We start from the raw sequence: 72,089 nt of genomic DNA on the forward strand, positions 1-72,089 counted from the left end.
TGGGGTTTGATGTTCAATCTGACGTTTCCATGTGGACGATGTCTTAGTTTTTGTGTGAGTGAGGGGATTGGGGGTGTGAGAGTTTGATGTTCAATCTGACGTTACCGTGTGGACGATCTGTTAGTTTTTGTGCAAGGGAGGGAATTCGGGGGGGGGCGGGTTTGGAGTTTGATGGTCAATCTGACGTTTCCGTGTGGACGATCTGTTAGTTTTTGTGTGAGAGAGGGGATTGGGGGCGGTTTGGGATTTGTCGGTCAATCTGACGTTTCTGTGTGGACGATCAGTTAGCTTTTGTGCGAGAGAGGGAATTTCGGGGGGCGGTTTGGGTTTGATGGTCAATCTGACGTTTCCCTGGGTGGACGATCTGTTAGCTTTTGTGTGAGGGAGGGGATTTGGGGGGTTTGGGATTTGATGTTCAATCTCACATTTCTGTGTGGACAACTTGATAGTTTTTGTTTGAGGGAGGGATTTGGGGTTTGATGGTCAATCTGAGCTTCGATGTGGATGATCTGTTAGTTTCTGTGTGAGGGAGGCGTTTTGGGGGGGTTTGGGATTTGGTGTTGAATCTGACGTTTCTATGTGGACGATCTGTTAGCTTCTGTGTGAGGGAGGAGATTCGGGAGTGGGGGGGGTTGGAGTTTGAAGTAAAATCTGACGTTTCCGTGTGGACGATCTGTTAATTTTTGTGTTAGGGAGGGAATTGGGGTTTGATGGTCAATCTGAGTTTCCCTGTGGATGATCTGTTAGTTTTGCGAGGGAGGAGATTGGCAGGGTTTGGGTTTGATGTTCAATCTGACGTTTCCGTGTAGACGATCTGTTAGTTTTTGTGTGAGAGGGGGAATTCGGGGGGGGTGGGTTTGGGATTTGATGGTCAATCTGACGTTTCTGTGTGGACGATCAGTTAGTTTTTGTGAGAGGGAGGGGATTCGGGGGGGTTGAGGTTTGATATTTAATCTCACGTTTCCGTGTGGACGATTTGTTAGTTTTTGTGTGAGGGAGGGATTTGGGGTCTAATGGTCGATCTGAGTTTCCCTGTGGATGATCTGTTAGATTTTGTGTGAGGGAGGAGATTCGGGGAGGTTGGGGTTTGATGGTCAATCTGACATTTCCGTGTGGACAATTTGTTAGTTTTTGTGTGAGGGAGGGTTTTGGGGTGTAATGGTCGATCTGAGTTTCCCTGTGGATGATCTGTTAGATTTTGTGTGAGGGAGGGGATTCGGGGAGGTTGGGGTTTGATATTTAATCTCATGTTTCTGCGTGGACGATTTGTTAGCTTTTGTGTGAGGGAGGGATTTGGGGTCAAATGGTCGATCTGAGGTTCCCTGCGGATGATCTGTTAGATTTTGTGTGAGGGAGGGGATTCGGGGAGGTTGGGGTTTGATGTTCAATCTGACGTTTCCATGTGGACGATGTCTTAGTTTTTGTGTGAGTGAGGGGATTGGGGGTGTGAGAGTTTGATGTTCAATCTGACGTTTCCGTGTGGACGATCTGTTAGTTTTTGTGCGAGGGAGGGAATTCGGGGGGGGGCGGGTTTGGAGTTTGATGGTCAATCTGACGTTTCCGTGTGGACGATCTGTTAGTTTTTGTGTGAGAGAGGGGATTGGGGGCAGTTTGGGATTTGTCGGTCAATCTGACGTTTCTGTGTGGACGATCAGTTAGTTTTTGTGCGAGAGAGGGAATTTAGGGGGGCGGTTTGGGTTTGATGGTCAATCTGACGTTTCCCTGGGTGGACGATCTGTTAGCTTTTGTGTGAGGGAGGGGATTTGGGGGGTTTGGGATTTGATGTTCAATCTCACATTTCTGTGTGGACAACTTGATAGTTTTTGTTTGAGGGAGGGATTTGGAGTTTGATGGTCAATCTGAGCTTCCCTGTGGATGATCTGTTAGCTTTTGTGAGAGGGAGGGGATTCGGGAGTGGGGGGGGTTGGAGTTTGAAGTAAAATCTGACGTTTCCGTGTGGACGATCTGTTAATTTTTGTGTGAGGGAGGGAATTGGGGTTTGATGGTCAATCTGAGTTTCCCTGTGGATGATCTGTTAGTTTTAGTGTGAGGGAGGGAATTCGGGGGGGTTGGGGTTTGATGTTCAATCTGACATTTCCGTTTGGACAATCTGTTAGTTTTTGTGTGAGGGACGGAACTGGGGTTTGATGGTCAATCTGAGTTGCCATGTGGACGATCTGTTAGCTTTTGTGTGATGGTGGGGATTGATGTTCAATCTGATGTTTCCATGTGGACGATCTGTTAGTTTTTTCATGTGGGAGGGGATTGGCAAGGTTTGGGATTTGATGTTCAATCTCACGTTTCCATGTGGACGATCTGTTAGTTTTTGTGTGAGTGAGGTGATTGGGGAGCGGGTTTGGAGTTTGATGTTCAATCTGACGTTTCCATGTGGATGATCCGTTAGTTTTTGTGTGAGTGAGGGGATTGGGGGGGTTTGGCATTTGATGTTCAATCTGATGTTTCTGTGTGGACGATCAGTTAGTTTTTGTGTGAGGGAGGGGATTCGGGGAGGTGAGGGTTTGATATTTTATCTCACGTTTCTGCGTGGACGATTTGTTAGGTTTTGTGTGAGGGAGGGATTTGGGGTTAAATGGTCGATCTGAGGTTCCCTGTGGATGATCTGTTAGATTTTGTGTGAGGGAGGTGATTCGGGGAGGTTGGGGTTTGATGTTCAATCTGACGTTTCCATGTGGACGATGTCTTAGTTTTTGTGTGAGTGAGGGGATTGGGGGTGTGAGAGTTTGATGTTCAATCTGACGTTACCGTGTGGACGATCTGTTAGTTTTTGTGCAAGGGAGGGAATTCGGGGGGGGGCGGGTTTGGAGTTTGATGGTCAATCTGACGTTTCCGTGTGGACGATCTGTTAGTTTTTGTGTGAGAGAGGGGATTGGGGGCGGTTTGGGATTTGTCGGTCAATCTGACGTTTCTGTGTGGACGATCAGTTAGCTTTTGTGCGAGAGAGGGAATTTCGGGGGGCGGTTTGGGTTTGATGGTCAATCTGACGTTTCCCTGGGTGGACGATCTGTTAGCTTTTGTGTGAGGGAGGGGATTTGGGGGGTTTGGGATTTGATGTTCAATCTCACATTTCTGTGTGGACAACTTGATAGTTTTTGTTTGAGGGAGGGATTTGGGGTTTGATGGTCAATCTGAGCTTCGATGTGGATGATCTGTTAGTTTTTGTGAGAGGGAGGGGATTCGGGGGGGGTTGGGGTTTGATGTTTAATCTGACGTTTCGATGTAGACGATCTGTTAGTTTCTGTGTGAGGGAGGCGTTTTGGGGGGGTTTGGGATTTGGTGTTGAATCTGACGTTTCTATGTGGACGATCTGTTAGCTTCTGTGTGAGGGAGGAGATTCGGGAGTGGGGGGGGTTGGAGTTTGAAGTAAAATCTGACGTTTCCGTGTGGACGATCTGTTAATTTTTGTGTTAGGGAGGGAATTGGGGTTTGATGGTCAATCTGAGTTTCCCTGTGGATGATCTGTTAGTTTTAGTGTGAGGGAGGGGATTCGGGGGGGGTTGGGGTTTGATGTTCAATCTGACATTTCCGTTTGGACAATCTGTTAGTTTTTGTGTGAGGGAGGGAACTGGGGTTTGATGGTCAATCTGAGTTGCCATGTGGACGATCTGTTAGCTTTTGTGTGATGGTGGGGATTGATGTTCAATCTGATGTTTCCGTGTGGACGATCTGTTAGTTTTTTCATGTGGGAGGGGATTGGCGAGGTTCGGGATTTGAAGTTCAATCTCACGTTCCCATGTGGACGATCTGTTAGTTTTTGTGTGAGTGAGGTGATTGGGGAGCGGGTTTGGAGTTTGATGTTCAATCCGACGTTTCCGTATGGATGATCTGTTAGTTATTGTGTGAGGGAGTGGATTCAGGGGGTTTCGGGTTTGATGGTCAGCCGGACGTTTCCATGTGGACGATCTCTTATTTTTTGTGTGAGTGAGGGGATTGGGGGTGTTTAGAGTTTGATGTTCAATCTGACGCTTCCATGTGGACGATCTGTTAGTTTTTGTGTGAGGGAAGCGTTTTGGGGGGGTGTGGGATTTGATGTTCAATCTGACGTTTCCGTGCGGACGATTTGTTAGTGTTTGTCTGAGGGAGGGAATTCGGGGGTGTGGTTTGGGTTTGATGGTCAATCTGACGTTTCCGTCTGGACAATCTGTTAGTTTTTGTGTGAGAGAGGGGATTAGGGGAGGTTTGGGGTTTGATGTTTAATCTGACGTTTCGATGTAGACGATCTGTTAGCTTCTGTGTGAGGGAGTGGATTCAGGGGGGTTTCGGGTTTGATGGTCAATCTGACGTCTCCGTGTGGACGATTTGTTAGTTTTTGTCTGAGGGAGGGAATTGGGGTTTGATGGCCAATCTGACGTTTCCGTGTAGATGATCTGTTAGTTTTGCGTGAGGGAGGAGATTGGCAGGGTTTGGGATTTGATGTTCAATCTGACATTTTTGTGTGGGCGATCTGTTAGTTTTTGTGTGAGTGAGGGGGTGGGTGGTTTTGGGTATGATGATCAATCTGACATTTCCGTGTGGACGATCAGTTAATTTTTGTGTGAAAGAGGGGATTGGTGGGGGTTTGGGGTTTGATGTAAAATCTGACGTTTCCGTGTGGACGATCTGTTAATTCTTGTGTGAGGGAGGGCATTTGGGATTTGATGTTCAATCTCACGTTTCCGTGTGGACGATTTGATAGTTTTTGTTTGAGGGAGCGATCTGGGGTTTGACGGTCAATCTGAGTTTCCCTATGGCTGATCAGTTAGTTTTTGTGAGTGGGAGGTGATTTGGTGGGGTTGGGGTTTGATGTTCAATCTGACGTTTCCATTTGGACAATCTGTTAGTTTTTGTGTGAGAGAGGGGATTGGGGGAGGTTTGGGGTTTGATGTTTAATCTGACGTTTTGATGTAGACGATCTGTTAGCTTCTGTGTGAGGGAGTGGATTTAGGGGGGTTTCGGGTTTGATGGTCAATCTGACGTTTCCGTGTGGATGATCAGTTAGTTTTTGTGAGAGGGAGGGGATTGCAGGGATTTAGGGTTTGATGTTCAATCTGACGTTTCCGTGTAGACAATCTGTTAATTTTTGTGTGAGGGAGGGGTTTGTTGGGAGGGGTTTTGTTGTTTGATGTTCAATCTGATGTTTCTGTGTGGACGATCTGTTAGTTTTTGAGAGAGGGAGGGGATTGGGGGGCGGTTTCGGTTTGATGTCAAACTGATATTTCCGTGTGGACGATCAGTTAGTTTTTGTGAGAGGGAGGGGATTCGGCAGGGTTGGGGTTTGATGTTTAATCTGATGTTTCTCTGTGGATGATCTGTTAGATTTTGTGTGAGGGAAGGGACTTGGGGGGTGTTTGGGGTTCGATGTTCAATATGACGTTTCCGTGTGGACGATCTGTTAGTTTTTGTGTAAGGGAGCTGTGAGGGGATCCAGGAGTTCCCCTCTTAACTGGTTGAAGAGAGACAGAGAGATACATTCATCATTGTTGGTTTGTTTGGAGAGAGAGATAGAGAGAGAGATAGAGATAGAGATAGAGAGAGATAGAGAGAGAGATAGAGATAGAGAGAGAGACAGAGAGAGAGAGAGAGAGAGAGAGAGAGAGAGAGACACAGACGAAAATTAACGGTTGGACTGTCACTTTAAGGTATTGGAAGTAACTTTGGATTTCTACTGAGTTTGGAGTTGGAGACAGCACCGAGCAGCTCGAAAGTTGCTATGGTGACTGACAGGACATTATTGATGTTACTTTCAAGGACTTGTTGCCTGCTTGTGCATTTCTTCACAGACAGTGGAAGGAGGGACTCTCTGAATGACAAATGATGCTCAGCCTGGTGAAATAAATGGGAGGTCAGATGATACAGACCTCAGACACATGATCTGGACACTGAATGAGCATTGTTGTGCCCGCAGAGAAAGTGGGTTTTGGAGGATCGATCAGGCGGATCCATCCAAAGTGCTATTCCAGTTTGAAGGAGAAGGGGTTGACTGGTGGGGAGTTGTCTATGTGTCCGCCCTTGCCGGGGTGATAGCTCCACCAAAGGAAAACCGGTGCCCCTGGTTAAAGTCACAGTTGGTGACTTGTAAAGGATTTCGTAGGACGACAAGAAGATCGATGGCATCAGCTCACCTGAAGACTCAACTCACACTCTCTCTCTCCATCAATACTCAACTAAATACCACGAACTGAACTGAACTGAACTTTACTCAACATCGTAAGACTGTATCTTTTTACCCCTAGACTTAAAGGAGCTTGGTTTTCAGACATATATTCCACACTTACTTTTATGTATAATCATTGCTAACCTGATTGGTTTATTTACATTGATATTACTGTATTGCGTAGTTACTAATAAATATTAGTAGTTTGTAGCAATATGAGACTCCAAAGTGTTTTCTATTTCTGCTGGTTTCTTAATCCCTGTCACGGGGTACGTGACAGAGCGATTGGGGAGGGTTTGGGATTTGATGTTCCATCTCCCGTTTCCGTGTGGATGATTTTTTAGTTTTTGTGTGAGGGAGGGATTTGGGGTTTGATGGTCAATCTGATGTTTCTGTGTGGACGATCTGTTAGTTTTTGTGTGATGGTGGGGATTGATGTTCAATCTGATGTTTCCGTGTGGACGATCTGTTAGTTTTTTCATGTGGGAGGGGATTGGCGAGGTTCGGGATTTGATGTTCAATCTCACGTTCCCATGTGGACGATCTGTTAGTTTTTGTGTGAGTGAGGTGATTGGGGAGCGGGTTTGGAGTTTGATGTTCAATCCGACGTTTCCGTATGGATGATCTGTTAGTTATTGTGTGAGGGAGTGGATTCAGGGGGTTTCGGGTTTGATGGTCAGCCGGACGTTTCCATGTGGACGATCTCTTATTTTTTGTGTGAGTGAGGGGATTGGGGGTGTTTAGAGTTTGATGTTCAATCTGACGCTTCCATGTGGACGATCTGTTAGTTTTTGTGTGAGGGAAGCGTTTTGGGGGGGTGTGGGATTTGATGTTCAATCTGACGTTTCCGTGCGGACGATTTGTTAGTGTTTGTCTGAGGGAGGGAATTCGGGGGTGTGGTTTGGGTTTGATGGTCAATCTGACGTTTCCGTCTGGACAATCTGTTAGTTTTTGTGTGAGAGAGGGGATTAGGGGAGGTTTGGGGTTTGATGTTTAATCTGACGTTTCGATGTAGACGATCTGTTAGCTTCTGTGTGAGGGAGTGGATTCAGGGGGGTTTCGGGTTTGATGGTCAATCTGACGTCTCCGTGTGGACGATTTGTTAGTTTTTGTCTGAGGGAGGGAATTGGGGTTTGATGGCCAATCTGACGTTTCCGTGTAGATGATCTGTTAGTTTTGCGTGAGGGAGGAGATTGGCAGGGTTTGGGATTTGATGTTCAATCTGACATTTTTGTGTGGGCGATCTGTTAGTTTTTGTGTGAGTGAGGGGGTGGGTGGTTTTGGGTATGATGATCAATCTGACATTTCCGTGTGGACGATCAGTTAATTTTTGTGTGAAAGAGGGGATTGGTGGGGGTTTGGGGTTTGATGTAAAATCTGACGTTTCCGTGTGGACGATCTGTTAATTCTTGTGTGAGGGAGGGCATTTGGGATTTGATGTTCAATCTCACGTTTCCGTGTGGACGATTTGATAGTTTTTGTTTGAGGGAGCGATCTGGGGTTTGACGGTCAATCTGAGTTTCCCTATGGCTGATCAGTTAGTTTTTGTGAGTGGGAGGTGATTTGGTGGGGTTGGGGTTTGATGTTCAATCTGACGTTTCCATTTGGACAATCTGTTAGTTTTTGTGTGAGAGAGGGGATTGGGGGAGGTTTGGGGTTTGATGTTTAATCTGACGTTTTGATGTAGACGATCTGTTAGCTTCTGTGTGAGGGAGTGGATTTAGGGGGGTTTCGGGTTTGATGGTCAATCTGACGTTTCCGTGTGGATGATCAGTTAGTTTTTGTGAGAGGGAGGGGATTGCAGGGATTTAGGGTTTGATGTTCAATCTGACGTTTCCGTGTAGACAATCTGTTAATTTTTGTGTGAGGGAGGGGTTTGTTGGGAGGGGTTTTGTTGTTTGATGTTCAATCTGATGTTTCTGTGTGGACGATCTGTTAGTTTTTGAGAGAGGGAGGGGATTGGGGGGCGGTTTCGGTTTGATGTCAAACTGATATTTCCGTGTGGACGATCAGTTAGTTTTTGTGAGAGGGAGGGGATTCGGCAGGGTTGGGGTTTGATGTTTAATCTGATGTTTCTCTGTGGATGATCTGTTAGATTTTGTGTGAGGGAAGGGACTTGGGGGGTGTTTGGGGTTCGATGTTCAATATGACGTTTCCGTGTGGACGATCTGTTAGTTTTTGTGTAAGGGAGCTGTGAGGGGATCCAGGAGTTCCCCTCTTAACTGGTTGAAGAGAGACAGAGAGATACATTCATCATTGTTGGTTTGTTTGGAAAGAGAGATAGAGAGAGATAGAGAGAGAGATAGAGATAGAGATAGAGAGAGATAGAGAGAGAGATAGAGATAGAGAGAGAGACAGAGAGAGAGAGAGAGAGAGAGAGAGAGAGAGACACAGACGAAAATTAACGGTTGGACTGTCACTTTAAGGTATTGGAAGTAACTTTGGATTTCTACTGAGTTTGGAGTTGGAGACAGCACCGAGCAGCTCGAAAGTTGCTATGGTGACTGACAGGACATTATTGATGTTACTTTCAAGGACTTGTTGCCTGCTTGTGCATTTCTTCACAGACAGTGGAAGGAGGGACTCTCTGAATGACAAATGATGGTCAGCCTGGTGAAATAAATGGGAGGTCAGATGATACAGACCTCAGACACATGATCTGGACACTGAATGAGCATTGTTGTGCCCGCAGAGAAAGTGGGTTTTGGAGGATCGATCAGGCGGATCCATCCAAAGTGCTATTCCAGTTTGAAGGAGAAGGGGTTGACTGGTGGGGAGTTGTCTATGTGTCCGCCCTTGCCGGGGTGATAGCTCCACCAAAGGAAAACCGGTGCCCCTGGTTAAAGTCACAGTTGGTGACTTGTAAAGGATTTCGTAGGACGACAAGAAGATCGATGGCATCAGCTCACCTGAAGACTCAACTCACACTCTCTCTCTCCATCAATACTCAACTAAATACCACGAACTGAACTGAACTGAACTTTACTCAACATCGTAAGACTGTATCTTTTTACCCCTAGACTTAAAGGAGCTTGGTTTTCAGACATATATTCCACACTTACTTTTATGTATAATCATTGCTAACCTGATTGGTTTATTTACATTGATATTACTGTATTGCGTAGTTACTAATAAATATTAGTAGTTTGTAGCAATATGAGACTCCAAAGTGTTTTCTATTTCTGCTGGTTTCTTAATCCCTGTCACGGGGTACGTGACAGAGCGATTGGGGAGGGTTTGGGATTTGATGTTCCATCTCCCGTTTCCGTGTGGATGATTTTTTAGTTTTTGTGTGAGGGAGGGATTTGGGGTTTGATGGTCAATCTGATGTTTCTGTGTGGACGATCTGTTAGTTTTTGTGTGATGGTGGGGATTGATGTTCAATCTGATGTTTCCGTGTGGACGATCTGTTAGTTTTTGTGTGAGTGAGGTGATTGGGGAGCGGGTTTGGAGTTTGATGTTCAATCCGACGTTTCCGTATGGATGATCTGTTAGTTATTGTGTGAGGGAGTGGATTCAGGGGGTTTCGGGTTTGATGGTCAGCCGGACGTTTCCATGTGGACGATCTCTTATTTTTTGTGTGAGTGAGGGGATTGGGGGTGTTTAGAGTTTGATGTTCAATCTGACGCTTCCATGTGGACGATCTGTTAGTTTTTGTGTGAGGGAAGCGTTTTGGGGGGGTGTGGGATTTGATGTTCAATCTGACGTTTCCGTGCGGACGATTTGTTAGTGTTTGTCTGAGGGAGGGAATTCGGGGGTGTGGTTTGGGTTTGATGGTCAATCTGACGTTTCCGTCTGGACAATCTGTTAGTTTTTGTGTGAGAGAGGGGATTAGGGGAGGTTTGGGGTTTGATGTTTAATCTGACGTTTCGATGTAGACGATCTGTTAGCTTCTGTGTGAGGGAGTGGATTCAGGGGGGTTTCGGGTTTGATGGTCAATCTGACGTCTCCGTGTGGACGATTTGTTAGTTTTTGTCTGAGGGAGGGAATTGGGGTTTGATGGCCAATCTGACGTTTCCGTGTAGATGATCTGTTAGTTTTGCGTGAGGGAGGAGATTGGCAGGGTTTGGGATTTGATGTTCAATCTGACATTTTTGTGTGGGCGATCTGTTAGTTTTTGTGTGAGTGAGGGGGTGGGTGGTTTTGGGTATGATGATCAATCTGACATTTCCGTGTGGACGATCAGTTAATTTTTGTGTGAAAGAGGGGATTGGTGGGGGTTTGGGGTTTGATGTAAAATCTGACGTTTCCGTGTGGACGATCTGTTAATTCTTGTGTGAGGGAGGGCATTTGGGATTTGATGTTCAATCTCACGTTTCCGTGTGGACGATTTGATAGTTTTTGTTTGAGGGAGCGATCTGGGGTTTGACGGTCAATCTGAGTTTCCCTATGGCTGATCAGTTAGTTTTTGTGAGTGGGAGGTGATTTGGTGGGGTTGGGGTTTGATGTTCAATCTGACGTTTCCATTTGGACAATCTGTTAGTTTTTGTGTGAGAGAGGGGATTGGGGGAGGTTTGGGGTTTGATGTTTAATCTGACGTTTTGATGTAGACGATCTGTTAGCTTCTGTGTGAGGGAGTGGATTTAGGGGGGTTTCGGGTTTGATGGTCAATCTGACGTTTCCGTGTGGATGATCAGTTAGTTTTTGTGAGAGGGAGGGGATTGCAGGGATTTAGGGTTTGATGTTCAATCTGACGTTTCCGTGTAGACAATCTGTTAATTTTTGTGTGAGGGAGGGGTTTGTTGGGAGGGGTTTTGTTGTTTGATGTTCAATCTGATGTTTCTGTGTGGACGATCTGTTAGTTTTTGAGAGAGGGAGGGGATTGGGGGGCGGTTTCGGTTTGATGTCAAACTGATATTTCCGTGTGGACGATCAGTTAGTTTTTGTGAGAGGGAGGGGATTCGGCAGGGTTGGGGTTTGATGTTTAATCTGATGTTTCTCTGTGGATGATCTGTTAGATTTTGTGTGAGGGAAGGGACTTGGGGGGTGTTTGGGGTTCGATGTTCAATATGACGTTTCCGTGTGGACGATCTGTTAGTTTTTGTGTAAGGGAGCTGTGAGGGGATCCAGGAGTTCCCCTCTTAACTGGTTGAAGAGAGACAGAGAGATACATTCATCATTGTTGGTTTGTTTGGAAAGAGAGATAGAGAGAGATAGAGAGAGAGATAGAGATAGAGATAGAGAGAGATAGAGAGAGAGATAGAGATAGAGAGAGAGACAGAGAGAGAGAGAGAGAGAGAGAGAGAGAGAGACACAGACGAAAATTAACGGTTGGACTGTCACTTTAAGGTATTGGAAGTAACTTTGGATTTCTACTGAGTTTGGAGTTGGAGACAGCACCGAGCAGCTCGAAAGTTGCTATGGTGACTGACAGGACATTATTGATGTTACTTTCAAGGACTTGTTGCCTGCTTGTGCATTTCTTCACAGACAGTGGAAGGAGGGACTCTCTGAATGACAAATGATGCTCAGCCTGGTGAAATAAATGGGAGGTCAGATGATACAGACCTCAGACACATGATCTGGACACTGAATGAGCATTGTTGTGCCCGCAGAGAAAGTGGGTTTTGGAGGATCGATCAGGCGGATCCATCCAAAGTGCTATTCCAGTTTGAAGGAGAAGGGGTTGACTGGTGGGGAGTTGTCTATGTGTCCGCCCTTGCCGGGGTGATAGCTCCACCAAAGGAAAACCGGTCCCCCTGGTTAAAGTCACAGTTGGTGACTTGTAAAGGATTTCGTAGGACGACAAGAAGATCGATGGCATCAGCTCACCTGAAGACTCAACTCACACTCTCTCTCTCCATCAATACTCAACTAAATACCACGAACTGAACTGAACTGAACTTTACTCAACATCGTAAGACTGTATCTTTTTACCCCTAGACTTAAAGGAGCTTGGTTTTCAGACATATATTCCACACTTACTTTTATGTATAATCATTGCTAACCTGATTGGTTTATTTACATTGATATTACTGTATTGCGTAGTTACTAATAAATATTAGTAGTTTGTAGCAATATGAGACTCCAAAGTGTTTTCTATTTCTGCTGGTTTCTTAATCCCTGTCACGGGGTACGTGACAGAGCGATTGGGGAGGGTTTGGGATTTGATGTTCCATCTCCCGTTTCCGTGTGGATGATTTGTTAGTTTTTGTGTGAGGGAGGGATTTGGGGTTTGATGGTCAATCTGATGTTTCTGTGTGGACGATCTGTTAGTTTTTGTGAGAGGGAAGGGATTCGGGGGGGAGTGGTTTGGGTTTGATGGTCAATCTGACGTTTCCGTGTGGACGATTTGTTAGTTTTTCTGTGAGGGAGTGGATTCGGGGGGGAGTTTGGGGTTTGATGTTTCAGCTGATGTTTCCATGTAGACGATCAATTCGTTTTTGTGTGAGGAAGGCGATGGTGTGGGGTATTTAGGGTTTGATGGTCAATCTGATGTTTAGTCTGGAAGATCAGTTAGTTTTTGTGAGGGAGGGCATTGGGAGGGTTTCTGGTTTGATGTTCAATCTGACGTTTCTGTGTGGACGATCTGTTAGTTTTTGTGTGAGGGAAGGAATTGGGGTTTGATGGTCAATCTCCCATTTCCGTGTTGACGATTTGTTAGTTTTTGTCTGAGGGAGGGGATTGGGGGGGTTTAGGATTTGATGTTCAATCTGACGTTTCTGTGTGGACGATCGTTGGTTTTTGTGTGAGGGAGGGGATTCCGGGGAGTTTGGGGTTTGATATTTAATCTGACGTTTCCGTGTGGACGATCTCTTAGTGTTTGTGTGAAGGAGGGGTTTGGGATTTGATGTCCAATCTGACGTTTCCGTGTGGACGATCTTAGTTTCTGTAAGAGGGAGGGGATTTGGGGGGGTGGTTTTGGGTTTAATGGTCAATCTGACGTTTCTGTGTGGACGATCAGTAGTTTTAGTGAGAGGGAGGGGACTGGGGCGGTTTGGGACTTGATGTTCAATCTGACGTTTCTGTGTGGACGATCAGTTAGTTTTTGTGTGAAGGAGGAGATTCGGGGGGTGTTTGGGGTTCAATGTTCAATATGACGTTTCTGCTCATGGAGTGAGGTTGCTTCTGGCTTCGCTCCATTTTTGTTATCTTTTTTTTCACCTATGATCTCCCTTATCTAATCAATTTTTACCCTCACCAGAAGATTTATTTTATCTACTGATTTTTTCTTAAGTTGCAATTCTGGAATTTAAAGAAATGAATACAAGATCCAAAGCCAAAGACAGGAAAGATCCCTACGGGAATGGAGGAAAAAGAAAAGGTGACTCTAAACAAACGGAGCTACCCTATGATGAAGTTTCTAGAGGAAAAGTTTGAGGAACAATGTCAAAATCCATCTGAAAGTTTATCTGATAAATTTGAACAACAACGTCAAAGTCTCAATGAAGATTTAACATCAATCACGGAAACTCTGAAATCCCTGGATTGGGAAGTTTAAAAACATCGAAGTAAAATCTCTGAACTGGATATTAAATCTCAGAAGACGGATTCAAAAGTCGAGAACTTAGAGCAGAATTTAGCTTCGACCATTAAACAACTGCAACATTTTAAATCCAAAGTCATCGATCGAGAAGACAGACCTTACGTATAATTGGTCTACCCAAGGATGTTGAGGATGGAGACCCTTCAATATTCTTTGCTCAACTTTTAAAGGATACGTTTAGCTCAGTTTTTCCCAACGAGCCTCCATCACTCGACCACGGCCAAAGTCGACATCGGCTGTATCCAAACCGAGACCAATTATTCTTCGTTTCCATTACGTTAATGTTAAAGGACAGCTTCTCCAGACTGCTCGTCGGCAAGGGATGATCAATTATCGCCAGCATTCCTTCAGGATAGTTCAAGATTACAGTCCCGAAGTGATGAAAGAGCGACTGACTTTTAAACCTCTGATGTCAGAATGTTGTCAAAAAAATCTGAAACCGGCATTATTGTACCCTGCACGCCGAAGAATTTCTCTTCCTGATGGATCTCGTCGTGTCTTCCATTCCATAACGGCCGCTCGAAGCTTTTTGGATGATAACTACCCATCTGATACGGACACTGCCCTTTAATTAATGTTCTGTGCTCTCAGTATCAGCGTTTTTTTCTGTTTAAAAAAAAATAAACCTTCTACTACCGTACAATGAAGGTTTTTTATAAGGTCAAGATTTTTGCTTTTGCTTAGTACTATAGTTATTACTTTACAACTTATATGAAATAGTTATTTCTCGCGAATAACATTACTTTCTTTTAAATTTTTCCTTAACTTTTTGATTTCCGATATTATTACTAACGATTTGATCTGACGATCATTTTCAGTTATATGTTCTTTACTTTTGTTACTGTATAATTAAAATGGCGGTTTGTTTTTCTTTTTGCATAATCTCCTTTGTTTTTTTGGGACGCCATGTTCTTATGTTTCTTCTTCCCATAATCCCCTTTCTTTTTTTCGGAAGCAATATTTTATTTACTCTCATTTATAATTAACTAATCATACGTATTGATACTAACTTTTTCTTATTTATTTATTTTAGAAATTATACTATGTAGATTATTCTAGTATAGTGTTTAGTTTTTTTATATCAGTTTTCGGGAGGTCATCTATATAACATATATCTTTGGAGTTGCCTCCTGCAGAAATGGGGTTAGATTTAGTGTTAGTTAGTTCTTTCTTCAGCCTTCTCTGGCTTAGTTCAGGGTTCTTGTGGATGGAGGGCGGGGCAGTCTTTTTCCTTTTTAATTTTTTCTACCGGGCTGATTTAGTACTACAAAGATGTCTGCAGTGTCGAGATTTCCGGTTCCTCTCTGATCCTGTATTCCTCTTCCGATTTCATGAGCTTACATTATGGTTAACCCTTTACACACCAAAGGGTTAATCTTAAATTATGGCTCACATTATTAATTTTGTCTCCTGGAATACAAATGGTTTAAACCATCCAATAAAACGGAAAAAGATTTTCAAAGTATTCCAAAGACTGAATGCTCATATTATTTTTGCACAAGAAACTCATGTAAGGAAAGAGGATAATCAACGCTTCTTTAAGTTCTGGAAAGATTAAAATACCACTCGAACTCCCAAGCCAAAGTTAAAGGCGTTTCTATTTTTATAGATCCCTCAATTACATTTATTCATCAAGACATTATCTCAGATCCTAATGGTAGATTTTTGTTAATCACTGGGTTACTTTTTAACAAAAAGGTTGCTGTGGATAATGTTTATGCTCCGAATGTGGATTACCCTGAATTTTTTAAGCACACATTCACTTCCTTTCCTAACTTAAACGAGTATATGTTGATAATGGGCGGTGACTTTAATTTATGTTTGAATCCCATGTTGGACAGATCCGTAGGTAGTCCGGCTTTACCGAATAAGTCGGCTACTCTTATTAACTCTTTTATGATTGATTCTGGGATTTCAGAAATTTGGAGATTTCTACACCCAAAGGACAAAGAATTCTCATTCTTTTCACATGTTCATCGTTCTTAGTCTCGAATTGACTATTTTTTTATTGACTCTCGATTAATCCCATCTGTACTTGATTGTAATTATGACATTATCGCCATTTCAGATCATGCTCCAATGAAACTTTCTATCAAGTTAATGGATACTTCTACTAATAGACAATGGCGACTTAACCCCATTTTGCTTCAAGATTCGGACTTTGTCAACTTTATAAAGGAACAGATTGATTTCTTTTTTTCAATTTATACTACGGAAGAAGTTTCCAATGGAACAGTTTGGGACGCTTTTAAAGCTTATATCCATGGTCAGATTATTTCCTATTCGGCTGCTTTGAAAAAACGTGCTAAGAATGAAATACTCTTGTTGGTTGATAAAATTAAAGAAATTGATAAAAAAATATGCTATTGCTCCTAGTAAGGAGCTGTACAGACACAGAGTTGAACTTCAATTGGAACATAGTTTACTATTAACATCCTCGATTGCAAATCAATTAATGAGAACTAAAAGTGATTTTTATATTCATAGTGATAAATCCGGTAAACTATTGGCTAATCAATTGAAATTTGCTTCGGCTAAACGTCAAATTACTAAGATTCGCAAACACGATGATACTTTGACAGTTGATCATGATGGGATAAACAAAACCTTTCAAGAATTTTATACCTCTTTATATCACTCTGATTTTCCTCATGATTTTAATATCATGCATGATTTTTTAAGTAAACTGAATTTTCCGAAATTATCACCCGAAGGTTGCTTATCATTAGAAACTCCTATTACAGAGGAAGAAATAATGGCTGCAATCTCATCAGTGAATTCTGGTAAAGCACCTGGTCCGGACGGGTTTACAGTGGAATTTTGAAAATCCTTTTCCTCTATTCTCTCTCCGTGGTTGTCTAGAATATTCAAAGAAGCAATCAGTTTAGGTAAATTACCACAATCGTTTTATGAAGCCTGTATTTCCTTAATTCTTAAAAAAAACAAAGATCCTACTGATTGTGCATCATATAGACCGATTATCACTTTTGAATGTAGATTCAAAAATTTTAGCAGCTAGGTTAGAGAAGGTATTACCTCAATTTATATCTATGGACCAAACTGGATTGATTAAAAATCGTTATTCATCCTACCCCTTCACTTAATACTCCGGAATGTATTATCTCATTAGATACTGAGAAAGCCTTTGACAGAGTTGAATGGCCTTATTTATTTAGTGTGCTCGAGAAATTTAATTTTAGTTTGATATTTATATCTTGGATTAAATTGTTATATTATTCCCCAGTAGCTTCAGTTTGTACTAATAATCAAAGATCTCCCCTTTTCCGTCTATTTCGTGGTACTAGGCAAGGATGCCCTCTTAGTCCTTTACTATTTAATATCGCCCTTGAACCTTTAGCAATTGCTATCCGTGATTCGCCAAACATTTTTGCTATGTTGTGTTTAAATTTGGAAAAAATTATAAGTGTGGTTTATGACCCTGCCATTAAATTTGAAAAAACTTGGATGCCATTTATTCAGCATTTTCATATGAAGTAATTTGACCATTTCCAAACATATTTTACTTCTCTGTAGTGTTGGTGGAGAGGAACGGAGTCATCGACACTAAGGTTTTCTTTTCTTCCATTTTCACGTTGTTAAAATTGCCCAGGTCTTTTTTTTAGTTTAGTTGATTAATTCTGTTTAGATTAGTTTTTTTTTGAGGGGGTTTTATTTTGTTTTCTTTTTTCATGATTTTTTCTAGATATTTTCTTTTTGTCCTGTATTATTCATTGGTATCCTACATGATTGGGAGTTTTGTCAATTAAATACTATTTGGTTTTATAATTACTCATGTTAAGTATAACAGTATATTCCCAACAACTTTGTATTATTGCTATGTTATGTTTATATTCTATGAAACTAATAAAAAGATTAAAAAAGAAAGCAAGCTTTTGTGTGAGAGAGGGGATTCGGGGGGGTTGGGATTTGATGTTCAATTTGATGTTTCCCTGTGGATAATCTGTTAGTTTTTGTGTGAGAGAGGGGACCGGGTGGGTTGGGGGTTTGATGTTCAATCTGATGTTTCCCTGTGGATGATCTGTTAGTTTTTGTGTGAGAGAGGGGACCGGGTGGGTTGGGGGTTTGATGTTCAATCTGATGTTTCCCTGTGGATGATCTGTTAGTTTTTGTGAGAGAGAGGGGACCGGGTGGGTTGGGGGTTTGATGTTCAATCTGATGTTTCCCTGTGGATGATCTGATAGTTTTTGTGTGAGAGAGGGGACCGGGTGGGTTGGGGGTTTGATGTTCAATCTAATGTTTCCCTGTGGATGATCTGTTAGTTTTTGTGTGAGAGAGGGGACCGGGTGGGTTGGGGGTTTGATGTTCAATCTCATGTTTCCGTGAGGATGATCTGTTAGTTTTTGTGTGAGAGAGGGGACCGGGTGGGTTTGGGATTTGATGTTCAATCTGATGTTTCCCTGTGGATGATCTGTTAGTTTTTGTGTGAGAGAGGGGACCGGGTGGGTTTGGGATTTGATGTTCAATCTGATGTTTCCCTGTGGATGATCTGTTAGTTTTTGTGTGAGAGAGGGGACCGGGTGGGTTGGGGGTTTGATGTTCAATTTCATGTTTCAGTGTGGATGATCTGTTAGTTTTTGTGTGAGAGAGGGGACTGGGTGGGTTGGGGGTTTGATGTTCAATCTGATGTTTCCCTGTGGACGATCTGTTAGTTTTTGTGTGAGAGAGGGGACCGGGTGGGTTGGGGGTTTGATGTTCAATCTGATGTTTCCCTGTGGATGATCTGTTAGTTTTTGTGTGAAAGAGGGGACCGGGTGGGTTGGGGGTTTGATGTTCAATCTGATGTTTCCGTGTGGATGATCTGTTAGTTTTTGTGTGAGAGTGGGGACCGGGTGGGATGGGGGTTTGATGTTCAATCTGATGTTTCTGTGTGGATGATCTGTTGGTTTTTGTGTGAGAGAGGGGACCGGGTGGGTTGGGGGTTTGATGTTCAATCTGATGTTTCCGTGTGGATGATCTGTTAGTTTTTGTGTGAGAGTGGGGACCGGGTGGGATGGGGGTTTGATGTTCAATCTGATGTTTCTGTGTGGATGATCTGTTGGTTTTTGTGTGAGAGAGGGGACCGGGTGGGTTGGGGGTTTGATGTTCAATCTGATGTTTCCGTGTGGATGATCTGTTGGTTTTTGTGTGAGAGAGGGGACCCGGTGGGTTGGGGGTTTGATGTTCACTCCGATGTTTCCGTGTGGATGATCTGTTAGTTTTTCTGTGAGAGAGGGGACCGGGTGGGTTGGGGGTTTGATGTTGAATCAGATGTTTCCCTGTGGATGATCTGTTAGTTTTTGTGTGAGAGAGGGGACCGGGTGGGTTGGGGGTTTGATGTTCAATCTGATGTTTCCCTGTGGATGATCTGTTGGTTTTTGTGTGAGAGAGGGGACCGGGTGGGTTGGGGGTTTGATGTTCAATCTGATGTTTCCGTGTGGATGATCTGTTGGTTTTTGTGTGAGAGAGGGGACCCGGTGGGTTGGGGGTTTGATGTTCAATCTGATGTTTCTGTGTGGATGATCTGTTAGTTTTTGTGTGAGAGAGGGGACTGGGTGGGTTGGGGGTTTGATGTTCAATCTGATGTTTCCCTGTGGATGATCTGTTAGTTTTTGTGTGAGAGAGGGGACCGGGTGGGTTGGGGGTTTGATGTTCAATCTGATGTTTCCCTGTGGATGATCTGTTAGTTTTTGTGTGAGAGAGGGGACCGGGTGGGTTGGGGGTTTGATGTTCAATCTGATGTTTCTGTGCGGATGATCTGTTAGTTTTTGTGTGAGAGAGGGGACCGGGTGGTTTGGGGGTTTGATGTTCAATCTGATGTTTCCCTGTGGATGATCTGTTAGTTTTTGTGTGAGAGAGGGGACCGGGTGGGTTGGGGGTTTGATGTTCAATCTGATGTTTCTGTGCGGATCCTGTGATCACAATTCCTATCTCCTTTACCACAGCATTGGAGAGGGATAGTCACAGACAAGTTAGGAAAACGTTTAATTGGAGTAAGGGGGAATCAGGCAGCAACTTGGAAGCATAACTTGTGAACAGAGATTCTCAGGGAAATGTGGCAAATGTTCAGGGGATATTTGAGTGGAGTTCTGCTGAGGGACGTTTCAATGAGACCGGGAAAGGACGGTCGGTAACAGGAACCGTGGCGGACAAAGGCTGTTGTCAATCTGGTCAAGAAGAAAAGACAAGCTTACGAAAGGTTTAAAAAGCTACGTCGTGATGGCGAACTTCGGAGCACCCCGAGGTGTCATGGCGCCTTGCCGTTGGCGGCATTACCGCGGCCCTCGTTGGAGGCTGCGAGTCCCAGCTGAGGCGGAATTATTGGGAGCCCTTTCGGTTCCCGAGCCAGGAGCTCGGCCGGTGGCGGAGTCCAACCGGCCGGCCAACCTTGCCTGGTGTCGGTGACTGGCCTCGGCCCCATTCGGAGCGAAACCGCAGCCGATCTGCTGCTTCGCCTCTCCGCCTCCGGCTTCACCCTCGCGGCCTCTGCGCGGGATTCCGCCGGCCTCGCTCTGACGGGAACGGCGTCTTCCAACGCCCCGGGGGTGGAACCCTGAGGTGTGACCGGGGTCGCGAGGTGAACGCGAGAACAAACTGTCCGTTCCCGCGGGACGGACTCAACCGTCAGACTGCTGGGCATCGGTTCAGTTCCCCGTTGTGGGGTCGGGTCCGTCCGTCGGTGTGACCGGGGGCGGCTCCTCGTCAAGGATCGCCTCAGGACTCTCTCTTTCTCTTCCTTTCTTTCTTTTCTTTTCATTCTCTCTCTCTCCTCCCCCTCCCTCTCCCCCTCCCTCCCTCTCCCCCTCCCCCTCCCTCCCCCTCCCCCTCCCTCCCTCTCCCCCTCCCCCTCCCCCTCCCCCTCCCCCTCCCCCTCCCCCTCCCCCTCCCCCCCCTCCCCCTCCCCCTCCCCCCCCCTCCCCCTCCCCCTCCCCCTCCCCCTCCCTCCCCCCCCCTCTCCCTCCCCCTCCCTCCCCTCCCTCCCCCTCCCTCCCCCTCCCTCCCCCTCCCCTCCCCCTCCCCTCCCCCTCCCCCTCCCCCCCCCCTCCCCTCCCCCTCCCCTCCCCCTCCCCCTCTCCCTCCCCTCTCTCTCCCCCTCTCTCTCCCCTCTCCCTCTCCCCCTCCCCCTCCCTCTCCCTCTCCAGAGGGGGAGAGACCGATTGGAGAACTCGGGTCTGACGGGGAGATCTCTCTCTCTCTCTCGCTGATCCCTCTTCAGAATGAAACGCTCCCTGAACCGCCTGTCCCGAGGCTCCTCAAAGGAGGGTCTTCCGAAAGGGGGTTCGGGGGCTGTGACTGCCGGCCGCGGGGAAGACGGCTGCGAGAGGCCGGGAGACGCTTCCCAAACCGGCACCGTCGTTCTTCGCCATTCCCGTAAAGCCCGGGCCGAGATGATGAGGCAGAAGAGGTAACGACCAAATCAATGGCGGGCAATCCGGTGTTGGGCGGGTGGGGTCTGTCCGTCGCCGGTAGTGTTGTGGGCGGCTTGGGAGGAGTTTGTGGGTCGGTCCGCTCCTCATCCAAGTCGAGTTCTTAAATTTAGCCTCAGAATAGACGGTCGACCCTTGGGAGCAGAGATGAAGGAAAAGATTTCCACCATGGACTAGATGGGCCGAAGGGCTCGCTGATGTCCTGCAGTGCTGCCTGAGGAGGGCCCTCCTCGGCCAGAGGGCGCCGAGTCTGGGGAATGCGCCGTCGCCACAAGATGGTGGAGGAGGCCGAGACCTCGGGTGTGTCCGAAGCGGGGTTGGTGCCGTCTTGTTGGGTCAGAGCTTCAGAGGTTATGGGGAGAAAGCTGGAGAACGGGGTTGAGAGGGAAAATAAAGGATCAGAGCTTAAATATTACCTTTACCTGTACTAGGAACTTGCTGTGGTGTGTTTGTCAGGACTCAACATATCATAACATTCAACAATTATAAAGGATTGAATTGACTTTATTTCTTACATCCTTCACATACTTGAGGAGTAAAATCCTTTACGTTATGTCTCTGTCTGAATGTGCCATGTGCAAACTATACTAATTTATAATAAATAGTATGCACAACAATATAAAATGGAAATATTGGGGATCACTGGGGATCCAAGCCATCCCAACCACAATCTATTCCAGCTGCTACCATCCAGGAAGAGGTACTGCAGTATCAAAGCCAGGAACAACAGGTTCCCGGACAGCTTCTTCCACCAGGCTATCAGACTGATGAACTCACGCTGATTTGAGTATACTCTATATTACATTGACTGTTCTATTTATTATAAATGATTATAAATTATTATTGCACGTTGCACATTTAGATGGAGACATAATGTATTGATTTTACTCCTCATGTATGTGAAGGATGTAAGAAATAAAGTCAGTTTAATTCAATTCATTTGTGTTAACATGAATTACACACCTGTCTCTGTAAATGACCTCTACAGTGGGAAGTTCACACGTACAGATGAACTGGATGTCAATAGACAATAGGTGCAGGAGTAGGCCATTCGGCCCTTTGAGCCAGCACCGCCATTCACTGTGATCATGGCTGATCATCCACTATCAATATCCAGTTCCTGCCTTATCCCCATAACCTTTCATTCCACTATCTTTAAGAGCTCTATCCATCTCTTTTTTGAAAGCGTCCAGAGACTTGGCCTCCACAGCCTTTTGGGGCAGAACATTCCATATATCCACCACTCTCTGGGTGAAAAAGTTTTTCCTCAACTCCGTTCTAAATGGCCTACCCCTAATTCTTAAACTGTGTCCTCTGGTTCTAGACTCGCCCATCAGCGGGAACATGCTTTCTGCCTGCAGCGTGTCCAATCCCTTAATAATCTTATATGTTTCAATAAGATCCCCGCTCAGCCTTCCAAATTCCAGAGTATACAAGCCCAGTCGCTCCAATCTTTCAACATATGACAGTCCCGCCATCCCGGGAATTAACCTTGTGAACCTACGCTGCACTCCCTCAATAGCAAGAATGTCCTTCCTCAAATTTGGAGACCAAAACTGCACACAGTACTCCAGGTGTGGTCTCACCAGGGCCCTGTACAGCTGCAGAAGGACCTCTTTGCTCTTATACTCAATTCCCCTTGTTATGAAGGCCAGCATGCCATTAGCTTTCTTCACTGCCTGCTGTACTTGCATGCTTGTTTTCAGTGACTGATGTACAAGAACACCTAGATCTCGTGCTTCCCCTTTTCCTAACTTGACTCCATGTGGATAATAATCTGCCTTCCCGTTCTTATCACCAAAGTGGATAACCTCACATTTATCCACATTAAACTGCATCTACCATGCATCTGCCCACTCACCCAGCCTGTCCAAGTCACCCTGCATTCTCAAAACATCCTCCTCCCATTTCACACTGCCACCCACCTTTGTATCATCAGCAAATTTGCTAATGTTACTTTTAATTCCCTCATCTAAATCATTAATATATATTGTAAACAGCTGCGGTCCCAGCACTGAACCCTGCGGTACCCCACTGGTCACCGCCTGCCATTCCGAAAGGGACCCGTTAATCGCTACTCTTTGTTTTCTGTCAGCCAGCCAATTTTCAATCCATGTCAGTACTCTGCCCCCAATATCATGTGCCCTAATTTTGCCCACTAATCTCCTATGTGGGACCTTATCAAAGGCTTACAGAAAGTCTAGATACACAACATCCACTGGCTCTCCCTTGTCCATTTTCATACTTACATCCTCAAAAAATTCCGGAAGATTAGTCAAGCGCGATTTCCCTTCGTAAATCCATGCTGACTCAGACCAATCCTGTTACTACTCTCCAGATGTGTTGTAATTTCATCTTTTATAATTGACTCCAGCATCTTTCCCACCACCGACGTCAGGCTGACCGGTCTATAATTCCCTGTTTTCTCTCTTCCTCCCTTCTTGAAGAGAGGGACAACATTAGCCACCCTCCAATCCACAGGAACTGATCCTGAATCTATAGAACATTGGAAAATGATTACCAATGCGTCCACGATTTCTAAGGCCACCTCCTTAAGTACCCCGGGATGCAGAGCATCAGGTCCCGGGGACTTATCAGCCTTCAGACCCAACAGCCTATCCAACACCATTTCCTGCCTGATATAAATTTCCTTCAATTCATCCATTACCCTAGGTCCTTTGGCCACTATTCCATCTGGGAGATTGTTTGTGTCTTCCCTAGTGAAGACAGATCCAAAGTACCTGTTCAACTCGTCTGCCATTTCCTTGTTCCCCATAATAAATTCACCGGCTTCCGTCTTCAAGGGCCCAATTTTGGTCTTAACTATTTTTTTCCTTTTCACATACCTAAAGAAGCTTTTACTATCCTCCTTCATATTCTTGGCTAGTTTACCTTTGTACCTTATTTTTTCTCCACGTATTCCCTTTTTAGTTATCTTCTGTTGCTCTTTAAAAGTTTCCCAATCCTCCGGCTTCCCACTCGTCTTTGCTATGTTATACTTCTTCTCTTTTATTTTTATACTGTCCATTACTTCCCTTGTCAGCCACGGCCTCCCCTTACTTCCCTTAGGATCTTTCTTCCTCTTTGGAATGAACTGATCCTGCTCCTTCCACATTATTCCCAGAAACACTTGGCATTGCTGTTCCACTGTCATCCCTGCTAGGGTATTGTTCCATTGAACTTTGGCCAGCTCCTCCCTCATAGCACCATAGTTCTCTTTGTTCAACTGCAATACTGACCCTTCCAAGTTTCCCTTCTCCCTCTCAAATTGTAGATTAAAACTTATCATATTATGGTCACTACCTCCTAATGGCTCCTTTACCTCGAGGTCCCTGATCAAATCCGGTTCATTGCACAACACTAAATCTAGAATTGTGTTCTCCCTGGTAGGCTCCAGTACAAGCTGTTCTAAGAATCCATCTCGGAGGGACTCCACAAACTCCCTTTCTTGGGGTCCAGTACCAACCTGATTCCTCCAGTCTACCTGCATGTTGAAGTCCCCCATAACAACTGTAGCATTACCTTTGCGACATGCCAATTTTAACTCTTGATTCAACTTGCACCCTACATCCAGACTAGATAACTCCCATTAGGGTCTTTCTACCCTTAGAATTTCTCAGTTCTATCCATACTGACTCTATGTCTCCTGATTCTATGTCCCCCCTCGCAAGGGACTGAATATCATTCCTCACCAAAAGAACCACCCCACCCCCTCTGCCCATCAGTCTGTCCTTTCGATAGGATGTATACTCTTAAATATTCATTTCCCAGGCCCTGTCCACTTGCAGCCATGTCTCTGTTATTCCCACAACATCATAATTACCAATTTCCAACTGAGCCTCAAGCTCATCCACTTTATTTCTTATACTCCGTGCATTCATATACAATACTTTTAATTCATTACTCCCCTCACCTCCCATATCAATTCCTATTTCACTTGGCCATACTGTACTATCCCTTCTTGATCTTTCTGCTCTGTTGATTCTGCTGTCTTTCTTAACTTTTCTTATTCTCACTTTCCCTTTATCTCCATCCTTATGTTTCCAGATTGTCCCCTCCCCGCACTACTTAGTTTAAACACACCCGTGTTGCAGAGGCAAAGCTGCCTGCCAGAATGCTGGTGCCCCGCTTATTAAGGTGCAACCCGTCACCCCGAAACATACCCCAGTGGTCCAAGAATGTAAATCCTTGCTTCCTGCACCAGTTCCTCAGCCACACATTCAGATCCATTATCTCCCTGTCCTTGACCACTCCAGCACAGGGATCTGGAAGCAAACCGGAGATAACCACCCTGGAAGTCCTGCTTTTCAGCCTTCTTCCGAGTTCTCTGAAGTCGCGCTGTAGAACGTCTTTCCTCTTCTTCCCCACATCATTTGTGCCGACATACACCACCACTTCCGGATGTTCACCTTCATTCTTGAGGATTCCCTGCAATCGGTCCGTGACATCCTGGATCCCAGCACCAGGGAGGCAACACACCATCCTTAAATCTCGCCTGTTGCCATAGAAACCCCTTTCTGTACCTCTCACTATGGAGTCCCCTACGACCACGGCTCTGTCTGACGTCTGTCTCCTCGACTTTGCCTCAGCGCCAATTGTTGACTCGCAGATCCGTCCGCCTCTCAGACTGGCACTGTCTTCTGTCCCGACAGCTTCCAAGAGGGAGAACCTGTTTACGAGACACACATCCCCCGGGGTCTCCTGTACTTCAAGCATCCTTTCCTTGTTCATCGTCGTCCTCCTTCTCCCTTCCTGTATCCTGGGTGTAACGACCTCACTGTAGGTCCTGTCCAGAAAACTCTCGTTCTCCCGGATTAACCTAACATCATCCAGTTGCCTCTCCAGTGCTGCAACACGGTCCTTCAGAAGCTGAATCTGGACACATTTTCCGCAGGTGTAGGATCCAGAGGCGCCGTCAGTGTCCCTGACCTCCCACATCATGCACACAGCCCACTGAATCAGCCTAGCGGTCATCTCTTCTCCACTTCTCACCCTCTCCAACTGTGGCGTTCTCTCCACTCTCAGCCTCCTCGCCGAAGACTCCTGAGCCAAAGACTCGCACTTTTCTCGCAAGGCACCTCCCTCGACAAAGCTGCTCCCCTAGAGCGAGACTTGCTTATATTAGCTGATAATTTTAAATCAGCCGCTCCTTCTCAGTCAATCCCCGCACTCGCTCCTTCACCTGCCGTGCCTCCTCTGACCTGGAAGGTGCCAGGGTCCGGGATATTTCTGATCGCGTCCAAGATATCCTGAAGTGGGAGGGTGAAGATACCAATGACATAGGTAGGAAAAGGGAATCCCAAGTATATCATATTCATTAATAACAATCTGCACTTTTAATTCATCCACCTTTTACGAATGCTCCTTGCATTGACACATAAAGCCTTCAGGCTCGCTTTTACAACACTCTTAGCCCTTATACAATTATGTTGAAAAGTGGCCCTTTTTGATTTTTGCCCTGGATTTGCTGGCCTGCCACTTTTACTTTTCACCTTACTACTTTTTGCTTCTACCCTCATTTTACACCTCTCTGTCTCTCTGCACTTGTTCCCATCCTCCCGTTGTGAACTAACCTCCTCTCTCCTAGTCTCTTTAATTTGATTCCCACCCCCCAACCATTCTAGTTTGAAGTCACCTCAGTCGCCCTCGCAAATCTCCCCGCCAGGATATTGGTCCCCCCAGGATTCAAGTGTAACCCGTCCTTTTTGTACAGGTCACACCTGCGCCAAAAGAGGTCCCAATGATCCAAAAACTTGAATCCCTGCCCCCTGCTCCAATCCCTCAGCCACGCATTTATCCTCCACCTCATTGCATTCCTACTCTCACTGTCGCATGGCACAGGCAGTAATCCCGAGATTACTATCTTTGTGGACCTTTTTCTCAACTCCCTTCCTAACTCCCTATATTCTCCTTTCAGGACCTCTCCCCTTTTCCCACCTATATCATTGGTACCTATATGTACCACGATCTCTGGCTCCTCTCCCTCCCACTTCAGAATATCTTGGACGCGATCAGAAATATCCTGGACCCTGGCACCAGGGAGGCAAATTACCATCCGGGTCTCCAGACTGCATCCACAGAATCGCCTTTCTGACCCCCTTACTATCGAGTCCCCTATTACTACTGCCCTCCTCTTCCTTTCCCTACCCTTCTGATACATAGAAACAGAGAAAATAGGTGCAGGAGTAGGCCATTCAGCCCTTCGAGCCTGCACCACCATTCAGTATTGATCATGGCTGATCACCCAACTCAGAACCCTGTACCAGCCTTCTCTCCATACCCCCTGATCCCTTTAGCCACAAGGGCCATATCTAACTCCCTCTTAAATATAGCCAATGAACTGGCCTCAACTGTTTTCTGTGGCTGAGAATTCCACAGGTTCACCACTCGCTGTGTGAAGAAGTTTTTTCCTAATCTCCGTCCTAAAAGGCTTCCCCTTTATCCTCAAACTGTGACACCTCGTCCTGGACTTCCCCAACATCGGGAACAATCTTCCTGCATCTAGCCTGTCCAATTCCTTTAGGATTTTATATGTTTCAATCAGATCCCCCCTCAATCTTCTAAATTCCAATGAGTATAAGCCTAGTTCATCCAGTCTTTCATCATATGAAAGTCCTGCCATCCCAGGAATCAATCTGGTGAACTTTCTTTGTACTCCCTCTATGGCAAGGATGTCTTTCCTCAGATTAGGGGACCAAAACTGCACACAATACTCCAGGTGTGGTCTCACCAAGGCCTTGTACAACTGCAGTAGTACCTCCCTGCTCCTGTACTCGAATCCTCTCGCTCTCAATGCCAGCATACCATTCGCCTTTTTCACCGCCTGGTGTACCTGCCTGCCCACTTTCAATGACTGGCGTATAATGACACCCAGGTCTCGTTGCACCTCCCCTTTTCCTAATCGGCCACCATTCAGATAATAATCTGTTTTCCTGTTTTTGCCACCAAAGTGGATAACTTCACATTTATCCACATTAAATTGCATCTGCCATGAACTTGCCCACTCACCCAACCTATCCAAGTAACCCTGCATCCTCTTAGCATCCTCCTCACAGCCAACACCGCCACCCAGCTTCGTGTCATCCGCAAACTTGGAGATGCTGCATTTAATTCCCTCATCCAATTCATTAATTTTTTTGTAAACAACTGGGGTCCCAGCACTGAGCCTTGCAGTACCCCACTAGTCACTGCCTGCCATTCTGAAAAGGTCCCGTTTATTCCCACTCTTTGCTTCCTGTCTGCCAACCAATTCTCTATCCCCATCAATACCTTACCCCCAATACCATGTGCTTTAAGTTTGCACACTAATGTCCTGTGTGGGACCTTGTCAAAAGCCTTCTGAAAATCCAAATATACCACATCCACTGGTTCTCCCCTATCCACTCTACTAGTTACATCCTCAAAAAATTCTATGAGATTCGTCAGACATGATTTTCCTTTCACAAATCCATGCTGACTTTGTCCGATGATTTCACCGCTTTCCAAATGTGCTGTTATCACATCTTTGATAACTGACTAGCATTTTCCCCACCACCGATGTTAGGCTAACCGGTCTATAATTCCCCGGTTTCTCTCTCCCTCTTTTTTTAAAAAGTGGGGTTACATTAGCCACCCTCCAATCCTCAGGAACTAGTCCAGAATCTAAAGAGTTTTGAAAAATTATCACTAATGCATCTACTATTTCTTGGCTACTTCCTTAAGCACTCTGGGATGCAGACCATCTGGCCCTGGGGATTTATCTGCCTTCAATCCCTTCAATTTACCTAACACCACTTCCCTACTAACATGTATGTCGCTCAGTTCCTCCATCTCACTGGACCCTCTGTCCCCTACTATTTCTGGAAGATTATTTATGTCCTCCTTAGTGAAGACAGAACCAAAGTAATTATTCAATTGGTGTGCCATGCCCTTGCTCCCCAAAATCAATTCACCTGTTTCTGTCTGTAGGGGACCTACAGTTGTCTTAACCAATCTTTTTCTTTTCACATATCTATAAAAGCTTTTACAGTCAGTTTTTATGTTCCCTGCCAGTTTTCTCTCATAATCTTTTTTCCCCTTCCTAATTAAGCCCTTTGTCCTCCTCTGCTGAGCTCTGAACTTCTCCCAGTCCTCAGGTGAGCCACTTTTTCTGGCTAATTTGTATGCTTCTTCTTTGGAATTGACACTATCCCTAATTTCCCTTGTCAGCCACGGGTGCACTACCTTCCTTGATTTATCCTTTTGCCAAACTGGGATGAACTATTGTTGTAGTTCATTCATGCGATCTTTAAATGCTTGCCATTGCATATCCACCGTCAACCCTTTAAGTGTCATTTGCCAGTCTATCTTAGCTAATTCACATCTCATACCTTATGATGTTGTGCAGGACTCCCCAGTGGAACGACCATCCACTTCCACTGCTGTATTTGAACAGTTTCAGGCTCCACTCCTATGCCTAAACGTCAACGTGAAGATGACGAAGAGACCAGTGCTGATAATACAGCTCATGGTCAGGATGAGTCTTCAGAACATCAGTCAAAGAAATTGAAACTCACCCAGCGATCAGAAGAGCATGTACAGGAGATGGAAGAAAACACAGATGCAGACGACGAAATGCAGATCCAATCTGAGAACCCGGATTCACAGGACTCTATCACCCAAGTGGTTATTGAAGAATACCCACCTGTCAACTAATGGAAGATAATGAAGAGGCATCTCACCCTTTGGATTTAGACCCTCAACCATTAGAACATCAGCTAAGTACTCAGTATTCACAAAGTTCTCAAACACCAACTGAATACATTATTATTGAGAGTGATGAAGATCCAGACAATGAAGAGGACAATGATGATGATACTGGTATTGAGGATGGTGATGGTGTAGATAGTAATGAGGGTAGTCCTGAGGGAGAAGATAATTATGATGATGGCAATGTTGAGGCTGCTTATGGGACAGATCCTAGTACAGATGAACAAACTAAAAAAGAAAGTTCTCAAGTTTCAGAGGATAATTCTGGAGGTGAAGGTTGTGTCACCACCACGGAATCCTGCACACCAGAAACTCCAAGGCAGCAACAGGCAGTTGTTGAAAGACCAGCTTCACGAGCTCGATGCTCACCAAGGAGACCAGCACATCCTCTTCCACCAAGACTTACAATACAACCTCCAGCCCCAGAACTGGGACCACCTGCGCAGAGATTTCCACCAGCGAGGCGACCTTCATCAAGTCGAGGGGGAATTCAGCTTACTCCAGGCATTGGAGGTGTGCAGCAACATTTTTTATATATAATTTTTATTGAGTTTTCAAACATGATTACATGAAATAATAATATCTACGGTCCCCCCCTCCCTTAACCCTTCCCCCCCGATATATACCCCTACCTAAAAGAAAGAAAAGAAAAAGAAAAAAAAAGAAAGAAAGAAAGACTGCCTGGATATTGAAAGGTCTCCACATGCTCCATGGGATTCAAAATAAATTTAATATATTTATTTGTTACTTTCCCCAAAGGCCCAACATCTTTATCATTGGAGCACCTAGATATCCCAACCTATCTTTCGTAAGAAAAAAAGACGCCAAATATTCAAAAATGTATCATATTTATCTCTTAAATTATAAGTAATTTTTTCAAGTGGAATACAGCTAAAAATATCATTATTCCAACGATCCATACTTAAATACGAATCCGATTTCCAAGTAACTGCTATAGCCTTCTTGGCTACTGCCAGTGCAATTTTTATAAATTCTTTCTGGTATTTATTCTATTTAAGTTTCAATTTTATCCCTTCAATGTCACCTAATAAAAATAATATCGGGTCATGTGGAAGTTGAGTTCCAGTAATTTGTTCCAATAAATCTCTTAAATTTATCCAAAAAGGTTGAATATTGGAACAGGACCAAGTAGAATGTAAAAAAAGTACCAATTTCTTGATTACACCGAGAACATTGATCAGGTAAGTTTGAAGTTAATCTATTTATTCTTTGCCGTATAATATATAATTGGTGTAAAAAATTATATTCTACTAATCTGAGTCGAACATTTATTGTATTTGTCATACTGTCAAGACAGTCTTGACCAATTTGTTTCATCAATATTAATACTCAAATCCATTTCCCACTTTTGTCTTGACTTGTGAATTCCTTGTTTAAGTGTCTGTTTTTGAATCAGATTATACATAAAAGAAATAATTTTTAAAATTTTTCCTTTTTGAATTAAAATTTCAATTTCATTAGGTTTCGGCAAAAACATTATTTGACCCAGTTGGTCTCTTAAATAAGCCCTTAATTAAGAGACGTCGGGCAGTGCAGCGCGGCAGATCTAAAAGGGCAGAAATCCTGCTTCGGGTTTGATTCGAAGAAGGAGTCTGAGAGTCTGAGTGGGAGTGCCGAGAAAGACATTTTTGAAATTTTCATTATTTTTTTTTTTCTCCAACGGCGTTGTGAGAGGCGGGACTGCGCAGGCGTGTGACGTCGGGCAGTGCAGCGCGGCAGATTTAAAAGGAACAGAGCCTCATAGAGCGGGCAGCGTAGTTTGCAGACGGCGGAGTGAGCAGGGAGCAGAGTGAAGACTTAAGGGCTTCGGCACAACGGGCTTAGGCGGAAACGGGCGAGGCGAGGAAGGTTTGGCATTCATTTTCTGTTGTTATTTGAGGAGAGGGGCAGTATGAGTGTGAGGGCAGTTTGCTGTTCTCGGTGTCGGATGTGGGAGACTCTGGAGTCTCCAAGCCTCCCGGACGTCTACATCTGCACCAAGTGCATCGAGATGCAGCTCCTAAGGGACCGCGTTACGGAACTGGAGCTGCAGCTGGATGACCTTCGTCTGGTCAGGGAGAGTGAGGAGTTGATAGAGAGGAGTTGCAGGCAGGTGGTCACGCCGGGGCCACGGGAGGCAGACAAGTGGGTCACGGTTAGGAGGGGGAAGGGGAAGAGTCAGGTAATAGGGAGTACCCCGGTGGCTGTGCCCCTTAACAACAGGTACTCCTGTTTGAGTACTGTTGGGGGGGACATCTTACCCGGGGGAAGCGACAGTGGCCGTGCCTCCGGCACAGAGTCCGGCCCTGTAGCTCAGAAGGGTAGGGAAAGGAAGAGGAGGACAGTAGTAATAGGGGACTCGATAGTAAGGGGGTCAGTTAGGCGATTCTGTGGATGCAGTCCAGAGACCCGGATGGTAGTTTGCCTCCCTGGTGCCAGGGTCCGGGATACTTCTGATCGTGTCCAAGATATCCTGAAGTGGGAGGGTGAGGAGCCAGAGGTCGTGGTACATATAGGTACCAATGACATAGGTAGGAAAAGGGATGAGGTCCTGAAAGGAGAATATAGGGAGCTAGGAAGGGAGTTGAGAAAAAGGACTGCAAAGGTAGTAATCTCGGGATTACTGCCTGTGCCACGCGACAGTGAGAGTAGGAATGCGATGAGGTGGCGGATAAATGCGTGGCTGAGGGATTGGAGCAGGGGGCAGGGATTCAAGTTTTTGGATCATTGGGATCTCTTTTGGCACAGGCGTGACCTGTACTAAAAGGACGGGTTACACTTGACTCCTAGGGGGACCAATATCCTGGCAGGGAGATTAGCGAGGGCTACTGAGGTGACTTTAAACTAGAATGGTTGGGGGGTGGGAATCAAATTAAAGAGGCAAGGCGTGAGGAGGTTAGTTCACAACAGGGGGATGGGAACAAGTGCAGAGAGACAGAGGGGTGTAAAGTGAGGGTAGAAGCAAAAAGTACTAAGGAGAAAAGTAAAAGTGGCAGGCCGACAAATCCAGGGCAAGCATTAAAAAGGGCCACTTTTCAACATAATTGTATAAGGTCTAAGAGAGTTGTAAAAGAGCGCCTGAAGGCTTTGTGTGTCAATGCAAGGAGCATTCGTAATAAGGTGGATGAATTGAAAGTGCAGATTGCTATTAATGATTATGATATAGTTGGGATCACAGAGACATGGCTCCAGGGTGACCAAGGATGGGAGCTCAACGTTCAAGGATATTCAATATTCAGGAGGGATAGACATGAAGGAAGGAGAGGTGGGGTGGCGTTGCTGGTTAAAGAAGAGATTAACGCAATAGAAAGGAAGGACATAAGCCGGGAAGATGTGGAATCGATATGGGTAGAGCTGCGTAACCCTAAGGGGCAGAAGACGCTGGTGGGAGTTGTGTACAGGCCACCTAACAGTAGTAGTGAGGTCGGAGATGGTATGAAACAGGAAATTAGAAATGTGTGCAATAAAGGAACAGCAGTTATAATGGGTGACTTCAATCTACATGTAGATTGGGTGAACCAAATTGGTAAAGGTGCTGAGGAAGAGGATTTCTTGGAATGTATGCGGGATGGTTTTTTGAACCAACATGTCGAGGAACCAACTAGAGAGCAGGTTATTCTGGACTGGGTTTTGAGCAATGAGGAAGGGTTAATTCGCAATTTTGTCCTGAGAGGCCCCTTGGGTAAGAGTGACCATAATATGGTGGAATTCTTCATTAAGATGGAGAGTGACATAGTTAATTCAGAAACAAAGGTTCTGAACTTAAAGAGGGGTAACTTTGAAGGTATGAGACGTGAATTAGCTAAGATAGACTGGCAAATGACACTTAAAGGATTGACGCTGGATATGCAATGGCAAGCATTTAAAGGTTGCATGGATGAACTACAACAATTGTTCATCCCAGTTTGGCAAAAGAATAAATCAAGGAAGGTAGTGCACCCGTGGCTGACAAGAGAAATTAGGGATAGTATCAATTCCAAAGAAGAAGCATACAAATTAACCAGAGAAAGTGGCTCACCTGAGGACTGGGGGAAGTTCAGAGTTCAGCAGAGGAGGACAAAGGGCTTAATTAGGAAGGAGAAAAAAGATTATGAGAGAAAACTGGCAGGGAACATAAAACTGACTGTAAAAGCTTTTATAGATACGTAAAAAGGAAAAGACTGGTAAAGACAAATGTAGGTCCCCTAAAGACAGAAACAGGTGAATTGATTATGGGGAGCAAGGACATGGCAGACCAATTGAATAATTACTTTGGTTCTGTCTTCACTAAGGAGGACATAAATAATCTTCCAGAAATAGTAGGGGACAGAGGGTCCAGTGAGATGGAGGAACTGAGCGACATACATGTTAGTAGGGAAGTGGTGTTAGGTAAATTGAAGGGATTGAAGGCAGATAAATCCCCAGGGCCAGATGGTCTGCATCCCAGAGTGCTTAAGGAAGTAGCCCAAGAAATAGTGGATGCATTAGTGATAATTTTTCAAAACTGGTTAGATTCTGGACTAGTTCCTGAGGATTGGAGGGTGGCTAATGTAACCCCACTTTTTAAAAAAGGAGGGAGAGAGAAACCGGGGAATTATAGACCGGTTAGCCTAACGTCGGTGGTGGGGAAACTGCTGGAGTCAGTTATCAAAGATGTGATAACAGCATATTTGGAAAGCGGTGAAATGATCCGACAACGTCAGCATGGATTTGTGAAAGGAAAATCATGTCTGACGAATCTCATAGAATTTTTTGTGGATGTAACTAGTAGAGTGGATAGGGGAGAACCAGTGGATGTGGTATATTTGGATTGTCAAAAGGCTTTTGACAAGGTCCCACACAGGAGATTAGTGTGCAAACTTAAAGCACATGGTATTGGGGGTAAGGTATTGATGTGGATGGAGAATTGGTTAGCAGACAGGAAGCAAAGAGTGGGAATAAACGGGACCTTTTCAGAATGGCAGGCGGTGACTAGTAGGGTACCGCAAGGCTCAGTGCTGGGACCCCAGTTGTTTACAATATATATTAATGACTTGGATGAGGGAATTAAATGCAGCATCTCCAAGTTTGCGGATGACACGAAGCTGGGTGGCAGTGTTAGCTGTGAGGAGGATGCTAAGAGGATGCAGAGTGACTTGGATAGGTTGGGTGAGTGGGCAAATTCATGGCAGATGCAATTTAATGTGGATAAATGTGAAGTTATCCACTTTGGTGGCAAAAATGGGAAAACAGATTATTATCTGAATGGTGGCCGATTAGGAAAAGGGGAGGTGCAACGAGACCTGGGTGTCATTATACACCAGTCATTGAAAGTGGGCATGCAGGTACAGCAGGCGGTGAAAAAGGCAAATGGTTTGCTGGCATTTATAGCGAGAGGATTCGAGTACAGGAGCAGGGAGGTACTACTGCAGTTGTACAAGGCCTTGGTGAGACCACACCAGGAGTATTGTGTGCAGTTTTGGTCCCCTAATCTGAGGAAAGACATCCTTGCCATAGAGAGAGTACAAAGAAGGTTCACCAGATTGATTCCTGGGATGGCAGGACTTTCATATGAAGAAAGACTGGATGAACTGGGTTTGTACTCGCTGGAATTTAAAAGATTGAGGGGGGATCTGATTGAAACATATAAAATCCTAAAGGGATCGGACAGGCTAGATGCAGGAAGATTGTTCCCGATGTTGGGGAAGTCCAGAACGAGGGGTCACAGTTTGAGGATAAAGGGGAAGCCTTTTAGGACCGAGATTAGGAAAAACTTCTTCACACAGAGAGTGGTGAATCTGTGGAATTCTCTGCCACAGGAAACAGTTGAGGCCAGTTCATTGGCTATATTTAAGAGGGAGTTAGATATGGCCCTTGTGGCTACGGGGATCGGGGCTATGGAGGGAAGGCTGGGGCGGGGTTCTGAGTTGGATGATCAGCCATGATCATAATAAATGGCGGTGCAGGCTTGAAGGGCCGAATGGCCTACTCCTGCACCTATTTTCTATGTTTCTATAATCTCCTTGAGTAAGAGGTAAGATTTCACTTTTATCCCAATTACACCCTGATACTTTCCCATATTCTTCCAGTCCAGAAGGTAGTTTACGTAACAAATGCAGTGGGTTTGTTAAATAAATCAAAACATCATCAGCAAATAAATTAATCTTATATTCCTCCTGATTAACTCTAAAACCCTTAATATCTGAATCAATTCTAATTAGTTCTGCTAATGGTTCTCTTGCCAATACAAGTAAAGCAGGTGATAATGGACAACATTGTCTAGTTGACCTTTTTAACTGGAATGGTGTTGAAATTTGACTATTTGTCACTACTTTAGCGTTAAGATTAGTGTTTAAGGTTTTAATCCAGTTTATAAAAGGTACTCCTAACCCATATTTTTCTAATACTTTAAATAAAAAATCCCATTCCAATCTATCAAGTGCTTTTTCTGCATCCAAGGCTACTACCATACTTATTTCTGCCCTTTTTTGTGCCAAATGAATTATACTAAGTAGCCGAGTTACATTATCTGCCAATTGTCTATTTTAATAACTCCTGTTTGATCCATATGTATTAATTTTGATAAATATTTAGATAATCAATTAGATAAAATTTTTGCTATTATTTTATAATCCGTGTTCAACAAAGAAATAGGCCTATATGATGCTGGTTTGAAAGGATCTCTACCTTTTTTTGCAATACTATTACAATCACTGTTGAGAAAGATTCTGGGAGTTTATGTATTTTTTCCACTTGACGTATTAACTCCATAAAAGGAGAAATTAATAAATCTTTAAACTTTTTATAAAATTCAGGCGGAAAACCATCCTCTCCTGGAGATTTATTACTTTGAAGTGATCCTAAAGCTTCTTCAACCTCTTTTAAGGTAAAAGGCATATCTAATCCTTTCTGTTCTTCCAAATTGAATTTTGGACGAGTTATTTGTGATAAAGATCTTTCTATCTCATTAACATCGTTTTGTGATTCCGATTGATATAATTCAGAGTAGAAACTTTTGAAGGTTTCATTAATTTCTAAAGGTTTATAGTTTTGTAATTTTATTTGCACTTGTTCTAATTGCATTTATCGTTTTGGAAGCCTGTTCTGTTTTCAACTGCCAAGCAAGAATTCTGTGTGATCTCTCACCTAACTCATAATACCTTTGCTTAGTTCTCATGATTTCTTTTTCTGTTCGATGTGCCTGAAGCGTGTATTATATTGTAACTTCTTATTGACAAGTTGTCTTGGTTTTTCTTCTATCATATGTCTTTGAGATTCTTTTTCTAATTTTGTAATCTCTTTTTCCAATTGATCTAATTTTACCATATATTCCTTCTTAATTTTAGACGTATAACTTATTATCTGACCCCTCAAATATGCTTTCGTCGCATCCCATAATACAAATTTATCATCAACTGAATGACAGTTTGTATCCAAAAAAAAAATTGGATCTGTTTTTTCATAAAATCACAAAAATCTTGACATTTTAATAATATTGAATTAAATCTCCATCTATAAGTTGCTTCTTCCTTTTCCGTCATTATTATTGTCATTAATAAAGCCATAGTCATACTTTATTGATCCCAGGGGGAACTTGGTTTTTGTTACAGTTGCACCATAAATAATAAATAGTAATAGAACCATAAATAGTTAAATAGTACTCTGTAAATTATGCCAGTAAATTATGAAATAAGTCCAGGACCAGCCTATCGGCACAGGGTGTCTAACCCTCCAAGGGAGGAGTTGAAAAGTTTGATGGCCACAGGCAGGAATGACTTCCTATGACGCTCTGTGCTGCATCTTGAAGGAATGAGTCTCTGGCTGAATGTACTCTTGTGCCCACCCAGTACATTATGTGGTGGATGGGAGACATTGACCAAGATGGCATGCAACTTAGACAGCATCCTCTTTTCAGACACCACCGTCAGAGAGTCCATTTCCATCCCCACAACATCACTGGCCTTATGAATAAGTTTGTTGATTCTGTTGGTGTCTGCTACTCTCAGCCTGCTGCCCCAGCACACAACAGCAAACATGATAGCACTGGCCACCACAGACTTGTACAACATCCTCAGCATCGTCCGACAGACGTTAAAGGACCTCAGTCTCCTCAGGAAATAGAGACGGCTCTGACCCTTCTTGTAGACAGCCACAGTGTTCTTTGACCAGTCCAGTTTATTTGTCAATATGTATCCCCAGCTATTTCTAATCCTCCACCATGTCCACACTGACCCCCTGGATGGAAACAGGGGTCACCGGTACCTTAGCTCTCCTCAGGTCTACCACCAGCTCCGTAGTCTTTTTCACATTAAGCTGCAGATAATTCTGCTGACACCATGTGACAAAGTTTCCTACAGTAGCCCAGTACTCAGCCTCACCTCCCTTGCTGATGCATCCAGCTATGGCAGAGTAATCAGAAAACTTCTGAAGATGAGAAGACTCTGTGCAGTAGTTGAAGTCCGAGGTGTAAATGGTGAAGAGAAAGGGAGACAAGACAGTCCCCTGTGGAGCCCCAGTGCTGCTGATCACTCTGTCGGACACACTGTGTTGCAAGCACACGTACTGTGGTCTGCCAGTCAGGTAATCAAGAATCCATGACACCAGGGAAGCATCCACCTGCATCGCTGTCAGCTTCTCCCCCAGCAGAGCAGGGCGGATGGTGTTGAACGCACTGGAGAAGTCAAAAAACATGACCCTCACAGCGCTCGCTGGCTTGTCCAGGTGGGCGTAGACACGGTTCAGCAGGTAGAAGATGGCATCCTCAACTCTTAGTCGGGGCTGGTAGGCAAACTGGAGGGGATCTAAGGAGAGCGATCTGACAATATTCTCACTTTATATTCCATATTTTTCACTCTGTCTTGAATATTCATTCATAATAGAAAAAGATCTATCCTTCAGTAAGTTTTATGTCTGTTAGAATAGAACAAATAGTCTCTTTCTTTGGGGTTAATTTTTCTCCATATATCAAGCAAATTTAAATCTTTTACCGATGATAAAGTTAGTTTTACTACTTTCGATTTTGTAACAGCCTTGGTTGATCTATCTAAGACTGGGTCTAGGTAAAAGTTAGTCTCCACCTATTAATATTTTATCATGTGCGTCAGCTAAATTCAAAAAAGCTTCTTGTATAAATTTTGCATCATTTTCATTTGGTGCATAAATATTGATGAGGGTCCATAATTTGGAAAAAAGTTGGCAGTGTATAATCATATATCTCCCCGCAGAATCAGTTATTACATTTTGTATTCTAATTGGTAACGTTTTATTGATCAATATTGCTACTCCCCTCACTTTTGAACTAAATGAAGCTGCAACAACACTTCCCACCCAGTCTCTCTTTAATTTCTGATGTTCTGTTTCTGTTGAGTGTGCTTCCTGCAAGAAGGCTATATCTACCTTCATTTTCTTAATGTGTGTTAAAATTCTGTTTCTTTTCACCGGTCCGTTAAGCCCATTAACCTTAAAACTCAAAAAATTCAATAAGTTAGTCATTATTCCTAACCAAATTACTCCAATCTAAAACATTACTTAACACCTCAACTCTCATAGTTTCTTGGGGAATCTCTTTAAACTTCACCATGTTGCTGTGTTCCCCCCCCCCCCCATCATCCAGGCAAAAAGAAATAAAGGATAGATATGATATAAAAAGAAAAATAACAAAATGCCCCCCTACTAATGTTGTGAGTGAAAAAAACCCCCTCCATTTTGCGGGTCATGGCTGTCGCCACGATTGCACACATGAATCCCGTAGCGATTGGTCAGTATTTCTTCCAGCTCCCTGTAACAAAAAAAATTATAAATATATTAAAAGAAATTTAATGTCACTATTCCCAACTAATATTCCTCAAACTTTTACATTTCTTCCCCTCTATCACATATTTAATAATACATTTATATATTTTTCCACCTTTAAAAATCCACCAAGTGTATTCCCTGTCCCAGCCTTCATCTTTAATCCATCTCACTCCCCTAGATTTCTTCTTGTGTCTGGTGAATATTCAAAGATTCTGGCACAAACTCCTCCGCTTTCCGGTAATCATCAAAAAATCTTCTTTCTCCGCCAGGCAAAAAAATCTTCAAGGTTGCAGGATAGCACAGTATAAATTGATAACCATGATCGCATAGGACTTTTATCACTGGGTTGAACTTCTTCCTTCTCTTCATAACTTATGTCAGGGTAGAAAAAAATTTTGTTCCCTTCAATGGCCCTTTTCTATTCTTGGCAGCTTGGGCAGCCACCTGTAGATTCCTTTCTTTGCCTTGAAATCTCAAACAATTTATTAAAATTGATCGCGGATTTTGGTCATGTTGTGGTTTTGCCTACTTCTTTACGCATGCGCAATTCCCGCTTCGTCTTCCCAGGGACGGCTGCTGCCGCCATTGCCCCCTGTTCTTCAACGCCAGAGATAAAATGTGTCTCCTCCGAAGGAGATCCAACCTGAGCCCGAGGTTCCATCGCTGTAATAGGCCCTTTTTCCTTCCCATCTCGCGGGGACTTCAAAACCGCAGTTTTCCTCTGTTGCTGTTTACGAGGCATATCGTAAAATAGTCTTGACTAGTTTATAAGTAGTTCTTAAAAACTATTTATTAACTCTTCTTTGTTTAAACAGTACTTTGCTGCTTTTTTACAGGAGAGCTGGATTTACAGGTCTCAATCCCACGTCATCACGTGACGTCCCCCTGACATTTTGTTGATGAAGATGACAGAATGGTGCCCAGTACTTGTTGTGCCCCACCGATCAGATGGGTTTGCAGAAGCCATTCCTTCTCCCCAGGTTGCAGGAGTACCTCAATTTAGGTTTGGACCACCCGAAGATAGGAATCAAACTGGTTGAAGTCAGTCTGATCTGGGGCAATTGGCCTCACAAGGAGGTTTAGCAATGTATGAAACACCAATTTACCTTGCTGCTGTTCACGAAGATGAATCTGGAGGCTGCAGTGTACCGAGCACACCGCTGCAAGTTCATGCACCAGTGACTGTTTTCAGTGAGGGACCACAAACAGATATAACTGAGCATGCCTCCCAGTCTGTTCCTATGGTTGCAACATGCACCAGCAATCTGTCCAGCACAGTTGAATCTGGAGGTGGTGATGATGACCCAGGACCCCAAGCCTCGAGGATCCCGCAGCCAAGCTCAAGACCCAAGTCCCCAGCCTCAAGCCATGTCATGTCCTTGCCCGGTTCCGGGGTCCGAGCCCGAGGCAAGACCCAGGTTCTGGGTCCTTGTCCAGTCTCGGGCTCGGAGTCCAAGCCTAGTCCATGGTTCCTAGTCCTAGTCCCGCTTTCCCTAGCCCAACTCTGCATTCTTGTCCCTGCTCCTTGCCTGAATCGTGTCACGTCCCTACTCTAGTCAAGTCCTGTTCCTTATACTCCAGTGTCTGTGTCTTGCATCTGGGTCTGTTCCCAGCACCCCCATTGTGACAGAAGGAGCAGATCAAGAAGGGCTTAGTTCAGCCGTTGTGTTAGAAATTGAAAGACCTCAGGAGGAAGAATCTGCCCAGCCTTCAGACGAAGCCGATATTCCATCCACTAGCCAGGATCCTCCTAGTTCAGCTGATGCTGCCATCACACAACCTAAACCTTTGTGAAGAGTACAGCTTTATTCACAGATGGGGAGAATTGCAGCTCAAGGGCAACAAATCATTAGCCGAAGAGGTATAAACATTTCAAAGGGAGGAAGAAGAGGCATAAACAGAGGAAATCGTAGCTGAAGAACAGGTACCTAGGTGAAGCGTATTGATCTCTAGTCATTGGTTTGGCTGCTTGCTAAATAAAACAAATTTTTGAACTTGCAAAAAAAAAAAAAAATCAGAGGTGCCAAGGGACTTGGGAGTTGTTGTGCAATACTCCCAGAATGTTACTTCACAGGTTGAGCGTGAGGTAAAGAAGGCAAACGCAATGTTGGCATTTATTTCAAGGGGAACAAAATATAAAAACAAGGAGGTAATGCTGAAGCTTTATAAGACACTAGTCAGGCTGCAGCTGGGGTGTTGTCAACAGTTTTGGGCCCCTTATCTCAGTAAGGACATATTGTCACTGGAGAGAGTCCAGAGGAGGTTCATGAGGATGAGTCTGGGAATGAAGGAGTTAACATATGAGGAGTGTTTGGCAGCTTTGGGCCTGTGCTCACTGGAATTTAGAAGAATGCGTGGGGATCTCATTGAAACCTACTGAATGTTGAAAGGACTAGATAGGGTGGATGTGGAGAAGATGTTTCCTCTAATAGAAGTATACAGAGGTACAGGGCATGGCATTAAAATTGACAGGCAACCTTTTAGATCAGAAGTAAAGAGGAATTTTTTCTAGCCAAAGTGTGAATCTGTGGAATGCGCTGCCACAGACTGTGGTGGAGGCCAAGTCTGTGGGTATATTTAAAGCGGAAGTTGATAGATTCCTGATTGGTCAGGGAATCAGGGGATATAGTGAGAGGGCAGGTGTATGGGGTTGAATGGCATCCGAGATCAGCCATGATGAAATGGTGGAGTGGACTCGATGGGCTGAATGACCTAATTCTGCTCCTTTGTCTTATGGTCTTACGAAAGGGAATGTGACATATGGAGGCCAAACACAGCAGTTATGTATTGAAAAGCGGAGGGCCAGCACTTTCTGGGCATAAATGGTTGAGAAAATCCAACTAGACTGGCACTCAATTAAGGCTCTTACTGTGGCACCAAAAGGCAATGGCAGTATGTAGATAATAGTTAAATTAATTAAGTAGTGCAAAAAGAGGGGGAGAAAAGTAGTGAGCTCGTGTTCATGGTTTCATTGTCCATTCAGAAACCTGATGGCTGAGGGGAAGGAGCTGTTCCTGAATCGTTGAGTTTGTGTCTTCAGGTTCCTGTACCTCCTCCCTGACGGTTGAAATGAGAAGAGGACGTGCTCTGGGCGACGGGGGTCCTTAATGATGGATGCCGTCTTTTTGAGGCATCGCTCCTTGAAGATGTCCTGGATGCTGGGGAGGTGAGTGCTCATGATGGAGCTGACTGAGTTCACAACTTTCTGTAGCTCCTTTCGGTCCTGTGCAGTGCCCACCTCACCTCCATATCAGATGGCCATGCAGCCCATTAGAATGCTCTCCATGGTACATCTGTAGAGATTTTCCAGTGTCTTTGCAGACATACTAAATCACCTCAGCCTCCTCATGATATATAGCCGAAGTTGTGCCTTCTTTGTAACTGCATCAATATATTGGGCCCAGGATAGATCCTTAGAGATGTTGACACCCAGGAACTTGAAATCGCTCACCCTCTCCACTTCTGATCCCTCTGTGAGGATTGACGTGTGATCCCTCGTCATACCCTTTGAGGTCTGTAATCAGTTCTTTGGTCTCACTGACGTTGAGTGCAAGGTCAGGTACACTTCCATTCCTATGTCAAAGAGCACCCCACCCCCCTCACTGTTAGACTCATGGGTGATTCTTGCCCCCGGTACTGCTACCTCTGGAACAGCCGAGTGTGTTGTCCCTACTGGGCATAAGGTTGGAACATTGAAGGGGTGGGAGAGGGCATTGTTAATATTGGTACAATGGCTTAGTATTAAAAATCACTGGTGGGAGTTGTCGATTGGCCACCGAATAATAACATTACAGTGGCACAGGCAATAAACAGAAATATCTCAGGCATGTAAGAATGGAACAGCAGTTATCATGGGGGACTAACTTGCACATAGATTGGGTGAATCAAGTTGCTCGAGACAGTCTTGAGGAGGACTGTGGTCCTGTGCAATGAGAAGGGTAAAATTAGTGATCTTGTAGTGAGGGATCCTCTTGGAAAGAGTGATTACAGTATGACTGAGTTTCCCATACAAATGGAGGGTGCAAAAGTTTGATCTAAAACCAGTGTATTATGTCTAAACAATGGAGACTATAATGGGATGACCAAGTGTAGTGTAGTCTGGGAACACAGGCTATATGGTGGGACTATTGAAGAGCAGTGGAAGACTTTCAAAGAGATTTTTCACGGTGCTCAATAAAAGTATATTCCAGTTAAAAGCAAGGACAGTAAGGTTGGGTAGAGCCAGTCTGAGATAACTATGGAAATTAAAGAAGGCGGCAAACTAAAAGCTTGTGAACAGAAAGCCTCCAAGAGTAGTGGGAAACTGGAAGACTGGGAAAACTTTAAAAAGCAACAAAGAACCATCAAGCAAGTAATAAAGAAAGGGAATAAAGAAAGAAAATAAACTATCACAAAATATAAAAATGGATAGTAAAAGTTTTTATAATTATATAAAGTGGAAGAGTGTGGCTAAAATGAACGTAGGTTCCTGGGAGGATGAGAAGTGGGAATTGATATTGGGTAACGAGGAACTAGCAGAAGCTTTGAATGACTATTTTGTGTTGGTCTTCACGGTGAAGGACATGTGTAACATGCCAAAGAGAGATGTTATGGAAGTGATGGGAGGTGAAGACCTCGATACAATAGCTATCATTAAAGAGGTAGTGCTGAGCAAACTTGAGGGGCTGAAGATACATAAGTCCTCTGGTCCTGATGGAATGCATCCCAGGGTACTGAAAGAGATGGCAGAAGTTATAGTGGAGGCTTTGGTGATAATTTACTAAAATTCTCTGGACCCTTCCAGGTTCTGGTGGATCAGAAGATGGCGAATGTCACGCCACTGTTCAAAGAATAATGTAGGCAAATGCAGGTAACTACAGGTCAGTTAGTTTAACATCTGTAGTTGGGAAAATGCTTGAAAGCTATCATTAAAGAAGAAATAGCAAGACATCTGGCAAGAAATGGACCCATCAGGCAGATTCAATTCTTTTTTTTCCCTGTACTGGTTTACGAGTTAATAAACAGCCAGTAGGTGGAGGTTGTGTCTCTCTCAGTCCATCAGGGTCAAGCATATTTAGCTTCCAACCCACAACACACACACCAAGTGCTGGAGGAACTCAGCAGGTCAGGCAGCAACTCTGGTGAGGAATAAAGAGTCGATGTTTCAAACCCAGACCCCCTCATCAGGACTGGAAAGGAACTGGGAAGAAGCCAGAATAAGACTGGGAGGTGGTGGGAGCGTGGAGGGAAGGAGTACAAGCTGGCAGGTGATAGGTGAGACCAGGCAAGGGGGAAGATGGATAAAGTTAGAAGCTGGAAGGGTTTAGGTCAGGGGTTCCCAATATTATAAAGCCACAAGATATGGGAGCAGAATTAGGCCATTAGTCTGCTCTGCATTTCATCATGGCTGATCCATTTTCCCTCTCAGCGCCAATCTCCTGCCTTCTCCCTTTATCCCTTCATGCCCTGACCAACCTCTGCCTTAAATATACAAAAATACTCGGCCTTCACAGCTGACTGTGGCAATAAACACCACAGATTCACCACTCTCTGGCTAAAGAACTTTCTTCTCATCTTCCTATTCATCTCTAAAAGGACACCTCGCTATTATGAGGCTGTCCTCTGGTCTTAGACTCCCTACCATGAGAAACATCCTCGCCACATTCACTCTGAGACCCCTTGCTTAATTGTACTGGTCCATGGCAAGTAAAAGGTTGGGAACCCCTGGGAGGGGTGGAAGAGTTAAAGGGCTGAAGAAGGAGGAATCTGATGGGAGAGGAGAGTGGACCATGGGAGAAAGGGAATTAGGAAGGGAAGAGGCTTAAGATGGGGATGTCTTCATTGAGTCCTCAACATCCAATCTGCTCTGGTACCACAGTATTTATGTGGGCTGTCCTGCTGAGACTCTGGACAATGGTGGCCCCTCCAGGACATTAACAGTTGGGTCTTTTCCACCTATCACTTTCCAGCTTCTTACTTCATCCCGCTCCCCCACCCACCTGGCTCCACACATAATCTTCCAGCATGTCCTCCTTCCCTTCTCCCCACCTTATTTATTCTGGCTTCTTCCCCCTTCCCTTTCCAGTCCTGATGTAGGGCCTTGTCCCGGAAATGTCAACTGTTTATTCATTTCCATAGATGCTGACTGACTTGCTGATTTCCTCCAGTATTTTGTGTGTAGAATCTCATTTGTCTTTGTCGTTATCTACATTAGTCACAGCTAACTTTCTGTGACCACCCCTCCCCCCCAGCTCTCCCTGTACAGTAACGTTCTGTCTCTGTCTGTCTGTCTCTGTCTCTCTCTCTCATATTTTACTTTCTTACACCTTTCACCATCATCATTATGTGTCATGTCGTATGATGTGGGCAATCATGGTCTTTGGCACTGTGGGCAATGGCAAACCTCTTCTGGGGCAGTGTCTTCACAAGACGGGTGACCCTAGCCATTATGAATTCTCTTCAGAGACTGTCTGCCTGGCGTCCGTGGTCGTATAACCAGGACTTGTGATATGCACCGGCTGTTCATAGAACCAACCACCACCTGCTTCCGTGGTTTGATGTGACCCTGATCGGGAGGGCTAAGCAGGTGCTATTCCTTGCCCAAGGGTGACCTGCAGACTAGTGGAGGGAAGGAGCACCTTACACCTCCCTTGGTAGAGATGTATCTCCACCCCACCCCCCAACTACACCTTTAACCACACATTATAGTCCAGCTCCCGTGTGGCGTTTACCCTTCAGGGAAATATCTAAAATAACGCACACAAAATGCTGGAGGAACTCAGCAGGCCAGGCTACAGTGAATTCTAAATCACAACTGTCTATGTTAAAAAGAAATTACTTCACTGCCCCTCTGACCCAGGCCTAGGCTGAGTCCAGACTGAACAAGAGGCCTGAGCGGAAACCCAGGAACTGGAATCTCAGTAACCAAAGTGAAGAGATTTATGGCAACTTAAGAATTATCCTCAATCTCTTTCCTCCAGTTATGGACCCTCCTGCCGCTGAAAGCAGTTTCTTTTGACCCACCCTCCATTATTTGATTGCCTGTAATAAATCTGCCTTTATCACCTGTCTGAAAGGGGAGTAGCACTGGGGCTTCTCACATCTCACCGCATTAAATGGTCCCCTCTCCCTGGGCTGCTCACTGACCTGTTACGGTATCAGGGATGGCATTATTAGAGTCATGTTATTCTATAATATCATGAAAATAAACCTTTGACTACATCGTGTTCTTGTCACTGGTGCCATTGCCATGGATTCTTCTGCACGCCTCTCTGAGTCTCTGAGGCGAAACTGAATGGTATTCTGAGCGTCACAAGGTCAGGAAGTTCATCTGACACTGGCTGCCAAGATTGTTTTTTACTGAGTGTTTTAAAATGCCAGCTGTTTTCAAAGTTTTTTTTCTTCTGTCTCCTTCAGACCAGCCAAGTGATAGGAATTGTCTCCAGCCCAAGCCAGCGAGCAGGCAGCTGGGAGGGGAAGAATGTGGGCCACAGCTGTGAATTGTCTCCAGTCAGAGCAGATGATGAGCCAGAGCTGGTTGCCGTGGAGCCTCTATCAACAGGAAGCTCAAGGCCTTGAGCAACAGCAGGTCCAAGGCCTAGAATTTGAAGGCAGATTACAAAGATAATGGCAATATTCTTAGCAGCGTGGAGAAACAGAGGGTTCTTGGGATCCAGGTCCATAGATCTCTTGAAGTTACCACGTAAGTTGTTAAGGTGGTTAAGAAGGCATATGTTGTGCTCACCTTCATTAGGTAGGGGATTGAGTTCAAGAGGCGCGAGGTAATGTTGCAGCTCTAACAAAACCCTAGTTAGACTACACTTGGGGAGTATTGTGTTCAGTTCCAGTCACCTCATTACAGGAAGGATGTGGAAGCTTTAGGTGAGGTGCAGAGGAGATTTACCAGGATGCTGCCTGAACTAGAGGACATGTCTGGTGAAGGTAGGTTTTGCCAGCTGAGGCTTTTCTCTTTGGAGCGAAGGAGGATGAGGGGTGACTTGATGGAAGTGTATAAGACTATAAGAAGCACAGATCAACTGGATAGCCAGAGTTTACTTCCCAGGCAGAAATGGCAAATGCCAGGAGGCATAATTTCAGGCCATTGGAGGGAAGTATAGAGGGGATGGTAGAGGCAGAGAGTAGTGGGTGCATGGAACGCCCTGTCATGGGTGGTGCTAAAGGCAGATACATTAGGGGCATTCAAGAAATGTTGAGACGAACACATGATGATGGAAAAATAGAGGGTTAAGTAGGAGAGAAGGGTTAGATTGATCTTAAAGTAGGTTAAAAGTTGGTAGTCATGGACCTGGAACACATCCTACACAACCTCACATGGACCCCAGAACACATCCTACACAACCTCTCATGGACCCAAAACACATCCTACACAACCTCTCATGGACCTAGAACACATCCTACACAACCTCTCATGGACCTAGAACACATCCTACACAACCTCTCATGGACCTAGAACACATCCTACACAACCTCTCGTGCACCTAGAACACATCCTACACAACCTCTCATGGACCTAGAACACATCCTACACAACCTCACATGGACCCCAGAACACATCCGACACAACCTGTCATGGACCTAGAACACATCCTGTGCAACCTCTCATGGATCCAGAACACATCCTACACAACCTCTCATGGACCCAGAACACATCCTACACAACCTCTCATGGACCTAGAACACATCCGACACAACCTCTCATGGACCTAGAACACATCCTACACAATCTCTCATGGACCCAGAACACATCCTACACAACCTCTCATGGACCTAGAACACAACCTACACAACCGCTCATGGACCTAGAACACATCCTACACAACCTCTCATGGACCTAGAACACATCCTACACAATCTCTCATGGATCCAGAACACATCCTACACAACCTCTCATGGACCCCAGAACACATCCTACACAACCTCTCATGGACCTAGAACACATCCTACACAATCTCTCATGGATTCAGAACACATCCTACACAACCTCTCATGGACCCCAGAACACATCCTACACAACCTCTCATGGACCCAGAACACATCCTACGCAACCTCTCATGGACCTAGAACACATCCTACACAATCTCTCATGGATCCAGAACACATCCTACACAACCTCTCATGGACCCCAGAACACAACCTACACAACCTCTCATAGTCCCAGAACACATCCGACACAACCTCTCATGGACCTAGAACACATCCTACACAATCTCTCATGGATCCAGAACACATCCTACACAACCTCTCATGGACCCCAGAACACATCCTACACAACCTCTCATGGACCTAGAACACATCCTACACAATCTCTCATGGATCCAGAACACATCCTACACAACCTCTCATGGACCCCAGAACACATCCTACACAACCTCTCATGGACCTAGAACACATCCTACACAATCTCTCATGGATCCAGAACACATCCTACACAACCGCTCATGGACCCAGAACACATCCTACACAACCTCTCATGGACCTAGAACACAACCTACACAACCGCTCATGGACCTAGAACACATCCGACACAACCTCTCATGGACCTAGAACACATCCTACACAATCTCTCATGGATCCAGAACACATCCTACACAACCTCTCATGGACCCCAGAACACAACCTACACAACCTCTCATAGTCCCAGAACACATCCGACACAACCTCTCATGGACCTAGAACACATCCTACACAATCTCTCATGGATCCAGAACACATCCTACACAACCTCTCATGGACCCCAGAACACATCCTACACAACCTCTCATGGACCTAGAACACATCCTACACAATCTCTCATGGATCCAGAACACATCCTACACAACCTCTCATGGACCCCAGAACACATCCTACACAACCTCTCATGGACCTAGAACACATCCTACACAACCGCTCATGGACCCAGAACACATCCTACACAACCTCTCATGGACCTAGAACACAACCTACACAACCGCTCATGGACCTAGAACACATCCGACACAACCTCTCATGGACCTAGAACACATCCTACACAATCTCTCATGGATCCAGAACACATCCTACACAACCTCTCATGGACCCCAGAACACAACCTACACAACCTCTCATAGTCCCAGAACACATCCGACACAACCTCTCATGGACCTAGAACACATCCTACACAATCTCTCATGGATCCAGAACACATCCTACACAACCTCTCATGGACCCCAGAACACATCCTACACAACCTCTCATGGACCTAGAACACATCCTACACAATCTCTCATGGATCCAGAACACATCCTACACAACCTCTCATGGACCCCAGAACACATCCTACACAACCTCTCATGGACCCAGAACACATCCTACACAATCTCTCATGGATCCAGAACACATCCTACACAACCTCTCATAGTCCCAGAACACATCCGACACAACCTCTCATGGACCTAGAACACATCCTACACAACCTCTGATGGACCGAGAACACATCTTGCACAGCCTCTCATGGACACCAGAACACATCCTACACAACCTCTCGTAGTCCTAGAACACATCCACACCACCAGGTTCAGGGACAGTTATTACCCGTCGACCATCAGGAAGGAGGTACAGGAGCCTCAGGACCCACACCACCAGGTTCAGGGACAGTTATTACCCCTCAACCAGAGGTGCAGTGCTGCCGGATCTCACTGGAGTGCCACTCCGGCACCTCTGTAAAAAATGTCAAAATATGCAAGCGGGGAACTTAACAGTGGCCGCTATATTTGATTGGAAAGAGGCTCCTTTTCTCTTTGTGTTGATAGGAAAAAGAGTAATTTAGTGAGCAATGAACGAGATGAAATACATTTCCAACCCTCCCAAATGGTTGCTCTCCTCCGGTTAACATTTCTCACTTCCAAAATATGATATTTTCTATTCGTATAGATGTGATTATAATTTCTGTAAAGATTCAAGCTTCTTTCACTTTTCATATATTTAAAGACTAAACAGGATCTGTATTGGTCTAACCATGTAATACCCGGTGTGTGAGGATATTGTGAGTATCCACACACGCAGGTACACTTCCTGTCCAACCATTTCTGCAAGAGAAACGGTATGAGGCAGAGTTGCCAACCTACCGCTTTTGATACTAATATTCACCAATATTCGTGGCTTTACCAATAGTTCATCAGATGTTCTTTTTTCATACTTGATTCCAATATAGGTGGCTGAAGGTGTAAAAAACTTATTTGCTTTATTTCTGTTATTTTTATACCTGCTTAGGAACACTGCTCAACACTACAGGCCCTGCTGTCTGCTTTGACTCAGTTGTATAAGTAAGGCGACATCTGTGGTGGTCACGAATACAAAAGTAAATTTTTCTCACTAACAGTGAGGCTTCTGAGCAAACAATGTTACTTTACTTGCTTGATAATTATATTTTATGATAATTAGTGTGTATAACCATGCAATACTTTGTCATATTATTAAATTAAGTATTATATGTTTTATTGTACCAGTTATACGTTGAAATGTAGTGATAGGCTATAATCTTGTTAATGTCGTAACTATCACTGTATTTCTGTGGAGCTCGGGAATTCATGTATTTCTTTTATCTTGGTTTAGTGCCTGACATTATAAGAAGCCCTATTCACATATATGTCACAGCCAATTTGAATACCTGCTCAAGGCGAGTGAAGAGGACAGACAAGTGCAGGAGCGGTCGGCGGATACCGGAATTCGACAGTTCGGAGGTTGTTGGAGGTTCGGAGGTCGTTCGTGGACGGATCGGGGAGGTGTGAGCTCCAACGACTCAATTTGGTGCACAAATCTGACAAATTTACTGAGTGGCACCTTTGTTTTTTTTTGTGTCCACTAACCACACCACCAAAAAGAGTTATAAAGTGTAACTTAACTGTACATTGTGTATTGACTGATATTTTACAGTGTGGGCTTGTATCGGGGTGCATTACATAGCACCTATGCAAACGTGAGTACACAGTTTGGTAGGGCCTCCGGCAGTTCCCCTAGACGGACGTGAGTTGATCGAGCCGAGCGTTACATATCTATCTAGCTAGGGTGCCTGAGACTTCTGCACACGGCTCTGTAGTTGTCAACATGGAGCGGAGATCGAGTTTGTAAATCTGGCAGGAGCAAAGAATGTTGGGAATGTCGAGGGTGGTGCACCGCGGGAGGGGTGTGGGTCAGGTGGCAGAGGAGGAGTGCCAGTGCACTTGGATGGTGTGGTTGCAGACACACCCAGCCCTGAGACACCAGGCAAGGCCATTTGATTCCAAACAATTGGTTTATTGATCATTACAGATGTCTCTCTGGTGCTTCCCACTCACTGCCTCTCCCTTCCCCTATTCCCAACCATGATCCCCCCCTCTCCCAGTCCACAATAGAGACCCACATCAGAATCAGATTGATCATCACTCACATACATAATGAAATCTGTATTTTTTTTTGCAGCAGTATAGTGTAATGCATAAAATTACTACAGTGCTGTCCAAAAGTCTTTGGCACGCTATTTGTATATATGTTTGTGTGTGTGTGTCTGCCCCTAAGAATTTGGCACAATACTGTACATACTTCGATAGAAAATTTTTCAAAGTTCCAAGTTCAAAGTAAATTTTCACTTTTCATCTTGCAGGTGGTAACAGTCCACGTTGGCAATGATCTGCAGAAAACCGCTTCAGCCGTTCCTAGGCGATGCAACGCCTCTACAGTGCACTGATGCCCCTGTCCACTTGCGCTCCAGACTCTTCCGTCTTGGACATGATACAACGCTGCTTAAATTTGAGAAGGAATCATTTTATATCTTACTGATCTACTGAGTGAAAATTTTAGTCCTTAACCTCCTGCTTTTTGTAAATGTATCTCTTTCCAAAACGTATTAAATATACTTAAAGCTTGTAAACCACTGTCATGTTGCATCAGTCCTTTTGCCTCCCCCGTAGATAACGTGTTGATGATATTTTACCTGTATGGTTGAGGGAGGGAGAGACAGCGGTGGGAATATTGACACTTAGAAACAAAGAAAATCTACAGCACAATACAGGCCCTTTGGCCCACAAAGCTGTGCTGGACATGTCCCTACGTTAGAAATTACACAGGGTTACCCATAGCCCTCTATTTTTCTAAGCTCCATGTACCTATCCAGGAATCTCTTAAAAGACCGTTTTGTTTCCGCCTCCACCACCTCTGCCGGCAGCCCATTCCATGCACTCACCACTCTGCGTAGAAAAACTTACCCCTGACATCTCCTCTGTACCTGCTTCCAAGCACCTTAAAACTTACCCTCTCGTGCTGGCCAACTCAGCCCTGGGGAAAAGCCTCTGACTATCCACACAATCAATGCTTCTGATTATCTTGTACACCTCTATCAGCCACCTCTCATTCTCCGTCGCTCCAAGGAGAAAAGGCTGAGTTCACTCAATCTTTTCTCACAAGGCATGCCCTCCAATCCAGGCAACATCCTTGTAAATCACCTCTGCACCCTGTCCATGGTTTCCACATCCTTCCTACAGTGAGGCGACCAGAAGTGAGCACAGTACTCCAAGTGGGGTCTGACCAGGGTCCTAAGGAGCTGCAACATTACCTCTCGGCTCTTAAACTCAATCCCACGATTGATGAAGGCCAACGCATTGCAGGCCTTCTTAACCACAGAGTCAACCTGTGTAGCAGCTTTGAGTGTCCTATGGACTCAGACCCCAAGACCCCTCTGATCCTCCACACCGCCAAGAGTCTTACCATTAGTGCTATCTTCTGCCATCATATTTGACCTACCAAAATGAACCACCTCACACTTATCTGGATTGAACTCCATCTGCCATTTCTCAGCCTAGTTTTGCATCCTATCAATGTTCTATTGTAACTTCTGACAGCCCTCCACATTATCCACAACACACCCAACCTTTGTGTCATCAGCAAATTTCCTAACCCATCCCTCCACTTCCTCATCCAGCTCATTTATAAAATTCACAAAGAGTAGGGGTCCCAGAACAGATCCCTGAGGCACACCACTGGTCACTGGCCTCCATGCAGAATATGACCCGTCTACAACCACACTTTGCCTTCTGTGGGCAAGCCAGTTCTGGATACACAAAGCAACGTCCCCTTGGATCCCATGCCTCCTTACTTTCTCAATAAGCCTTGCATGGCTTGCTAAAATCCATATACACTACAACTATGGCTCTACCTTCTTCAATGTACTTAGTCACATCCTCAAAAAATTCAATCAGGCTCGTAAGGCATGACCTGCCTTCGACAAAGCCATGCTGACTATTCCTAATCATATTATGCCTCTCCAAATGTTCACAAATCCTGCCTCTCAGGATCTTCTCCATCAACTTGCCAATAACTGAAGTAAGACTCACTGGCCTATAATTTCCGAATATATTTCTACTCCCTTTCTTGAATAACAGAACAACATCCGCAACTCTCCAATCCTCCAGCGCCTCTCCTGTCCTCATTGATGATGCAAAGATCATTACCAGAGGTTCAGCAATCTCCACCCTTGCTTCCCACAGTAGCCTGGGGTACATCCCGTCTGGTCCCGGTGACTTATTCAACTCGATGCTTTCCTGAAGCTCCAGCACATCCTCTTTCTTAATATCTACACTCTCAAGCTTTTCAGTCCACTGCAAGTCATCCCTACAATCACCAAGATCTTTTTCCACCAAGGCTATATGGTTAGTAAAGAAATGAGAAAAAAGAAAACAAGGGCCCAATCTTATTGAACAGTCTGTTGCGTAAAGTTGGAACTGACTGGGGGTGGTGGGGGTTGGTGATGATGGATACTGGTTCCCTGTCACATCGGTCTGTGTAGATGTAATCTGCGGGGGTGTCTCTGATGATAGACAGTGATTCCCTGTTACATTGCATTTCAGCACACAGGGAGCGTTGGCAGGGGAGCGGCCTCGGGCTGACACGGGGTGGAGTGTGGAGGGCATTGGCTCCGAAATCTGGCCCTTTCCCCCTGTGCAGCGGCGATGGAGGGAAGGATGGCTGGAGAGACCAGCGCTTCGATTTGTGGGGCTGGGGTCAAGGAGACGGTCAGACTTGAAAGAAGGCAACGGTTTCAGTAGGAGACCTTCATTCGCAAGGTGCTACCGGATTGCCGTGGCTGCAAGATGTTCGATCTTTACTGCGTCCAGGATTTCGCCGGTTACTACGATGTCACCTTCGAGCTTGCCCCAGGGTGGCAGAAGTTACGTGACTGCTTCAGTGAGAAGGGGAGCGAGGCACCGCTGTCACTACTAAAGGCGCAGCCCCTCCTCGCCGACTTGGGCAAGTGTGAGAACGTCAGCGACAGTCTGGGAGTATGGACAAGTAAAAGGCAGGTCAGGGTGAAGCTGAGGGTGGACACCAGCGGCTGTGTCATCCACCCATCCTCAGCGTTCGCAATCGCAGGGAACCGGGGCTTCCTGGTTTACGCCAGGCAACCCAAGCTGTGCCGGAACTGCGGTAGGGCAGGGCACATCGCAGCCCAGTGTAAGGCTGTTCTGTGCAGAAACTGCAAGGTGGAGGGACACCTCGCCAGGGACTGCACGGAGGCCAAGTCCTGCCACCTCTGCGGGCAGGGGACCACCTGTACAGGGCGTGACCGAAACGGGCGGGCTCCTACGTACAGGTGGCCGGGAGAGATGATAACATCGGAAAGGCCCGGGATGAGGAAGAGGCACAAAGATCTTTCTTTCTTTTTAAATCTTCTTATTGAATTAGTACACAAAGAGTAAAACATACAGCAACCAATACATTGTTAGGATATAAATATAAAAGTAATATTAATACAAAAGAAAACAATACACACAACGTATGTTAATTGTAGAATAACAAGGTAATTGAAACCAGATACGTAAAGTATGTTTAACTATCAGGTTGCAAACCTGCTTATACCGTTTCAAATGGGAGGGAAGAGGAGATCCTAATATAGAGCCAAGTGCATAGCCTTGAACAGAATGTAATTCCAATACTACCCATTTAGGAATGGATAGTGTATCTTGGTCAAGTAACCCAAATTTCATGTGTCGAATATTAATTGCCCAGTAATAAAATCTAAGGTTAGGTAACGCCAAGCCTCCATCTCTCTTATCTTTCTGTCGATGTATTCTACCCAATCTCGGTTTTTTATTTTGCCAAATAAATGAAGAGATTTTAGAGTCTACTTTATCAAAAAAGGATCTTGGAACAAAAATTGGTAATGCCTGAAATATATATACAAATTTTGGCAGAAATAATAGCATTAATACGACCAGTCAAAGTTAAATACAGTAAAGTGGAGACCATTTAAAGGAATGTTCTGTGATATGGTCAATTAAGGGTAAATAATTAGCCTTAAATAAATCCTTATGTTTACAGGTAATTTTAATCCCAAGATATGGAAAATGATTATTAACCAATCTAAACGGCAGGTTCTGATATAAGGGAACTTGCTTATTAATAGGGAAAAGTTCACTCTTATTAAGATTTAATTTGTATCCTGAAAAAGGACTAAATTGGACAATAAATCTAGAGCTGCTGGGATAGATTTTTGAGGATTGGAAATATATAAGAGTAAGTCATCAGCGTAAGGTCATACTTTATGAGACTTTAACCCGCGAGTTATAGCAATAATGTTAGGAGATTCTCGAATACCAATTGCTAGTGGTTCTCATGTTATATCAAATAATAAAGGGCTAACAGGACACCCTTGTCTGGTACTTCGAAATAGAGGAAAAAGAGGTGAGTTTTGAGTATTAGTACGAACTGACGCCATAGGAGAATGGTATAACAATTTAATCCAGGATATAAATTTCGGGCTGAAGTTAAAGATTTCAAGCAGCTGAAATAAGTAGGGCCATTCAACTCTGTCAAAGGCTTTTTCAGCGTCTAGGGAAATGCATTCAGGATCGGTTTGTGACGGGGTATAGACAATTTTTAAAAGTGTACGAATATTATAAAAAGAATAGCGATTCTTAATAAAAACCTGTTTGATCTTCCGAAATAATATAAAGAAGTGTTTTTTCTAGTCTATTTGCTAATAATTTAGAAAAAATCTTGGTGTCAACGTTTAACAAGGATATTGGTCTATAAGATGCGCATTGAGCGGGGTCTTTATCCTTCTTTAACATTAAAGAGATCGATGCTCTATAAAAGGATTCTGGTAGTGTAGCAAGTTTTAATGAGGCCTCCAGAACCCTGGATAACCAGGGGACTAATGAGGGTGCAAACGATTTAAAAAATTCCACGGTGAACCCATCAAGGCCAGGAGCTTTCCCCGAGTCCATCGAAAAAATAACATTCTTAATCTCATCAGTAGTGAAGGAAGTTTCCAACATAGAGCATATATCGTGTGATATCTTAGGGAATTCTAGGTTATCTAAAAAGTCAAACATATGTTTAGAATCTCGTGGAGATTCTGATTGATATAAAGAAGAATAAAAATCAAAGAAGGATTGACCAAATGTCAGTTGATCTTTTTGATTATAAATCTGATTAATTTGAAGTTTAATAGAGTTAGTCTTCAACTGACCAGCCAACAGTTTACCAACTTTGTCACTATGTATATAAAATTCACGTCTTGTCTTCATTAATTGGTTTGCAATAGAGGATGAAAGTAATAAACTGTGTTCCATTTGAAGTTCAGTTCTTTGTTTATACAGCTTCTCAGAAGGAGCTGTAGCATATTTCTTATCTATTTCCTCAGTCTTGTCCACAAGAGCAAGCTCTTCCTTCTTCAACCTTTTCCTTAAAGCAGCAGAGTACGAAATAATCTGGCCACGAATATAAGCTTTGAAGGAATCCCAAAGGGTGTTCATGGATATATCCTCTGTACTGTTAATTGTGTTACATGCTGAAGGAGATCTGTTTTTTTTTTGTGAGAATGCTGTAATGGTCTTTCGGAGGTCACCTGATGTGATTTTCCCGCCGATGTGAGGTCACGTGATGACGTGTCCTCCCCCCCACCCCACCGTGACTATATAAGGGTCCACTCAGGTGACGCAGTGGGATTTCTGAGTTCGTAGATTTCCAGATTGAACGTGTTGTGTCTCCGTTTCTGTTGCGTTTGTTTTTGTGACACATTTTCATTTTTAAAACGGAAGGTGCGTTCTCTTACAAGATATGGTATTTGGGACTGGGAAGTTTTGGCTAGAAGCGCCAATTTACTCAATTCCGACAGTTTTAGAACCATAGAACCATAGAAACTACAGCACAGAAACAGGCCTTTTGGCCCTTCTTGGCTGTGCCGAACCATTTTCTGCCTAGTCCCACTGACCTGCACACGGACCATATCCTTCCATACACCTCCCATCCATGTATCTGTCCAATTTATTCTTGAATGTTAAAAAAGAACCCGCATTTACCACCTCGTCTGGCAGCTCATTCCATGCTCCCGCCACTCTCTGTGTGAAGAAGCCCCGGCTAATGTTCCCCTTAAACTTTTCCCCTCTCACCCTTAACCCATGTCCTCTGGTTTTTTTCTCCCCTTGCCTCAGTGGAAAAAGCCTGCTTGCATTCACTCTATCTGTACCCATCATAATTTTATATACCTCTATCAAATCTCCCCTCATTCTTCTACGCTCCAGGGAATAAAGTCCTAACCTATTCAACCTTTCTCTGTAACTGAGTTTCTCAAATCCCGGCAACATCCTTGTAAACCTTCTCTGCATTCTTTCAACCTTATTAATATCCTTCCTGTAATTTGGTGACCAAAACTGAATACAATACTCCAGATTCGGCCTCACCAATGCCTTATACAACCCCATCATAACATTACAGCTCTTATACTCAATACTTTGATTAATAAAGGCCAATGTAGCAAAAGCTCTCTTTACGACCCTATCTACCTGTGACGACACTTTTAGGGAATTTTGTATCTGTATTCCCAGATCCCTCTGTTCCACTGCACTCCTCAGTGCCTTACCATTAACCCTGTATGTTCTACGTTGGTTTGTCCTTCCAACGTGCAATACCTCACACTTGCCAGTATTAAACTCCATCTGCCATTTTTCAGCCCATTTTTCCAGCTGGTCCAAGTCCCTCTGCAGGCTCTGAAAACCTTCCTCAGTGTCTACTACATCTCCAATCTTTGTATCATCAGCAAATTTGCTGATCCAATTTACCACATTATCATCCAGATCATTGATATAGATGACAAATAACAATGGACCCAGCACTGATCCCTGTGGCACACCACTAGTCACAGGCCTCCACTCGGAGAAGCAATTCTCCACTACCACTCTTTGGCTTCTTCCACTGAGCCAATGTCTAATCCAATTTACCACCTCTCCATGTATACCTAGCGACTGAATTTTCCTAACTAATCTCCCATGCGGGACCTTGTCAAAGGCCTTACTGAAGTCCATGTAGACAATATCCACTGCCTTCCCTTCATCCACTTTCCTGGCAACCTACTCGAAAAACTCCAATAGATTGGTCAAACATGACCTACCACGCACAAAGCCATGTTGACTCTCCCTAATAAGTCCCTGTCTATCCAAATGCTTGTAGATTCTGTCTCTTAGTACTCCCTCCAATAACTTACCTACTACCGACGTTAAACTTACTGGCCGATAATTTCCCGGATTACTTTTCGATCCTTTTTTAAACAACGGAACAACATGAGCCGCTCTCCAATCCTCCGGCACCTCACCCGTAGACAGCGACATTTTAAATATTTCTGCCAGGGCCCCTGCAATTTCAACACTAGTCTCCTTCAAGGTCCGAGGGAACACCCTGTCAGGTCCCGGGGATTTATCCACTTTAATTTTCCTCAAGACAGCAAGCACCTCCTCCTTTTCAATCTGTACAGTTTCCATGGTCTCACTACTTGATTCCCTCAATTCCATAGATTTCATGCCAGCTTCCTATACCTATTTAAGATCTCCCCCATTTCCTTTGGTTCCGCACATAGCCAACCACTCTGATCTTCAAGAGGACCAATTTTATCCCTTACAATCTTTTTGCTCTTAATATACCTGTAAAAGCTCTTTGGATTATCCTTCACTTTGACTGCCAAGGCAACCTCATGTCTTCTTTTAGCCCTCCTGATTTCTTTCTTAAGTATTTTCTTGCACTTCTTATACTCCTCAAGCACCTGATTTACCCCCTGTTTCCTATACATTTCATACAACTCCCTCTTCTTCTTTATCAGAGTTGCAATATCCCTTGAGAACCAAGGTTCCTTATTCCTATTCACCTTGCCTTTAATCCTGACAGGAACATACAAACTCTGCACTCTCAAAATTTCCCCTTTGAAGGCTTCCCACTTACCGATCACATCCTTGCCAGAGAACAACCTGTCCCAATCCACGCTTTTTAGATCCTTTCTCATTTCTTCAAATTTGGCCTTCTTCCAGTTCAGAACCTCAACCCTAGGACCAGATCTATCCTTGTCCATGATCAAATTGAAACTAATGGTGTTATGATCACTGGAACCAAAGTGCTCCTCTACACAGACTTCTGTCACTTGTCCTAACTCATTTCCTAACAGGAGATCCAATATTGCATCCTCTCTAGTTGGTCCCTCTATATATTGATTTAGAAAACTTTCCTGAACACATTTTACAAACTCTAAACCATCTAGACCCCTAACAGTATGGGAGTCCCAATCAATGTATGGAAAATTAAAATCCCCTACCACCACAACTTTATGTTTCCTGCAGTTGCCTGCTATCTCTCTGCAGATTTGCTCTTCCAAGTCTCGTTGACTTTTGAAGGGAGAGTGAAGAATTCATCGAAGTGAGGGATCGAGAGAAGTCGGCATCGGTTGGCAGTTTAATAAAGGATCGACCTTACTGAGTCTTTGTTGGAGAGAACCTGCATTGAGATAACTCTTGCAATAGCGCAATGAGTTCATGCACAAAGGCTCTCTCGCTCTCTCTCTCTCTCTGAAAGAAATTTAAAGTCAGTTGATTTAAACTGTTTATTTCCGGCATCGGGAATCCAGTGACAGAACCGGCAGTAAAGGTGCGTCGGTGAAGAAATCCTTCTGCAGAGAAGTCGCTCCCAATTGAATGTGTAAACGTGTTGGACTTTCGAAGTTATCGCTTTAAGAACTGTTTCCGCATTTAACGCCTTAAGAACCAGAGCCGAGTGGCGAGTTGGTGAACAACTGCATACCTGTTAACCTCCGGTTAAAGTTTTCTTTTGTGTTTTTTGCCCCTTATCGTTCATATGTGTTTAATAAATGTTTGGTTGTTTTTATAAAACCAGTCTCGATTAATATTCATTGTTGCCGGTTACGTAACAATTGTGAAAAAAAAAATCAATCTGTTCGTTCATGAAGTTAACAAAATCTAAGTCCTGAAGCAACAGCGAATTCAAACGCCATTGTCTATTGTTATGAGCATTGGCCAATAATTTAATAGAAAGCTTAAGTGGAGCATGGTCCGAAATGGTTATAGAGTCATATTCACATTTAACTACTGAAGAAATAAGACGAGAGTCAATTAAAAAAAAATCAATTCTTGAGTAAGAGTGTTGAAGAGGCACAAAGATCAGCTGCTTCACCACCATTCAGGCTACATCCCAGCTGGAACATTACCTTCCTCTTCTCAGGACTGCAAACACATTCTGGCCAACCATTGCCGAATGGATCTCTGCTCAACGGGGCCCCTACTCAGTACTTCCTCCACCTGGAACGAGAGGACAGGGCTGCACTCCACCACAGCAGAACATCCTGCGTATGCCCAGAACATTCAGATAGAGCATCAAAGTCAAAGTCGAGCTCACTGTCTCACACACACAAGTACATGTATGAACACAGGCGCAATGAAACGCTTGCTGCAGCATCACAGACACGGGGCATCAGATGAGCTGTATTCACATCAATCATACACAGTTTTTTACAAGGAAGCACAACCAGAACAAAATAAAGCTCAGATTGAGAGCAAAGTGCTCACAGTGTTGCTAAATCGAAGTGACCAGGGTTTTAACCAGTTGCGTCGATAACTGAATATTTTAAGGAGAGTAGTTGTTCTTGAACCTGGTGGTGGGGGATTTAGGACCTAAGAGGGAAGATGACTAAAGTATATAAAATTGTGGGAGATAGAGATAGGGTGGCGTTGGTATTAGCATTAACTTCTGCAAAGGTAGATGTCAAGTCTTCAGCAGTTCCCAACCTGGGGTCCATGGACCTCTCAATGGGAAGCTTCCATAGCATAAGAAAGGTTGAGAGCCCTGACTTAGAACAGTACACATCTCCTGCCTCCACACAGTGGCAGTGTCTTCAGTTTCTCGTTGGACCAAGTCTTCCCTCTGTGGAGCTCTCAGTATTTATTGTAAGCCGCCCTCTCTTCGGTTCAGCCTACTCTGTACGCTGCTCAACCTCCCTGGATTTTGTTTTGGGAATTGCTTCTTTTATTGGTTTATACTCATTCTCGCTGCTCCTTCAATCACTCGCACACCTTCTTCAAGTAACTCGTATCCTAGGTGGATAAAACCAGTCGTAAACCAGAGTACATCTTACGCTCTAGATTGTTTTTGCCGTTCTTTACAGATTTATCATTGTTGCTGAAAAATGCCCTCTCATCTATCATTTCCATTTGCCAGATTAGTCCACTACTACGCCCTCTCACAAAGGCAAACCAGACTGCAGGTGCTGGAATCTGGACAAAGTACAAAATGCTGGAAGAATGCAGTGGCTGAAGGTTCAAGATACAAGTTTATTTATCACATGTACATGAAAGCATACAGTGAAACGTGCCGTTTGCATTCACAAGCAACAACTAAGGATGTGCTGGGGGCAGCCTGCAAGTGTCGCCACACATGCCAACGACAACATATCAAACCCACAATGCTCGGCCGAACAACACGGAACACAACAAGCAACAAAACAGCAACAGAAAAACAAGCCCCAACCTCCCTCCCTCACACATACATCATGACAAGCTATCTTCCAGCAGACTGAGTCTCGGATTCGGGCTCGCAGATATAGGGCTTCCACTTCCCTGGTGATCTCAGCGATATATTCAGACTCGGGCCTCCGACCAGCTTCCGGACTTCTGACTCGATCCTTATCCTCGACCCCCAAGGACCTGCTGATCACCGAGCACGAGGCCTCGAACTCTGAACTCGTCGAAGACGGCGTCCTGAAATCTGAACGGATTGCCCGAGTCCTGCAGTACAAGGTAGCGGTGGGTTAGAGTCTGGTGGAACTGCACAAAGCAGGTGAACTCTCTCTGCATCCCAGGGTGAGGGAAGTGGATTTATGGTCTGTAGGAGAATGAAGGGTTATACCCAGCAGGAAGGAAAGAGGAGCTGAGGTCAGGTCAGAGTAGCCAAGAGTTTATTGAAGGAGGTCAGGCACGAGGGGCCAGTTGCCTTCCGCATTTTATGGTCTGAGTGTTGCCACCATTTCCCATCTCGGTCTGACTCAGGTTTTGTTCTCCGGAACAGACAACACACCGGAAAGAAAACCAGGAAGTTCAGCCTGTGCTTGATCACGCCACGCCCCCTTATTTACATACCACAATGCCTTGCGCAAAAGAAAACGAATATAATTCCTTTTGTAGATCGTTCGTGTTAAAGGGAAATGCAATTTCTGCTGCTGGGAGAAGGAATGTTCCTGCACTGTGATTTTGGTTACAAATGTAGCTGGTCGTATTTACTTTAGAAGGGTAGGGGCTGTGTGAGGGACAGAATGGATGAGTTGTTTGGGGATCCAATCCGGTTTTTCGTCCGGCACGTGATGTTGGGATCCATGGAAGTACAAGTGCTCGCGCGTTTGGGGCAGGTGATCCCCTGGTGGAACGGTGATCCATGTTCTGCTCCTACTACTCTTCCTCCGGTTTGCTGCTATTCTGTGTCGGTGAACAGAGTCATTCTTCATCATCACTGGCCGGATTCTGTTCCTTGGCCCGGTCTTGGCCCGGTCTTCACGTGTCGGAACGGACACTCACAACTAATCAAACTTTACAGTGGCTGGGCCGTGATCGGGAGCTCGGCGAAAGACGGGTGACCGGTCCCGTGTCCCCTCGCCGTCAGGTCAGCTCCGACCACCGGAAGGTGTTGGGGATCTGGTTCCGAGGAGCCGAGGCGTGCGGGAACAACTGCCTACAGCGGACTGCACTGCCAAGGTGAAACAGAAACAGCGCGATTGTGGACCAAACCTGTGTTGTACCGGGCAGGAAGATCTCAGACACTTAAGTCTTCTCAGTGAGAGCAGGGGATAAGAATAACCATGACGGGTGGGTGCTGCATCTACGTAAACACGAGGAATTCTGCAGATGCTAGGTGCTGTAACTATTTGGTTTCGCTTGGACAAATGGAGCCAGACTTGGTACAGTAGTTCCTCCAAGACTCACTTTATTGTTACGTAGCCACCCTGGCCAGCCTCAGGGTCGCTCAGCTCGCTGTCGTCTAGGGGATACAGACCTCAGCCCCGGCCAAACTGGGTAATTAGTTTGTGTGGATGCTGTGTGATGTACCCCACCCCGCCCAAATAACAGACAATACACCAGAAATGATTAAAAGTTTTACAGTTTATAGATATTACCGCAACTATATAATTAATAGAGAATAACATATAAAAGGCGCCACACTTATCAAAGTTCAATCTCTTCGTGCACAAACACTTAAAATAGAGAGTTGCGAGAAATGCTTTATATTGTACAGCACCTACACCACTAATAGGAAGGGCTAACTTAAACAACCCCTAGTGGTCGACACCGCCGAGTATACTTAGCAACGTCTGCGTGGTCCCTGAATCAGGCAATCGACCGTGGACTGGCTAGGGTGGAGGTCCTTCCCACCGGTTCAGCTGCTCGGCCCGAAGCTGGGACCCAGGCGAGTGGTCTGCCCAAGAAAGAACTTGCCCACATTTATAGCACTATCTCCACCTCCCAATCCAGCTGGAAGGGGCCAAGCATCCAATCTGACATTTACACGACCCTAACCTCTCGGTCGGGTGACCCTCAACAATCAGCCTTCGCCTCCCCAGGGACATTGCAGCCTATTAAGCTTACAACTAAACAAGGTAAAAAAAAACATTCTGTAGAGACAAGGTGATTAATTACTTTTACACAATCAGCACTTTTAGCTTGCTTTCAAGCCATGTTATCCGGCAAACCAGAGTCACATTGTTCTCCCCTTATCTGGTATCAATGGTCTATTTGCCCAACACACGGTAGACCTTCAAAACAGGACAGACCCACGAATTCCTACTTGTTAACCATTTGCTTGCCGTACCAATTTTCAGACCCACACACTTACCTGCACACTCCACTCCGACTCTGGTATGGCGGATCACAGACGCCTGAAAGCAATTACAGCAGCACACATTGACTTAACCGCATGCACAGTAACTATTATAACGACTAATCCATATTACCCATTGAACACACCCAACACTTTGATATCTTCAATCGTACAGCACATTCATAACTCAGTCTCAAAAACATATTTCGATGCTCGGTACGATCATCAAAGTCCTCCATCCTTCGATGTGGTCGCACCGTCCAGACCTCCTCCTCCCAAACTATTCGACGGAGGGGAACAGCAGAGGGAATCCGCGACTCCGGACTGTGACCCATGGACCGAGGGTGTTTTCTCCGCGCCTCAGAAAGAGCATCTGTATCACTCATTGATCTGGGAGATGGCCTATATTGATCGTGTAAGGTTCCGCTTTCTGTTACGATTGGCTGGGGAGGGGTTCCAATCTCAGACCCTAGGGTCTTCCCCTGAAGTGCCCCTAGTAGACCAATGTACCAGAGCAGCACTCCAGCCATCGGTCTGTAATACACAAGAAAACATTAGTTCTAGTTCCGAGCTGTCAGGCGTTCGGAATTTAAACCTTGCAATTCTTCCTGTCCTTCTATAGCGACCCACCGAGTGTTTCCCTGTGCGGGGGCTACAACTTCCCCCTTCTGTCGTTCCCCTCTTGGCCCTGTCACCCATACTTTACTAGCTACCTCACTTATCTCACTCGTGGGAGCCCCTCTAAAGCCACAGGGTAAGTCTGAATCAAACGGGAAATAGGGGAACCCCCCGTTTGTGGTTGATTGTGCAGAACGTTCACTGCTTGTTGCAGTACTGAATGCCATCCTTTCATAGTGTGGGTGGGGGTCATCAGTCGAATCTGCTACTTCAAAAGTCCATTCAATCGGTCAGTCAAACCAGCTGCCTGGGGTAATAAGGAATATGGTTGACCCAATAAATACCTTAATCTTTCACCTGATCCTGGATCTGTTGCCCTGTAAAATGGGATCCATTACAGTATCTGACTGTATTTCCTCGGCTGTGCCATAAGGTGACGTCAGGTTCTCTACCCCTCAGATGGTGGGTTCCTGACCGGCTCTGGGGAAGGGTCTGGCCAGCAGGAATGCGGAATAGGTGTCCACCATTGTCAACACAGATTTATCATTCTAATGTGGGGCAAGAACCCAATGTAATCAATCTGCCATACTTTGTCCGGTACAGAGCCTCTCTTAGTGTGTGTGAAAGGCTCACGTGGGGCAGAGTGAGGCTAAACTTGCTGGCAAATAGGACTCTGACACAATAGTCCGACAGTCATCCACTGTCAAAGATATCCCATGGTATCATCCCCACTCTCACGTCCCCTTCTCCCCGAGATGGCCGGACTGTTCGTGGGCCCATCTAACTACAGGCACTGTAATAGCAGATACCGCAACCAATCCGTCTACTTGATTATTGTGGAGCGTCGTAGGGCTAATGTCCTTTTGGTGAGCATTCACATGATACACATAAATGTCGCACCTTTGCGCCTCCTGCCATATCTGTTGCCAATATTCCTTGCCCCAGATAGGTTTATTATGAACTGTCCACTGGTGCATCTGCCAACTCACCATCCAGATAGCCATTCCATTGGCCACTGCCCACGCGTTGGTCGAATTTCCTTGGTGGGGAGTGAAAAGGACAGGGTAACCGCTACAGGTTCTGCCAGCTGACTTGATCCGCCCTCTCCTTTTTGTATTAACTGAGTCCTGTCCGAGGGTCGCAGAGCAGCGGCCTTCCACTGTTGGCGCCCTGACATCCAACGGCTCCAGCCATCCGTAAACCAGGCACTAGCCTTTTCATCCGATGTCAGTTCCTCGTACGGCCGGCCCCATCGAATGGGGGAGGGTTCGAGAGGGGGAGCCGCCTTCTCTTCCTCGGTTCCCGCTGTCATAGGTAATCTAGCTACTTGTTCATGAAGACGGTTGAGTCCTTCGGATCATTTAACGGCCCGGTCCTGTTTATACCATTTCCACCTCGCTATGGATGTCTGCCGTGCGCGCCCCTGTCTCACCTTCGTATCTGGGGCGAGCACCCAGGACGTAACAGGCAAATCGGGTCGCAACACCGTGGGGTCCGATCCCGTGATGGACTCCGTTTCCACCAGGGCCCAGTAGCAAGCCAAGAGCTGTCGTTCAAACGGGGTGTACTGTTCCTCATCTCCCCATGTGAATTCGCTCTTCTTATGAGTGACTGCGTACAATGGTTTCAGTAGGAGCGTCAAATGAGGAATGTGTCTTCTCCAATATCCCAATACCCCCACAAAGCGCAGGGCTTCTTGCTGATTAGTGGGGGTAGCTGTGGCTTGTATTTTATTTTGTACCTTCTCCGGTATAATCCTCTCCCCAGCATGCCAGTGGCTCCCCAGAAACGTCACGGATTGACTGGGGCCTTGAACCTTATCTTCATTCACAGCCCATCCCCTCTCTCACACACACTGTAACAGGGACCCCGGCGCCTCTGCCACACTCTCCTCGTCAGGTCCCTGTAACTTAACATCTTCGATATAGTGGTGTATTCTGACGTCAGGGGGCAGTGCGCAGGTCTCCAAATCACGTGCCACTATCCCGTGGCATAAGGTAGGACTAGGAACATTTTCCTGTGGCAAACGGGTAAAGGTATATTGCCGACCGTTCCAGGTGAAAGCGAACTGCTCTTGTGATTCCTCCTCCAAGGGGATCGAAAGGAAGGTGCTGGCCAGATAAATAACAGCGTACCATCAACCATCTGCATCATCCGAAATATCACCTACCAGCGTCACTATGTCAGGTACAGCAGAACTCAACGGGGAAGAGTATCGATTCAATCGTCGATAGTCAGCAGTCATTCGCCAGGACCCGTCTGGTTTCTTTACCGGCCAGACCGGGCTGTTGTGTGGGGACGTGGCGAGTTGAATAACCCCAGCTTGCTCCAAGGAGGCAATAGTATCAGTTATTTCCTTGTGACCTCCCGGGATCCGGTATTGTGGAACCGACACTTTCTGCATCGGTGGAGGGATAAACAGGGGCTCCCACTTAGCCCTTCCGACTACCACCCGCATGCTCCGAGTCCCAAACCTGAAGGTCCCTTTCGAGGTCTTCACTTGCATTCCCCGTAACACATTCATTCCTAAAATACACTCGGTGGTCACAGCAATCAGGACAGATACAGAACGCGGGACATTTTTGTCGATCGTTACAGGCACTGTTACTTCCCGGGCCCTGGTAAGGGCAGCCCACATCCCTTCAATGTTATACTCGGGGCCCCTCCACTTGTCGGGATCGCCGGGACCACAGTGTGTTCTGCTCCCGTATCCACCAGAACAGCAAACCGTTGATCATTTCCCTTAGCCCAGTGGACCACTATAGGTACATAAGGTCCCCCCCACCCCTGGGTCCACATCGAAGTGATCTTATATGTCGAGGGAACCCGGTCACCCCCCTAGGTCCGGGAGGGGTTGGGAGGCCGCCATTTCCCTGTCTCCTCCCGTGTGGCCTTTTTCACTACATCCTGCAATTCAGTTTACGATGGGTAGAGTGAGGAGGCAGGAGGAGCAGAAAGGGCAGCCGGCGTCTTCCCATGCAAGAGTCCATGTGCTCATGATACATAACATACAATACACTAGTCGGGACACCGTCAATCTTCTCCTTACTGACGCCTGCTTTCAAAAGGGTAGTGAACATCTCCCTGCGCCTCAGGGCAGGTTTCCTAGTCCCATTGGTACCATTAGTACCTTCCCCTCCAGCATTCGTTAGCCATGTCGAACGGACTCAGGTTTCAACCACCTGCAAGTCTGAAAGGTTCGCCAAGGCATTAGTCACGCCCTCCACATCCTCCTGAACTAAGGGCCCCAATATAGCGAGAACCACACCCCGAATAAAGGAGGCGACTGACCACACCTTGGTCGGGACCCCGACCCAGTCACCACCATGCGTCCCAGTCCCCATACATCCTGTTGACCAGGGCCTGTTGTCTTAAACGGTGAATGCCTTCAGCGGCAGTCTCCCAGTTCCCCTGAACCAGTGAATCCCAATCAAGAGGGTGCAGGAATATCTTCTTAACAGCCTCCAACACTTGAAAAAAGAACCTATGTGCGTGGGGAAATTGGCGTAACTCAGTATTACCATAGAACCATAGAACATTACTGCACAGAAACAGGCCTTTTGGCCCTTCTTGGCTGTGCCGAACCATTTTTCTGTCTCGTCCCACTGACCTGCACACGGACCATATCCTTCCACACACCTCTCATCCATGTATCTGTCCAAGTTTTTAAATGTTAAAAGTGAGCCCGCATTTATCACCTCGTCTGGCAGCTCATTCCACACTCCCACCACTCTCTGTGTGAAGAAGCCCCCTCTAATGTTCCCTTTAAACTTTTCCCCATTCACCCTTAACCCATGTCCTCTGGTTTTTTCCTCCCTCAGCCTCAGTGGAAAAAGCCTGCTTGCATTCACTCTATCTATACCTGTCATAATTTTATAAACCTCTATCAAATCTCCCCTCATTCTTCTAAGCTCCTGGGAATAAAGTCCTAACCTATTCAACCTTTCTCTGTAACTGAGTTTCTCAAGTCCCAGCAACATCCTTGTAAAACTTCTCTGCACTCTTTCAACCTTATTAATATCCTTCCTGTAATTTGGTGACCAAAACTGCACATAATACTCCAAATACAAGAATATCAATATTAATACGAGAATTCGAGGTTAAAGACCCTAGCCTTGCTAGTTCTTCAGGATAAAAGGTTATACTAGCACCTCCATCACCCCACAAGCAGAGGAACCATTCAGTCAGTGATTCTCCAGACCTTCGTTTAAAACGAGCAGCCATCTCAGATAGCTCCTTATCATTATACTTCTTGTACTCAAGAGTCTGTACTCCTGGCTGCCCATGGACATTTTTCTGAGAAGTCACCACAGCAGGCCGAGCCTGCAATGGTTCTGGGGCAAAAGCAGTTTCCCCCTCACCAAAGGACCCATTATCATTATCATCATACCATATATCCCCATCCCAGATGTCTGGGTCTCCCCTGGATAGCCACTTCGATCTTATCTTCATGGGATCAGGGGGTATAATTCTGGCAGTGGGCCGCCTCCTGATGTTTGATTTGCACTAGCCTACATGCCATCTTAATTCCCTTCTCCTCAGCTTCCTGTGCCCTATTCTGACTGGTCCTCACCACCTCAGTCATTACTGAGCACCTCTCCTTCCAAGCATTCACTTCATACCATGCACAATCCTGATTTGATGGAGACAGACGTGAGAAGCTCAGAGGAACATCCAGAGAAGCTTCTGAAATGCCCACTTCGCTGCCACTGCTACTGTGCAATCGAGAATCTCCGGAGGGGAAGGTCCCAAATCCTCGGCTTTGCCTATTGCTGGGGCTGGGGTCGAAGCGCTCGGCAGAGATGGTGCTCGGTGCTCGGTGTCGGAGGCTCAAAGTTTTCGGACGGACTCAAGAGTCGGCTGCGGCCGGGTGCTTCCAGGGTGCTGCATCGGCAAGTTTGCGGCGCTGGAAGCTCATGGCAGGGAGAGTTTTTCTTCCTTCTACCATCTGCGTGAGATGATGGGACTTTCGAGAGACTTTGAGGCTTTTTTATACCGTGTCCATGGTCTGTTCTCGATCAAATTATGGTATTGCTTTGCACTGATGTAACTATATGTTATAATTATGTGGTTTTTGTCAGTTTTTCAGTCTTAGTTTGTCTTGTGTTTCTGTGATATCATTCTGGAGGAAAATTGTATCATTTCTTAATGCATGCATTACTAAATGACAATAAAAGAGGACCGCACGTCCTCATAATCGAATCTAATCTAATCTAAATCCCTCAATTTATCCTTTTCTTGTTCCACTTCACGGGTCCTTTCTAACTGTTGGTGCAAGGCTGTGGCCTGTGGCCAGCAGCCAACAGCCAACAGCCATCAGTATGAGAACCTCATTTCGATGGAAAATTTATTTCTCACAACAATCTAGCCATCTTACTTCCCAATTTCTTGCCAGGATGATCTAGGCGATCATCCCAATTTATGGGAAGTCCCAATTTAGCAAGGGTGTTAGCAAGTGCAGCAAACCCATCAGTATTGCCTGTCCACCCAGGTATGCGATATTGTTCCGGGGCAACCTCCTTGTTCCAGCGAAACATTGGCAGCAATCCACAAATCCTGCCAACTACACCAATTGTTTCACAAAACTGATACCCAATAAGAATAACTGTGACAGGTGGATGCTGCAACTATTTGGTTTCGCTTGAACAAATGGACCCAGACTCGGTAGTTCCTCCAAGACTCACTTTATTGTTAATACAGAGACGACAATAGAGAGTTGTGAGAAATTACACCACTAATAGGAAGGGCTAACTTAAACAACCCCTAGTGGTCGACACCGCCGAGTATACTTAGCAACGTCTGCGTGGTCCCTGAAGCAGGTGACTGACCGTGGACTAGCTAGGGTGGAGGTCCTTGGCACCGGTTCAGCTGCTCGGCCCGAAGCTGGGACCCAGGCGAGTGGTCTGCCCAAGAAAGAACTTGCCCACATTTATAGCACTATCGCCACCTCCCAATCCAGCTGGAAGGGGCCAAGCATCCAATCTGACATTTACACGACCCTAACCTCTCGGTCGGGTGACCTTCAACAATCAGCCTTTGCCTCTCCAGGGATATTGCAGCCTATTAAGCTTACAACTAAACAAGGAAAAAAAAAACATTCTTTAGAGACAAGGTGATTAATTACTTTTACACAATCAGCACTTTTAGCTTGCTTTCAGACCATGTTATCCGGCAAACCAGAGTCACATTGTTCTCCCCTTATTTCGTATCAAGGGTCAATTTGCACAACACGCGGGTTGACTTTCAGAACAGGACAGACCCACAAATTCCTACTTGTTAACCATTTCCTTGCCATACCAATTTTCAGACCCACACACTTACCTATACAGGAGGCAAGAGTTGATTGCCACCACTGGAAAGTGATGCTGGTCAGGTAGTAATGGGGGACAAAGAAATGGCAGATGAACTTAATAAGTACTTTGCTTCAGTCTTTACTGTGGAAGACACTAGCAGTGTGCCAGAAGTCCATGAGTATCAGGGAGCAGGAGAGACTGTCATTGCTATTAAACAGGAAAAAGTGCTACGCAAACTGAAAGGTCTTAAGATGGATAAGTCACCTGGATCAGGTGGACTACATTCCAGAGTCCTGGAAGAGGTTGCTGAAGAGATAATGGATACATTGGTCATGATCTTTCAAGAACTACCTGATTCTGGCATGGTCCAGGAAGCCTGGAAAATGGCTAATGTCACTCTACTCTTTAAGAACGGAGGAAGTCAAAAGAAAGGAAATTATAGGCCAGTTAGCTTAACCTCAGTGGTTGAGGTTTGGGGATACTATTTGGAGACTAATGATAAAAGAATTCAA

The 72,089-nt window shown here is 45.1% G+C and overlaps 2 long non-coding RNA genes across 2 annotated transcripts; both read left to right on the forward strand.

Moving 5' to 3' along the window:
* The first annotated feature begins 30,174 nt into the window (after window positions 1-30,174).
* Window positions 30,175-40,503, forward strand: LOC140212690 (uncharacterized). Its single transcript, XR_011889774.1, has 4 exons — window positions 30,175-30,301; window positions 30,915-30,990; window positions 36,562-36,632; window positions 40,378-40,503. It is a non-coding gene; the product is annotated as an uncharacterized lncRNA (long non-coding RNA).
* A 2,046-nt stretch (window positions 40,504-42,549) lies between these two features.
* LOC140212689 (uncharacterized) lies at window positions 42,550-52,384 on the forward strand. The gene is made up of 4 exons (XR_011889773.1): window positions 42,550-42,707; window positions 46,937-47,222; window positions 51,110-51,279; window positions 52,137-52,384. It is a non-coding gene; the product is annotated as an uncharacterized lncRNA (long non-coding RNA).
* The last annotated feature ends 19,705 nt before the right edge of the window (window positions 52,385-72,089 follow it).

This window comes from Mobula birostris, chromosome 20 (genome assembly GCF_030028105.1).
Source record: "Mobula birostris isolate sMobBir1 chromosome 20, sMobBir1.hap1, whole genome shotgun sequence".
In the NCBI taxonomy this organism is placed as follows: Eukaryota; Metazoa; Chordata; class Chondrichthyes; order Myliobatiformes; family Myliobatidae; genus Mobula; species Mobula birostris.